This window comes from Anomaloglossus baeobatrachus, chromosome 1, assembly GCF_048569485.1.
Source record: "Anomaloglossus baeobatrachus isolate aAnoBae1 chromosome 1, aAnoBae1.hap1, whole genome shotgun sequence".
Lineage (NCBI taxonomy): Eukaryota > Metazoa > Chordata > Amphibia > Anura > Aromobatidae > Anomaloglossus > Anomaloglossus baeobatrachus.
In genome coordinates, this window is record NC_134353.1 from 967,605,911 (window position 1) to 967,677,999 (window position 72,089).

General features: G+C 49.8%; 1 pseudogene; it reads left to right on the forward strand.

Moving 5' to 3' along the window:
- Window positions 1-1,997: 1,997 nt before the first annotated feature.
- Window positions 1,998-44,635, forward strand: LOC142258009 (uncharacterized; annotated as a pseudogene).
- The last annotated feature ends 27,454 nt before the right edge of the window (window positions 44,636-72,089 follow it).

Here is a 72,089-nt window from a genome sequence, read left to right on the forward strand (position 1 = left end):
CGGAGGCTCCTGTGGCTGCGGGCCGGGCCGTTCCCCCGCGGAGGCTCCTGTGGCTGCGGGCCGAGGCATTCCCCCCCCGCGCGGAGGCTCCTGTGGCTGCGGGCCAAGGCATTCCCCCCCCGCGCGGAGGCTCCTGTGGCTGCGGGCCGAGGCATTCCCCCCCGCGCGGAGGCTCCTGTGGCTGCGGGCCGAGGCATTCCCCCCCGCGCGGAGGCTCCTGTGGCTGCGGGCCGAGGCATTCCCCCCCCGCGCGGAGGCTCCTGTGGCTGCGGGCCGAGGCATTCCCCCCCCGCGCGGAGGCTCCTGTGGCTGCGGGCCAAGGCATTCCCCCCTGCGCGGAGGCTCCTGTGGCTGCGGGCCGAGGCATTCCCCCCCGCGCGGAGGCTCCTGTGGCTGCGGGCCGGGCCGTTCCCCCCGCGCGGAGGCTCCTGTGGCTGCGGGCCGAGGCATTCCCCCCCGCGCGGAGGCTCCTGTGGCTGCGGGCCGAGGCATTCCCCCCCGCGCGGAGGCTCCTGTGGCTGCGGGCCAAGGCATTCCCCCCCGCGCGGAGGCTCCTGTGGCTGCGGGCCGAGGCATTCCCCCCCCGCGCGGAGGCTCCTGTGGCTGCGGGCCGAGGCATTCCCCCCCGCGCGGAGGCTCCTGTGGCTGCGGGCCGGGCCGTTCCCCCCGCGCGGAGGCTCCTGTGGCTGCGGGCCGGGCCGTTCCCCCGCGCGGAGGCTCCTGTGGCTGCGGGCCGGGCCGTTCCCCCCGCGCGGAGGCTCCTGTGGCCGCGGGCCGGGCCGTACCCCCCCCCTCCTGTGGCTGCGGGCCGGGCCGTACCCCCCCCCTCCTGTGGCTGCGGGCCGGGCCGTACCCCCCCCCCCCCCCCCCGCGCGGAGGCTCCTGTGGCTGCGGGCCGGGCCGTACCCCCCCCCCGCGCGGAGGCTCCTGTGGCTGCGGGCCGGGCCGTACCCCCCCCCGCGCGGAGGCTCCTGTGGCTGCGGGCCGGGCCGTACCCCCCCCCCGCGCGGAGGCTCCTGTGGCTGCGGGCCGGGCCGTTTCCCCCGCGCGAAAGCTCCTGTGGCTGCGGGCCGGGCCGTTTCCCCCGCGCGGAGGCTCCTGTGGCTGCGGGCCGGGCCGTTTCCCCCGCGCGGAGGCTCCTGTGGCTGCGGGCCGGGCCGTTTCCCCCGCGCGGAGGCTCCTGTGGCTGCGGGCCGAGGCATTCCCTCCGCGCGGAGGCTCCTGTGGCTGCGGGCCGGGCCGTTCCCCCCCCCCCCCCCCCCCCACCCCCGCGCGTAGGCTCCTGTGGCTGCGGGCCGAGGCATTCCCCCCGCGCGGAGGCTCCTGTGGCTGCAGGCCGAGGCATTCCCCCCCGCGCGGAGGCTCCTGTGGCTGCGGGCCGAGGCATTCCCCCCGCGCGTAGGCTCCTGTGGCTGCGGGCCGAGGCATTCCCCCCCGCGCGTAGGCTCCTGTGGCTGCGGGCCGAGGCATTCCCCCCGCGCGTAGGCTCCTGTGGCTGCGGGCCGAGGCATTCCCCCCGCGCGTAGGCTCCTGTGGCTGCGGGCCGAGGCATTCCCCCCCGCGCGTAGGCTCCTGTGGCTGCGGGCCGAGGCATTCCCCCCGCGCGTAGGCGCCTGTGGCTGCGGGCCGAGGCATTCCCCCCGCGCGTAGGCTCCTGTGGCTGCGGGCCGAGGCATTCCCCCCGCGCGTAGGCTCCTGTGGCTGCGGGCCGAGGCATTCCCCCCCGCGCGTAGGCTCCTGTGGCTGCGGGCCGAGGCATTCCCCCCGCGCGTAGGCTCCTGTGGCTGCGGGCCGAGGCATTCCCCCCCGCGCGTAGGCTCCTGTGGCTGCGGGCCTCACACTTATATTCTATGCGGGCTCCTGCAATGTTTTGGGCACTATTTAGCAATTCTCTTCTTTCTTGTCCCCTGTGCTTTCCATCTTCTCTTTTATCACAGACCCCGGCAGCACGAGATCCCTGCAGCGGATCCAGTTTCCTCCTTCTCCTGAATGATCCCCGAGGATGGATGAGAATGAGATCAGCAGAAGATTATTAACCCTCTCCCTGGAGGTCATCTCCCTGCTGAGCGGAGAGGTAACTCCTCCACATTCCTGTCATTGTGTTATGTGACATCGGGAAGAAGAAATCCAGAATAGGAAGGAAAGGATTCTCTACTGTAAGAGCAGTGACACTGGAGCCCTCTGCCAGGAGGAGTTGTCATACTGCCCTCCATATAAGCATTGTAGAGGGACCTGAATGTCTGTCCTCAGTGTAATTATATTCCAGATTACTGGAGACGGTTATTGATCCCGAGATTTATACTGATTGTCAGATCTGGAGTGGAGAAGGAAATCCCCTTCCTCAGTGTCTCTCTCCATCCACAGGATTACACCATAGTGAGGAAGACACCGGGGGACTGTGTGACTCCCATCATCCATCTCCAGGAGTCAGGAGGGCGGAGCCAGAGCCCCATCACAGCCCCTCCCCCGATACATGAGAGGAGCAAGAAGAAGATCCTAGAGCTCAGCAACAAGATGATTGAGCTGCTGACCGGAGAGGTGACTGCTGGGACATTATACAGGAAGCACTGGAGGATTCTGGGTGATGAGCGGAGAGGTGACTGCTGGGACATTATACAGGAAGCACTGGAGGATTCTGGGTGATGAGGGGAGAGGTGACTGCTGGGACATTATACAGGAAGCACTGGAGGATTCTGGGTGATGAGGGGAGAGGTGACTGCTGGGACATTATACAGGAGGCACTGGAGGATTCTGGGTGATGAGGGGAGAGGTGACTGCTGGGACATTATACAGGAGGCACTGGAGGATTCTGGGAGATGAGGGGAGAGGTGACTGCGGGGACATTATACAGGAGGCACTGGAGGATTCTGGGTGATGAGGGGAGAGGTGACTGCTGGGACATTATACAGGAAGCACTGGAGGATTCTGGGTGATGAGGGGAGAGGTGACTGCTGGGACATTATACAGGAAGCACTGGAGGATTCTGGGTGATGAGGGGAGAGGTGACTGCTGGGACATTATACAGGAGGCACTGGAGGATTCTGGGTGATGAGGGGAGAGGTGACTGCTGGGACATTATACAGGAAGCACTGGAGGATTCTGGGTGATGAGGGGAGAGGTGACTGCTGGGACATTATACAGGAAGCACTGGAGGATTCTGGGTGATGAGGGGAGAGGTGACTGCTGGGACATTATACAGGAAGCACTGGAGGATTCTGGGTGATGAGGGGAGAGGTGACTGCTGGGACATTATACAGGAAGCACTGGAGGATTCTGGGTGATGAGGGGAGAGGTGACTGCTGGGACATTATACAGGAGGCACTGGAGGATTCTGGGAGATGAGGGGAGAGGTGACTGCGGGGACATTATACAGGAGGCACTGGAGGATTCTGGGTGATGAGGGGAGAGGTGACTGCTGGGACATTATACAGGAGGCACTGGAGGATTCTGGGTGATGAGGGGAGAGGTGACTGCTGGGACATTATACAGGAAGCACTGGAGGATTCTGGGTGATGAGGGGAGAGGTGACTGCTGGGACATTATACAGGAAGCACTGGAGGATTCTGGGTGATGAGGGGAGAGGTGACTGCTGGGACATTATACAGGAAGCACTGGAGGATTCTGGGTGATGAGGGGAGAGGTGACTGCTGGGACATTATACAGGAGGCACTGGAGGATTCTGGGAGATGAGGGGAGAGGTGACTGCGGGGACATTATACAGGAGGCACTGGAGGATTCTGGGAGATGAGGGGAGAGGTGACTGCGGGGACATTATACAGGAGGCACTGGAGGATTCTGGGTGATGAGGGGAGAGGTGACTGCTGGGACATTATACAGGAGGCACTGGAGGATTCTGGGTGATGAGAGGAGAGGTGACTGCTGGGACATTATACAGGAGGCACTGGAGGATTATGGGTGATGAGGGGAGAGGTGACTGCTGGGATATTATACAGGAAGCACTGGAGGATTCTGGGTGATGAGGGGAGAGGTGACTGCTGGGACATTATACAGGAGGCACTGGAGGATTCTGGGTGATGAGGGGAGAGGTGACTGCTGGGACATTATACAGGAAGCACTGGAGGATTCTGGGTGATGAGAGGAGAGGTGACTGCTGGGACATTATACAGGAAGAACTGGAGGATTCTGGGTGATGAGGGGAGAGGTGACTGCTGGGACATTATACAGGAGGCACTGGAGGATTCTGGGTGATGAGGGGAGAGGTGACTGCTGGGACATTATACAGGAGGCACTGGAGGATTCTGGGTGATGAGGGGAGAGGTGACTGCTGGGACATTATACAGGAAGCACTGGAGGATTCTGGGTGATGAGGGGAGAGGTGACTGCTGGGACATTATACAGGAAGCACTGGAGGATTCTGGGTGATGAGGGGAGAGGAGACTGCTGGGATATTATACAGGAAGCACTGGAGGATTCTGGGTGATGAGGGGAGAGGTGACTGCTGGACATTATATAGGAAGCACTGGAGGATTCTGGGTGATGAGGGGAGAGGTGACTGCTGGACATTATATAGGAAGCACTGGAGGATTCTGGGGGATGAGGGGAGAGGTGACTGCTGGGACATTATACAGGAGGCACTGGAGGATTCTGGGGGATGACCGGAGAGGTGACTGCTGGGACATTATACAGGAAGCACTGGAGGATTCTGGGTGATGAGGGGAGGGGTGACTGCTGGGACATTATACAGGAAGCACTGGAGGATTCTGGGTGATGAGGGGAGAGGTGACTGCTGGGACATTATACAGGAGGCACTGGAGGATTCTGGGTGATGACCGGAGAGGAGACTGCTGGGACATTATACAGGAGGCACTGGAGGATTCTGGGTGATGAGGGGAGAGGTGACTGCTGGGACATTATACAGCAAGCACTGGAGGATTCTGGGTGATGAGGGGAGAGGTGACTGCTGGGACATTATACAGGAAGCACTGGAGGATTCTGGGTGATGAGGGGAGAGGTGACTGCTGGGACATTATACAGGAGACACTGGAGGATTCTGGGTGATGAGGGGAGAGGTGACTGCTGGGATATTATACAGGAGGCACTGGAGGATTCTGGGTGATGAGGGGAGAGGTGACTGCTGGGACATTATACAGGAGGCACTGGAGGATTCTGGGTGATGAGGGGAGAGGTGACTGCTGGGACATTATACAGGAAGAACTGGAGGATTCTGGGTGATGAGGGGAGAGGTGACTGCTGGGACATTATACAGGAGGCACTGGAGGATTCTGGGTGATGAGGGGAGAGGTGACTGCTGGGACATTATACAGGAGACACTGGAGGATTCTGGGTGATGAGGGGTGAGGTGACTGCTGGGACATTATACAGGAAGCACTGGAGGATTCTGGGTGATGAGGGGAGAGGTGACTGCTGGGACATTATACAGGAGACACTGGAGGATTCTGGGTGATGAGGGGTGAGGTGACTGCTGGGACATTATACAGGAGGCACTGGAGGATTCTGGGTGATGAGGGGTGAGGTGACTGCTGGGACATTATACAGGAAGCACTGGAGGATTCTGGGTGATGTTGGTGTCGTTGTTGTCAGGTTCCTATAAGGTGTCAGGACGTCGCTGTCTTTCTCTCCATGGAGGAGTGGGAGTATCTGGAAGGACACAAGGAGCGGTACGAGGAGGTGGTGATGGAGGAGCAGCGGTCGGTGACATCAGGTGAGGGGCGCGGCTTCTTGTTGGCTCCGGTTGATGTGATGACGTCTCTGACGCGTCGTTCTATTATACGATCATTTGATAGAAGATCTTTGTGTAGAATTTCTTTTCTTCAGTTCTCAGTACAGATAATTACATATTCTCTCCTCCTTCGCGGTTTTCTCTGCGCTTTCTCCGTTATTTTCCCTCTTTAGGTTATGTTCGCGCACAGACGTTTTTGTTTCTCCAGCATAAAACGCACCTCTTGCCGGAAAATGCATGAAAAATACGCATGTGTTTTTGCCACATTTTCGGTGCATTTTTGCCTGCGTTTGTTTTTCTTGCATTTTTTTTAACATTGTCAATGGCAAAATGCAGAAAAGAAGTGACGCTGCTTCTGTTCACTGCAACCAAAACTGCCAGGAAAAAAGAAGCAACGTGCGCAGTGTTCCTGAAATCTCAGACTTTGCTGCTGCATGCAGTTTAGGAACACAAACTGCACCCACAAACTCGGCAGAAACGCAGCGTGTGCGCAGGACATGTTTCTCCTCTGATCTGCAGTCTCGCTTTCTCCGCTGTCGTCTTCTTCAGTCTTGACTCTTCCTCCTCGTTTTGCTTCTTTCTGAATCTTTCTCCTTCCTTAAATCTTCGGTCACATTTTCTGTGCAGATTTTCCATCGCTTCTGTCCGTTCTCTTCCGTGAGTTCTTTTAGTACCTGCAGTGGATTGCGATAGTATTCACCCCTTTGGCTTGTTACCTATATTGTTATAACACAGCCGGGGTGTGAATATTTCTGTAATCTGACCTGTGTGTGATGCGTCAGCACTTAGTATTGTCTGAGTTTGTTAATTGAGTAGAATATAGCATGAGCCGCTGTCCTGACATAGAGGTGGAGCAGATCGCCATCGCAGTGTGACCTGGAGACTTTCCAACGGTTCTCCCCGATCTGTTCATCACTCGCTCTGCGGGCGGAGAAGCAGAGAACGTTCTGTATTGGAGGAGATGGGTGGGTCAACGCGCCTCCTCTCTATAGGGGATGATTGGGTCGGGTCACCGCGCCTCCTCTCTATAGGGGATGATTGGGTCGGGTCACCGCTCCTCCTCTCTATAGGGTATGATGTGGTCGGGGTCACCGCTACTCCTCTCTATAGGGGATGATGTGGTCGGGGTCACCGCTCCTCCTCTCTATAGGGGATGATGTGGTCAGGGTCACCGTGCCGTACAGAACTTGTACTATCACTGAAGTTTATGATTGAAATGCTGGGGGCCCCTCAGAGTGTGGGGACACTGGATGAGCTGCCTAGTCTGCCCACCAATAAACGCCGGCCCTGAAAAACAGGCAGCCCCGCGGCCCTGTACAGCCGCTCCGCACTATATAAGGCACGAGGGCCCACTGAGGGTCCAGGGCCTACCGGGGGATTCTCCGCTACCCCGGTGGGCCAGACCGACCCTGTCAGGGCGGATGATTTCCGCAGTACACACAACATTGTCAGATATAGATGATTTAGTGATGAAATGTATAATTGGTGGAGGAAGGGCTCCACACTTATTTTTCGTGTTTTGTTTCTCGGCATTTATTTGGCGACAACAATGACCGCACTGTGGGATTATCCAGGTCAGCACAATTATGATGAAAACAAACTTGTGGATATTTCTGTATATATTTGTTAAATTCGTACCTTACAGGTTTAAAAATTCATATTTCTAATTCTATTTTTGTGTGGCCGGGGGGGGCTGTGTGTGGCCCCAGGGGGGTGGGGGGGTAGCTGTGTGTGACTTGGGGGGGGGGGGGGATAGCTGTCTGTGGCGGGGTTGGGGGTGGATAGCTGTGTGTGGCTGGGTGGGGGTGGATAGCTGTGTGTGGCTGGGTGGGGGTGGATAGCTGTGTGTGGCTGGGTGGGGGTGGATAGCTGTGTGTGGCTGGGTGGGGGTGGATAGCTGTGTGTGGCTGAGTGGGGGGGGGATAACTGTGTGTGGGTGGGGGGGTTAGCTGTGTGTGGCTGGGGAGGGCTGGGGGGGACTGTGTGTGGCTGGGGGGGAGGACTGTGTGTGGCTGGGGGGGAGGACTGTGTGTGGCTGGGGGGGAGGACTGTGTGTGGCTGGGGGGGAGGACTGTGTGTGGCTGGGGGGGAGGACTGTGTGTGGCTGGGGGGGAGGGCTGTGTGTGGCTGGGGGGGAGGGCTGTGTGTGGCCGGGGGGATGGCTGTGTGTGGCCGGGGGGAATGGCTGTGTGTGGCCGGGGGGGATGGCTGTGTGTGGCCGGGGGGGATGGCTGTGTGTGGCCGGGGGGGGGGGGGCTGTGTGTGGCCGGGGGGGGGGGATAGCTGTGTGTGGCCAGGGGGGGGGATAGCTGTGTATGGCCGGGGGGGTAGCTGTGTGTGGCCGGGGGGGGGTAGCTGTGTGTGGCCGGGGGGGGGGTAGCTGTGTGTGGCCGGGGGGGGGGTAGCTGTGTGTGGCCGGGGGAGGATAGCTGTGTGTGGCCGGGGGAGGATAGCTGTGTGTGGCCGGGGGAGGATAGCTGTGTGTGGCCGGGGGGGGGATAGCTGTGTGTGGCCGGGGGGGGATAGCTGTGTGTGGCCGGGGGGGGATAGCTGTGTGTGGCCGGGGGGGGGGATAGCTGTGTGTGGCCGGGGGGGGGATAGCTGTGTGTGGCCGGGGGGGGGATAGCTGTGTGTGGCCGGGGGGGGGATAGCTGTGTGTGGCCGGGGGGGGGAATAGCTGTGTGTGGCCGGGGGGGGGAATAGCTGTGTGTGCCTGGGGGGGATAGCTGTGTGTGGCCGGGGGGGGGGATAGCTGTGTGTGGCCGGGGGGGGATAGCTGTGTGTGGCCGGGGGGGGGATAGCTGTGTGTGGCCGGGGGGGGGGGATAGCTGTGTGTGGCCGGGGGGGGGATAGCTGTGTGTGGCCGGGGGGGGGATAGCTGTGTGTGGCCGGGGGGGGGATAGCTGTTTGTGGCCGGGGGGGGATAGCTGTGTGTGGCTGGGGGGCTGTGTGTGTTGCCGAGGGAGGGGGGGCTGGGTGTTTGGCCAGGGGAGCTGTATGGGGTCGGGAGGGGGCTGTGTTTGGCCGGGGCTGCGTGTGGGCTTCTCTGCTTGAATGGCGCACTGACCTTATTATTGCTACCATTTTGGGGAACCTGTGACTTTGTTTTTATTGCATTTTTGGGGAGGTGTTTTTGAAAGGTTTTTTTTTAATGGCGATTACCATGTGGATAAATCCTGGCCAGAGATGAGCGAACCTGAAGAGTAAAGTTTGGAGTTCATGTTGAACACAGACTTCACAAAAAAAAATCAGTGTTTGAGTTCGGAGATCGGGTTCTTTACATTTGGTTTGGGTACGCTCGGTCCTCGGGGACGCTCGGTTTTCAGCCCAGTGCAACTAGTGTTTGAAAGGGTCTCACTGGGGTAATAACAGTGTGATCAGATGTAGTGTGCCCCAAACAAAAACCATGCCTGAGGAAGAGACCTGAGATGTCTCGAAAGCTTGCTTTATAACATCATATGTTATCTTTATCTTAATTAGCCATTAAAAGGTATCAGAACTACAAAAATTTCATTTTTGTTTCTCTCACTGAGAGCAATCAACCAAATAAAAAATAATGCAAAGCCCGGCCCACCCTCTCTTCCTTGGAAGTGATCTGTTTGTCTGTTTGGATGTGGGTGTAGACCCAAACTGCCCAATCAGTGACTTCCATTGTGGGTTCAGGTTAAGTTTGGGTCCCGAACCTCAATGGGTCCGCTCACCTCTAATCCTGACGTGTCAAAGCCAAAAATGTTTTAGTTTTTATTAATTTCTATTCTGTTCCCATATTGGGAGAAAAAGCAAATTACAATGGGGAGTTGACCCTACGATCCTATGAATTTTGGGCTTCATAGTAAGTCCTTGGTGGCAGACACCGGGGTCTTCTCTCTCCCTCTCCCCAGGGTCCTCATCCCCCGATAACAGGGCAGAGAACATTAGGCTTTAGTTGGCTGATTATCACTTCATACTTGAGGGCCATAATGTGCTGGGACCTTGGTGCTGGTGGTGAGGACCACAATGTACAGGAACCTCGGTGCTGGTGGTGAGAACCACAATGTGCTGGAACCGCGGTGCTGGTGGTGAGGACCACAATGTGCTGGAACCTCGGTGCTGGTGGTGAGGGCCATAATGTGCTGGGACCTCGGTGCTGGTGGTGAGGACCACAATGTACGGGAACCTCGGTGCTGGTGGTGAGGACCACAATGTGCTGGAACTGCGGTGCTGGTGGTGAGGACCACAATGTGCTGGAACCTCGGTGCTGGTGGTGAGGACCACAATGTGCTGGAACCTCGGTGCTGGTGGTGAGAACCACAATGTGCTGGGACCTCGGGGCTGGTGGTGAGGACCACAATGTGCTGGAACCTCAGGGCTGGTGGTGAGTCACAACAATGGACTTTAGTCCTTGATACATAAACATAAAATTTCTGGTTTTCAGAGAAGCGTCTCCTATATAAACAGATACATGGCCGGTCATGTATTCAGTCTTTGTATATCTCCACAGATGGATCCAGGTGGAGAAATCCCCTAGAGAGATGTCCCCGTCCTCTGTGTCCCCAGGACTGTCCAGAGGAGAAGCACAATGTCCCGGAGACTCATCAGGTAGATGGCGCTGACGTCTCCACAACATCTGACCATAAAGTAATTGGACCGGAGCTCGATTTCTATTTTCTCATCTTTTCAGGGTGAAGATCTGATTGATATTAAGGTTGAGGTTATAGATGGAGCACAAGATATGCTTGCTATATGGACCGATCCACAGGGTGAGGAGGGGGAGACAGTCCTGTCTGTTCTGTGGTCGCCTACTACTACTCTCATCATCTCATCATCACATGACACAATCTATTCTGTGACTTTGTGTTTCCTACAGATGGATCCAGGAGGAGAAATCCCCCAGAGAGATGTCCCCGTCCTCTGTGTCCCCAGCACTGTCCAGAGGAGAAGCACAATGTCCCGGAGACTCCTCAGGTAGATGGCGCTGAGCCCTGGCCCGGATCTGTATATGGGGGACATTTCTGCTCCTGCGGTCGTAGGTGTCATAGATATTGGGGGTCTCTTGTATTGTGCTGATTGTTACATCTGATATATCAGGGGGAAGATCCCACTAATATTAAACTGGAGGAAGAAGAAGTGATGACGAGGGGGGATCAGCCGAGTGTGAGTGACGGGAAGGAGGAGAATCCAGGAGAGGTTTCCACATGTGAGTAATGATGACGAGGGGGGATCAGCCGAGTGTGAGTGACTGGAAGGAGCAGAATCCAGGAGATGTCTCCACAGGTGAGCAATGATGACGAGGGGGGATCAGCCGAGTGTGAGTGACGGGAAGGAGGAGAATCCAGGAGAGGTTTCCACATGTGAGTAATGATGATGAGGGGGGATCAGCCGAGTGTGAGTGACGGGAAGGAGGAGAGTCCAGGAGTGGTTTCCACAGGTGAGTAATGATGACGAGGGAGGATCAGCCGAGTGTGAGTGACGGGAAGGAGGAGAATCCAGGAGTGGTTTCCACAGGTGAGTAATGATGACGAGGGGGGGATCAGCCGAGTGTGAGTGACGGGAAGGAGGAGAGTGCAGGAGAGGTTTCCACAGGTGAGTAATGATGACGAGGGGGGATCAGCCGAGTGTGAGTGACGGGAAGGAGGAGAATCCAGGAGTGGTTTCCACAGGTGAGTAATGATGGCGAGGGGGGGATCAGCCGAGTGTGAGTGACGGGAAGGAGGAGAGTCCAGGAGAGGTTTCCACAGGTGAGTAATGATGACGAGGGGGGATCAGCCGAGTGTGAGTGACGGGAAGGAGGAGAATCCAGGAGAGGTTTCCACATGTGAGTAATGATGACGAGGGGGGATCAGCCGAGTGTGAGTGACGGGAAGGAGGAGAATCCAGGAGAGGTTTCCACAGGTGAGTAATGATGAGGGGGGATCAGCCGAGTGTGAGTGACGGGAAGGAGGAGAATCCAGGAGAGGTTTCCACAGGTGAGTGATGATGACGAGGGGGGATCAGCCGAGTGTGAGTGACGGGAAGGAGGAGAATCCAGGAGTGGTTTCCACAGGTGAGTAATGATGACGAGGGGGGATCAGCCGAGTGTGAGTGACGGGAAGGAGGAGAGTCCAGGAGAGGTTTCCACAGGTGAGTAATGATGACGAGGGGGGATCAGCCGAGTGTGAGTGACGGGAAGGAGGAGAGTCCAGGAGAGGTTTCCACAGGTGAGTAATGATGACGAGGGGGGATCAGCCGAGTGTGAGTGACGGGAAGGAGGAGAATCCAGGAGAGGTTTCCACAGGTGAGTAATGATGACGAGCGGGGGGATCAGCCGAGTGTGAGTGACGGGAAGGAGGGAGAGTCCAGGAGAGGTTTCCACAGGTGAGTAATGATGACGAGGGGGGATCAGCCGAGTGTGAGTGACGGGAAGGAGGAGAATCCAGGAGAGGTTTCCACATGTGAGTAATGATGACGAGGGGGGATCAGCCGAGTGTGAGTGACGGGAAGGAGGAGAGTCCAGGAGAGGTTTCCACAGGTGAGTAATGATGACGAGGGGGGATCAGCCGAGTGTGAGTGACGGGAAGGAGGAGAGTCCAGGAGAGGTTTCCACAGGTGAGTAATGATGACGAGGGGGGATCAGCCGAGTGTGAGTGACGGGAAGGAGGAGAATCCAGGAGAGGTTTCCACATGTGATTAATGATGACGAGGGGGGATCAGCCGAGTGTGAGTGACGGGAAGGAGGAGAATCCAGGAGAGGTTTCCACATGTGAGTAATGATGACGAGGGGGGATCAGCCGAGTGTGAGTGACGGGAAGGAGGAGAGTCCAGGAGAGGTCTCCACAGGTGAGTAATGATGACGAGGGGGGATCAGCCGAGTGTGAGTGACGGGAAGGAGGAGAGTCCAGGAGAGGTCTCCACAGGTGAGTAATGATGACGAGGGGGGATCAGCCGAGTGTGAGTGACGGGAAGGAGGAGAATCCAGGAGAGGTTTCCACATGTGAGTAATGATGACGAGGGGGGGATCAGCCGAGTGTGAGTGACGGGAAGGAGGAGAATCCAGGAGAGGTTTCCACAGGTGAGTAATGATGACGAGGGGGGATCAGCCGAGTGTGAGTGACGGGAAGGAGGAGAATCCAGGAGAGGTTTCCACAGGTGAGTAATGATGACGAGGGGGATCAGCCGAGTGTGAGTGACGGGAAGGAGGAGAGTCCAGGAGAGGTTTCCACAGGTGAGTAATGATGACGAGGGGGGATCAGCCGAGTGTGAGTGACGGGAAGGAAGAGAGTCCAGGAGAGGTTTCCACAGGTGAGTAATGATGGCGAGGGGGGATCAGCCGAGTGTGAGTGACTGGAAGGAGGAGAATCCAGGAGAGGTTTCCACAGGTGAGTAATGATGACGAGGGGGATCAGCCGAGTGTGAGTGACGGGAAGGAGGAGAGTCCAGGAGAGGTTTCCACAGGTGAGTAACGATGACGAGGGGGGATCAGCCGAGTGTGAGTGACGGGAAGGAAGAGAGTCCAGGAGAGGTTTCCACAGGTGAGTAATGATGACGAGGGGGGATCAGCCGAGTGTGAGTGACGGGAAGGAAGAGAGTCCAGGAGAGGTTTCCACAGGTAAGTAATGATGACGAGGGGGGATCAGCCGAGTGTGAGTGACGGGAAGGAAGAGAATCCAGGAGAGGTTTCCACAGGTGAGTAATGATGACGAGGGGGGATCAGCCGAGTGTGAGTGACTGGAAGGAGGAGAGTCCAGGAGAGGTTTCCACAGGTGAGTAATGATGACGAGGGGGGATCAGCCGAGTGTGAGTGACGGGAAGGAAGAGATTCCAGGAGAGGTTTCCACAGGTGAGTAATGATGGCGAGGGGGGATCAGCCGAGTGTGAGTGACTGGAAGGAGGAGAATCCAGGAGAGGTTTCCACAGGTGAGTAATGATGACGAGGGGGATCAGCCGAGTGTGAGTGACGGGAAGGAGGAGAGTCCAGGAGAGGTTTCCACAGGTGAGTAACGATGACGAGGGGGGATCAGCCGAGTGTGAGTGACGGGAAGGAAGAGAGTCCAGGAGAGGTTTCCACAGGTGAGTAATGATGACGAGGGGGGATCAGCCGAGTGTGAGTGACGGGAAGGAAGAGAGTCCAGGAGAGGTTTCCACAGGTGAGTAATGATGACGAGGGGGGATCAGCCGAGTGTGAGTGACTGGAAGGAGGAGAGTCCAGGAGAGGTTTCCACAGGTGAGTAATGATGACGAGGGGGGATCAGCCGAGTGTGAGTGACTGGAAGGAGGAGAGTCCAGGAGAGGTTTCCACAGGTGAGTAACGATGACGAGGGGGGATCAGCCGAGTGTGAGTGACGGGAAGGAAGAGAGTCCAGGAGAGGTTTCCACAGGTGAGTAACGATGACGAGGGGGGATCAGCCGAGTGTGAGTGACGGGAAGGAAGAGAGTCCAGGAGAGGTTTCCACAGGTGAGTAACGATGATGAGGGGGGATCAGCCGAGTGTGAGTGACGGGAAGGAGGAGAATCTAGGAGAGGTTTCCACAGGTGAGTAACGATGACGAGGGGGGATCAGCCGAGTGTGAGTGACGGGAAGGAAGAGAGTCCAGGAGAGGTTTCCACAGGTGAGTAATGATGACGAGGGGGGATCAGCCGAGTGTGAGTGACGGGAAGGAAGAGAGTCCAGGAGAGGTTTCCACAGGTGAGTAATGATGACGAGGGGGGATCAGCCGAGTGTGAGTGACGGGAAGGAGGAGAATCCAGGAGAGGTTTCCACAGGTGAGTGATGATGACGAGGGGGGATCAGCCGAGTGTGAGTGACTGGAAGGAGGAGAATCCAGGAGAGGTTTCCACAGGCGAGTAATGATGACGGGCTGGGATGATGGTGGGAATATAATGTCCAGTGTGTAACAATCACTGTAGAGATAAAAATATAGCGCATATGAGAAGCACCCGTGGAGTGATTTCTGTATATTTATATTATAGAATTGCTCACCTGGTTAGGTTGTGCGCCCTCGCATAACCCCGGTGTTAGATGTATAATTCCTCTGGGAGATGAGGGACTGTCTCAGCTGGCGTTATCCGTTTTTTTTGCTGGGTGGATCCAGGTTTGTTGCCGCTGCTGGCTTCAGATTGACTGACTTCTTGAATCCTGAAGCTCTGTGCGGACCTGTGTCCTCCCGCTGTTAGTTCAAATGATCTGATGGATTCTATTAATCACAGCAGCTCTACCCGGATTCCCTTATGGGAGTAGGCATATAGGAAAAAGGATTCCGGTCTTTGTGAGCGCTAGTAATAGATCTTTGGTCTTTGATCTTTTAAGAAATTTGGCTTTATTATTAATAACATAAAGCTCTTGTATTAACACCATGGTGGCAACAAACCTGGATCCACCCAGCAGAACAACGGGTAAAAATATTATCAAAAGAGCAGACAAAGGGGGAGGGATAGTAATAATGAATAGGGCATGGTATATTAATGAAGGCAACAAGATCTTAAATGACAATGATTACTATGAACCCCTGGAAAAGGATCCCTCACCCCAAATTTGACATGATTATAACACGATCATAACGGAAGCCTCTCAGATGGGAATATTAAATAAAAAAGAGAAAAAATTCCTTGATATTACAAACTATTCAGTGCCATATTTTTACTACCTACCAAAAATACATAAAGACCCGAAAAATCCACCTGGACGCCCAATTATTTCAGGGGTCAACTCTATAACCAGCAATCTTTCCCATTTTGTGGACCTATTCTTACAAGGGTATGTAGTAAACCAAGAATCCTATTTGAAAGACTCAACACAATTGATAAGGGAATTATTAATCCTACCCCCATTGGATAATAGCTCACTCCTCACATTGGATGTCTGTTCATTATACAATAATATAACACATACTAGGGGCCTATTAGCCGTAGAAGAAATACTAGCAAAGGATTCAGAAATTTCAGCGCCACAAAGGAATTTTTTATTAACGGCAATAAAATTCATATTAGAGAACAATGTGTTCACATTTGAGGGCTCATACTTCAAACAAACCAAGGGATGTGCGATGGGGACGCGATTCGCACCAAGTTACGCTAATATCTTTATGGGTGCGTTCGAGTCCGTCTCCATCGCACAATCCAAATATAAGGAACACATAGTTCTCTACCGTCGGTTCATTGATGACCTCTTCCTGATATGGAGAGGCCCCTTGGGGATAGCACAAGAATTCATAGAGGATCTCAATAAGAATGAATGGGGTATATCCTTTACGGCCACTCATTCAAATAAAACCATTCAATATTTACACCTGCAAATTAATTTGAATGAAACAGGGAGGATTACAACATCCACACACTTCAAACCCGTGGATGTAAATAGTTATTTAAAATATACAAGTGGACATCTACCAAGATGGATCCGGAACATTCCATATGGACAGTACAGAAGGATAAGAAAAAACTGTACAGTGGATACGGACTATGCGAAAGAATCCAAAATTCTAAGGCTATGTGCGCACTTACCGGATTTTGCCGCGGATTTTCCGCGGATTTGCTGCTTGTTTCGCTGCAGAAAATGTTCATAACATCTCTGCAGTGAATCACCAGCAAATCCTATGGAGAAAAAAAATCCTGTGCGCACTAGGCAGAATTTGATAGCTGCATGTTTTGCTGCGGAAATCCCGCAGCAAAAACAAGTGCATGTCACTTCTTTTCCGCAGGTAGCTGCGGGTTTTCCCTAATCTAATGTAAAAATCACGCAGGGAACAGCTTGCGGAAAAACCGCACCAAATCCGCACCAAATCCGCAACAAAACGCGACAATCCGCATGCGGATTTTGGTGCGGAATTTGGTGCGGATTTTTTCCGCAGGTGATAACATCTTTGAGAGCCTGCGGAATTTACGCAAGGAAATTTCATTTCCAAGTGCGCACATAGCCTTAAACACAGATTCCTGGAGAAGGGATACCCCAAAAAACTGTTACAAGATGCCTACAATAAAACAAATCCCCTCACCCAGGAACATGTATACAACCAAAAAAAGCGAATATTCTAAACAATGAAGGAAAAATCAAATTATCCAAATGGAGTCTTGTCACTACTTACTGTCAACCTAGAACCCATATTGAAAAACTACTCAATAAATATTGGTTTATATTAAAAGGTGATCCTATACTATCAGACCACATACCTCATAGACCCATCATTATTTATAAGAAAAATAGGAATCTAGGTAATATGGTCGCACCCAGTAACACCTCTTTAAAACCATCAATAGTCAAGGTTAACAACCCAAATCAATGGGGATGTTACCCATGTCAAACACCAAAATGTCTATGCTGTCAGGTGATAACTAAAGGAGCAAAAACCTTTACGTCCAAGACCACAAGAGAAACCTATATAATAAAAGATAAATTTGATTGTCATTCCACATATGTAGTCTATCTACTGGAATGCCCTTGTGGTGTCCAATATGTAGGTAGAACAATACAAGAAATGCATGCACGATTGAATAAACACCGACACAACATAAAAAGTGGCTATCCACTACATAGTGTATCAAGACATTACAATCGTGCACAATAGGGACCCAAAAATGACACTTACCATTATAGACACTATAGATAGTAAAGATCCACAATCATTAAATAAACTCATCAAAAAAGAAAGCTATTGGATCTTCAAATTGGGTACACTAGCCCCAGAAGGACATAATGTAATGCTAGATAATGTCGCCAAACATTAATATGACAAGGTTTACCTGACAGAGCCATATTCGATTGTACGTATGTGAGCGTATATGTATATTTATGCATATATATATGCTGTAGTGTTAAGTGCCCCTATGTATGTGCATTTTAATATTGATGTGTGTGCATCGGATAAATTGGGTTCAGAAAAGGAAAAAAAAAAAAAAAATGTACTAAAGAAATAATCCTAAAAAGGTTTCCTAACTAAAAGATTTTAGTATCACTGTGACATTCATTAAGCCAAATGGGGACAAAAAATCTTGATAATACATTTTTTCACTAAAAGTAATCCTCATAGAAAATTATAAATGGTAAATTCTATTTTAATGAATTTAATCCCAACTATTTATTTATGACATGGTTGTATAGATATCGATTTTTAGATGATAATGTCCCATGTGGTTTTTTTATATGTTTTTTTATAAGTTTTTATCCGACTTTTAATCCATTATAAAGGTTTTAGCATTTAAAGGGTTAAATAACCTGATTGTATGACACACCCATGAGTCTCACTTGTGGGGTTGTTTTATTTTATCTATAAATTTAATGTGTGTGAAGTGCTCTTGTTACACCTGAGGATGGCAAGTGTATCTTGCTGAAACGCGTTGTGTTAATTCAAGAGCTTTGTGTTATTAATAATAAAGCCAAATTTCTTAAAAGACCAAAGATCTATTACTAGCGCTCACAAAGACCGCAATCTTTTTTCCCAGTGTGTAACAATGACGGGCGGTTGATATCGTGTGTGAGTCTCCAGTGCTCACAGTAAAGCTTTATCCGCCGTCCACATCACAGCAGAAGCGTCCGGTGATGGCGCAGCTGCTCCTGTACAGAGTCCGGCTGAGCACCTGTAAGTCGTGCACAGGGCGGGCTCCCCAGATTACAGCAACACCTCGCACCAGGAAAGCGACTCCAGGCAGTTGGATTGATAAATTATTGCTTAATTTTACAAAAATAGAACGGCATCCATAAAACAAAACAATATAAGTACAAGGCTGAAGGCCTACACCCCTGTGCTGCGCCACCCAAAACGGCGAATATGTCGCCTTCTCACCAACCTTTTCTAACCAAGGGACTGTCTGAACAGTCGCCTAATACCTAGTTATCCCTCTGGAAAGTAGGAATAATTGTGTGTGTGTGTGTACGCCCTACCAGTGGTGCAGCACAAGAGCTTATTACAACTTATCCAGCTGAACATAAACAAATCCCATAAATCCCCTTAACCTCATAACGACGGCCGTACGACTTAAAGCGGCGGCAAAACAGGGTACTTATTCTGTTCCGCCGCTTTAAAGCGGCGGCCCGAAAAAACCCTGTAGCGCCCCCCAGCGACCGAAAATCTCGGGGGTTTCAGCTACCGGGGGTAGCTGAGACCCCCCAGATTATGAATCGGGGTGTTTTTTTTGGACCCCGATCATGTGATCGGCGGTATACACTGTATACCGACGAACACATGAAAAAAAAAGAAATGGCCGGTAAAACTGATTTCTTTTTCATCTGACATGATCAAACATGTCAGATGAGAAAGAAATCTAACCCCCTAGTGCCCCCAAAGCCCCCGGTACCGGAGAGTCCCCCCACCCCCACCCCTACCCCCACCGGACATCCAAAATGGCGCCGAAGCGCACAGAAAACTCCCGCCGGCGCCGGCTCTGCAGTCATTTCCCTCCGATCTGAAATGATCAAACATTTCAGATCGGAGGGAAATGTCCTCCCCCTGACCCCTCCTCCGGTCCACCGGAGCCCTCTGGTCACCGGAGCCCCCTCCGGTTCTCCAGAGCCACCACCCCCCTCCCCCCTCCGGAAGATGGCGGCGCACAGCGCGCGGCCGCATTCATTCTGCTCTTTCTGCCGCATGTGACACGTCACATGCGACAGAAAGGTGTCCCCAGGTCCCGCTAGGTCACCCCCCGTCACCTCCCCCCCCCAAGCCCCCGGTTATACGTTACCTGTCTGCCGCTCCGTCCCGCGATCACGCCGCCTCCTTCTTCTTCTTCTTCAATGCTGGCGGCGCATGCGCAGACAGCGGCTGTCAGCTGGATCCCTGCAAGCAGGGATCCTGCTGACGTCGCAACTGCACAGGCTACTCCACTGTGGACCGGGGGAGGGTGAGTGCGGTAATCTGCAGTCACACTCCTCACATGGAGAGACTGCTGTTCCAGAAAATGGGGGGTACGTTCTGTGAGCGTGCCCCTCATATTCTGGAATGAGGTTACTGCAGGTCACTCTGCCCTAGGTTGGACCGGGGCAGTGTGAGTGCAGTATTCTCAGATTACTGCACCCACACTGCTCATGGAGAGCTTGCTCTTCCAGAAAATGGGGGATACGTTCCCTGAACGTGCCCCCCATATTCTAGAAGATCCAGAGTCGGCGTGGGACCTCCTCCAAAATGGATTACAGCGACCGGAATTTCTTTATTTTCAATAAATTGGTAAAAGAGGAATGTTTCGGGGAGTGTTTTTTCAAATAAATTTTTTTTTTGTCTTTTTTTTTTTCTATTACTGACTGGGTTAGTGATGTCGGGTATCTGTTCAGATGCCGTGACATCACTAACCCCAGGGCTTGATGCCAGGTGACATTACAGCTGGTATCAACCCCATATATTACCCCGTCTGCCACCGCACCAGGGCGCGGGATGAGCTGGGGCGAAGCGCCAGGATTGGCGCATCTAATGGATGCGCCACTTCTGGGGCGGCTGCGGCCTGCTATTTTTAGGCTGGGAAGAGTCCAATAACCATGGCTCTTCCCACCCTGAGAATACCAGACCCCAGCTGTCCGCTTCACCTTGGCTGGTGATCTAATTTGGGGGGACCCCACGTTTTTTTTTTTTTTAAAAAAACGCCTGGGGAGCCCTCCAAATTGATCACCAGACAAGGTGAAGCTGTCAGCTGTGGTTTGCAGGCTACAGCTGTCTGCTTTACCCTAGCTGGCTATCAAAAATAGGGGGGACCCCACGTCGTTTATTTTAATTATTAATTTTTTGGGGGGCTAAATACAAGGCTAGGCACCCTTTAGTGCCACATGAAAGGCACTAAAGGGCGCCAGCTTAGAATATGCAGGGGGTGGGACGTTATATATGTTTGACATCTATCCATTCATCCATTGTAGCATTTTACGCTGTGTGCCCACAATCAGGGTTTGCAGCGTTTTGGGCGCAGAGTGTTTTCCCTGTGTCCATGACGCTGCGTTGTGCTGTAGAAGCACAGTGGAAGGATTTTTAGAAATCTCATGCCCACTGTGCTTCTTTTCTCCGCAGCATAAACCGACCTGTGGCGCAGCTTCCCGAGCCTCAGCATGTCAATTTATGCTGCGGAGACAAGAGTGTTCTCTGCAGGTAGCATAGAGCTCCACAGCGGCCTGAACCCAAATCGTGGGCATGGGCAGCTGCGTTCTCCCATGGACAACACTCACATCTCTGCAGGAGGCTGACACTGTGTACTAGACGCCGTGTCGCTGGATCATGGCCACATAGCCTAAAAGTGAGACATTTGTTGCTACAGCAACATTTTTGTGAAGTACCTGTGGATTCAAAATGCTTACTATACTCCTGAATAAAATCCAGTTTCCAACATGGGGTCACTTGTGGGGGTTTTCTGCTGTATAGGTACCCAAGGGGCCCTGCTAATGTGACATGGTGCGCGCAATTTATTTCAACTTTTCCAGAATTCAAATGGTACTCCTTCCATTCCAAGCCCTCCCATTTATCCAAACAGAGGTTTTTGGCCACATGTGGGGTATCCCTGTGCTCATAAGACATTGGATAACAACCTGTGGGGTCCACGGTTTGTTGTTGTCTCTTGAAAAAGTGAGAAATTTGATGCTAAAGCAACAGTTTTGTGAAAAAAATGAAAATTTTCAATATGGCAACCTAAGCTTATCAAATTCTGTGAAGTACTCGTGGATTCAAACTGCTCACTATACACCTAGATAAAAGCCTTGAGGTGTCTTGTTTCCAGAATGAAGTCACTTGTGGGGGACCGCCACTGTTTAGGCACCTCAGGGGCTCTCCAATTGCAACCTGGCGTCCGCTATTGATTCCAGCCAATTTTGCAGTCAAATGGCACTCCTTCCCTTCCGAGCCCTGCCATGCGCCCAAACAGTTGATTTCCACCACATATAAGGTATCGCCAAACTCAGGAGAAATTGCACAATAAATGTTATGCTGAATTTTTTCCTTTTACTCTTGTAAAAAAAAAAGCTACCTGGTTGAAATAACAATTTTGTGGTAAAATTTTATTTTTTTTTTTTCATGGCTCAACGTTATAAAATTCTGTGAAGCACCTGAGGGTTCAGGGTACTCACCAAACATCTAGATAAATTCCTTGAGGGGCCTAGTTTCCAAAATGGGGTCACTTGTGCGGGGTTTCTGCTGTTTAGGTACCTTAGGGGACCTCCAAATGCGACATGGTGCCCGCAATCTTTTTCAGGCAAATTTCCTTTCTAAAATTCAAATATTGCTCCTTTCGTTCCAAGCCCTCCCATTTGTCCAAACAAAGGTTTCAGACCACATGTGAGGTACCACCGCGCTCATAAAAAAGTGGTTAACAAACCTTGAGGTCAAATTTTTGGAATTACCTCTTGAAAAAGTGAGAAAATTGATGCTAAAGCAACATTTTTGAGAAAATTATTAAAATTTTCAATATGACAACGTAACGTTAACAAAATCTGTGAAGTACCTGTGGATCTAAAATGCTCCCTATACCCCTAGATAGAAGCCTTGAGGGGTCTAGTTTCCAAAATGGTGTCACTTGTGAGGGATTTCTTCTGTTTAGGTACCTTAGCGGACCTGTAAATGCAACATGGTGCCCGCAATCTGTTTCAGCCAAATTTGCTTTCCAAAATTCAAATATTGCTCCTTCTGTTCTGAGCCCTCCCATTTGTCCAAACAGAGGTTTCTGACCACATGTGGGGTATCGGCGCGCTCATAAGAAAGTGGGGAACAAGTTTTGGGGTCCATTTTGTTGTGTTATTTCTTCTAAAAGTGAATAAATTTGGGTTAGAGCAACATTTTTAGGTAAAATTTAATTTTTGCTTTTTTTCATTCCACATTGCTTTTGTTCATGTGAAGCACCTGAAGGGTTAATAAACTTCTTGAATGTGGTTTTGAGTACTTTGGGGGGTGCAGTTTTTAGAATGGGGTCACTTTTGGGTATTTTCTGTCATCTAGGCCTATTGAAGTCACTTCAAATGTGATGTGGTCCCTAAAAAACTGGTTTTGTAAATTTTGATGTAAAAATGAGAAATCGCTGATAAACTTTGAACCCCTCTAACTTCCTAACAAAAAAAAATTTTGTTTCCAAAATTGTGCTGATGTAAAGTAGACAAGTGGGAAATGTTATTTATTAACTATTTTGTGTCACAGAAATCTCTGGTTTAACGGTATAAAAATTCAAAAGTTGAAAATTGCTAAATTTTCAAAATTTTTGCCAATATTCAATTTTTTTCATAAATAAACACAAAAAATATTGTCCTAAATTTGGTACTAACATGAAGTCCAATATGTGACGAAAAAACAATCTCAGAATCACCGGGATCCGTTGAAGCGTTCTAGAGTTATAACCTCATGAAGTGACACTGGTCAGAATTGCAAAATTTGGTCTGGTCATTAAGGTGAAAATTAGCTCCGTCACTAAAGGGTTAATTGCTGAAGCCTCACAGAGAAAACAGATGATAACAGTGGGAAGGCAAACCAGACAGCTCAGTCCTGGAAATCTTCTAGAGCAACAGTCAATGCAAACGTGTGGCGCTGTCCCTTTAAGGTTTTAAATGTAACTGTAAACTGACACAGCAGAGCCGGCAAGTCTTACTGTGTGTGTATAGTCGGCCTAACCAGAACAGATGGGAGTTTTAGTACCAAAACACCTAAGTGTAGTGTGCACGCGGTCCTCGACCCAGCCTATCGTACCCGAGTACTATGGTGTACAGCTGTCGTAATCAGAGCCTTAGAGATCCTCTCACGGTGACCGAGTACAGGATGCTGATTACAGGCGTCGCGGTCCTCCTCGCTGAACTCTAACACGAATCCTCTCCCAATTCACTTGTGTTTCTGCGACGGCTCCTTTCTGTTACGCACACCTCTCGCTTTCCCTGCAGCTCACACACACCGCCTCCCCAGCCCCTGAAGTCCATTGAGATATTACTACAGTAACCAAACAGTCGAGTGCAGATGCAAAACAGCGGCCTCTTGTGGCTGGTCAGTAACAATGCATACAATGGATAAAGGTCACTAATCTACTCTCACCCTCTCACACACCGAGGAATAACACCGCCGCCTCCACAACTCTTCTTAAAGCGTCATTTATTTTATAAATCAATAGTACATGTGAAAATATAATAAGCAACTGTGTAATAATCTTATCAGAAAAAAAAGTGCCTCTTTCTTTCCCAGAATTGATCAGTCATTATCACAATTCTGAGGTGAAATCTGTATTCAGGGAAGACTTTCCCATTACGGAGAGAGGAGATGGCGGTTGGTGCTGATGAGATTCTATGATGATGGGAGGGGAGGAGCTAGAGACCGAGGGAGGAGCTACAGACAGAGCTCCACCCCACTCCATCTACATAGAATTTCATAAGTATCAACTGCCATCTCCTTTCTTGGTAAGGCCTCCTTTACACGTCCGTATCTCTGGTACGTGTGCCACATGTATTGTAGACAACAGATACACGTAGACCCATTAAATTCAATGAGCTTGCGCACACATCCGTGTTTTGAGCTGGATCATGTGTCCGTGTAGAGCATATGTGGCGCCCCTGACCCGGTCAGGCACCACTGAGTACTGCACCCATGCTGGGACAGTACTTCCAGGTAATCCTAAGGGCCAGAACGAGGTGTGTACGCACAGACACATAGCAACCAGCTCTCCCACACCATTAGATGGGACCCTTGGGCAGTCCCTAGAGGGGTCTGGCTTTCAATTCTTGTCAAATGGAGGGGCTGGGAGCTAAAGTGCAGAGGTTGAAAGGAGTGGAGCGAGCCAGTCTGGTAGTGGTGAGCGTGGCAGTTGCTAAGGAATACGCGCGCGGCCACTAGCCAGACCCTGCGCGGGGAAGTGACAGTTGGCGGGGGAGAACGGTTACCTGTTCAGTCAGAGAGGAGTGTCCGGGGTGACTAGGCACGTATGGGGAACAGGTCCCTAGAGCAGACCCCGTTTTAACGATCTGCTAAACCTGCCGGTGAGGGGAACTACAAGTGCCTCACCAACCACACAGAGTCCGAGCCTCAGCAGCAACGCAGGGTCCCATAAGGAGACAGAGCCAGAAGCCATCTCACCTGGTCCACGCTGCTGGCAAACGGTCCAAAAAGGGAGAAAAGGCAGTAGTGACTTCCCTGGATAGACCCCCATGGTACTTCAGGTCAGGGGGTTATCCGAACAAAGAGTGCTAGGAAGGCGAGCTAACCTGTTACCCTCAGACTGGCCTGAAGGAGCCCCTGGTCCTACCTGGTTTATCGCAGCATCACCCGGCTCAGCTCACAGAAACCTCTATGTGAGTAAAAAAAATAGTTAAATGACTTTTGGACAGAGCCTGAGTTTTTCTGGGACCCGTTATTCTACACACCTGAGCCCCTGGGGCCTGCCTCACTCACGGGAGGCCACACCATCTGACTGCAGACCCCATCAGCCCCAGACGCTCATAAAATCTGCAGTGGCGGTCACCCATATCTCTGACCGCAGACCGTGAGTGGCGTCACGACACATAAATAAAAACTAACAGTACCTGTTGCCAGATTGAAGAAACCCTGTGGCGTCCCTAAAGCTGGAGCACCATCCCTGGGGTGGCCTACATACTTGTGTCCGTGTGTTCCATACGGTGACATGTCCATTTTCTGCCGGCAGCACGGGTGTCACACGGACCGCGCACTGATGTGATCTGTGTGATACGTACCGGAGAATACACAGGTCACGTAAGTATAATATTTTATACTTGCTGTCTCCTTTAAATGAACTTTTTCTCGAATGTGAAAAAAGAATCCCCTTCACAATAAATTCACAAAACAAGCCGTCTCGTCCGTGTCCAGAGAATTTGTTAAATATATTTAGCAATAAAATGGAATAAATCTATTTTTCCACAAGAAATATGTGGCTAAGGAACGAATGTGGGTCACAGACGCACGATTGTTCCCGATACATTAATAAATAAAATAACTAGGCTTTACCATTCTCCATGCCCAGGACGAGTCCCCACACTATCTGACACTCTCCGCACTGATTGGACAATGTAGGGAAACGCCCCTTTGCCAAATGGAATGTTAACACACAGTTGTCAAACATTTCTTACATTTATAGGTTAAGTAACAGGACAACTGCACAGATTACTGAGAAATAACATTAGCTTCTGAAATGTGAGCAAGAAAAAACAAAAAACAAAAATCAATGAAAAATAAATGTGATCTATAAGGCCTGAATTCCACTGGTTCTTATGAGATTCATGTCATAATTTGTAAAGGGATAAATGTTGGAGAAGTGATAGTGTGAGCAGCCTCTTCTTACCTCAGCACCTCTGATATCTCCAGTGTCAGATCAGATGGACAGGAAGGACAGCAGTGCGAGCAGCCTCTTCTTACTCCAGCACCCCTTGAATCCTCTGTTTATGATCAGCTACACAAGGTGGACAATAGTTTGAGCAGCCCTTTCTTACCTCTACACCTCTGGTATCCCCAGTATAAGATCAGATGGACTAAGGACAGCAGTGTAAGCAGCCTCTTCTTACCTCAGCACCTCTGGTATCCCCAGTATAAGATCAGATGGACTAAGGACAGCAGTGTGAGCAGCCTCTTCTTACCTCAGCACCTCTGGTATCTCCAATGTCAGATCAGATGGACAGGGAGGACAGCAGTGCGAGCAGCCTCTTCTTACTCCAGCACCCCTTGAATCCTCTTTTTATGATCAGCTACACAAGGTGGACAATAGTTTGAGCAGCCCTTTCTTACCTCTGCACCTCTGGTATCCCCAGTACAAGATTAGATACACTGGTTGGAAGCCAGTGTGGGCAGCCTCTTCTTACTTCAGTACCCAAATGCAATAATAATATGAGACAGAATGTTTTAAGGCATTTTATTAATTTCTGTAAAGGCAAAAGTTTTCCTCCGTGTCATTAGTATTTGGTGGCATTGCCCTTACACTGTGTGACTTGGGTGAACCATTTTTGGATGCTTCCAGAAGCTTCTCACAATAGTTGGTGGAATTTGGGCCTATTGCTCCTGACAGAACTGGTGTAAGTGAACCGTGTTTGGAGGTCGCCGCTCGCACCGGCATTTTCAGCTTTGCCCATTTCAATAGGATTGAGATCAGGGTTTTGTGATGGCCAATCCAAAACATTGACTGTATTCTCCTTAAGCCACTTTGTAACCAGTTTGGTAGTAGCTTCAGGTCATTGTCCATTTGGAAGCCCCATTTCCACCCAAGCGTTAAGTTCCTGGCTGATGTCTTGAGATGTTCTTCAGTATTGTCACATAATCTTCTTTCCCCATGACGCCATCTTTTTTGTGAAGTGCATCAGTCCCTCCTGCAGCAAAACAAACCCCCAACATGATGCTGCCGCCCCCATGTGTCACAGTTGGGATGTTGTTCTTAGGCTTCAAAGCTTCTCCCTTTTTCCTCCAAACGTAACGATGGTCATTATGGCCAAATGGTTCCATTTTAGTTTCATCACACCACAGGACATGTCTCCACAGGTCTTTGTTCCTGTAAACGTTAATCTGGCTTTTTTATGTTTCTTTTTGAGTAATGGCTTCTTCCTGGCAGAGCGACCTTTCAGCCCACGTTGATACAGAACTCGTGTCACTGTGGATAATGATACAATCTACCAGCTTCCGCCAGCATCTTCACAAGGTCTTTTGCTTTTGTTCTTGGGTTGATCTGCACATGTCTGACCAAAGCACGTTCATCTCTGATACACAGAACCCATCTCCTTCCTGAGCGGTATGATGGCTGAACATTCTCATCTTGTTTGTACTTGTGTATAATTGTTTGTACAGATGAACGAGGCACCTTCAGGAATCTGGAAATTGCACCCAAGGATGAACCAGACTTGTGCAAGTCCACAATTCTCTTCCTCAGATCTTGGCTGATTTCTTTTGACTTTCCCATGATGCTACACAAAGAAGCCGTGTGTTTCAGGTGTACATTGCAATACATCCACAGGTGTGCTAGAGACTCAGATGTTGCCAATAAACCTATCAGAGGCTTCCAAAAACATGACATCATCATATGGGCGGTCCCATATCACAGGTCTACAAAAAATATTTTTTGTACTCATCGCAGGAGACTTTGTACTTTTCTGAATCGTCTTTTTGTCCTGATTTCTATATAGTTTTTCTGTAGCACGTATAGTGTCCATGGAGCAGCATAATTATTATAATGTATAGGAAGACATTAAGAAACCAGTAATCTACAGATCAGAAAAAAATGCTTCACCTACAAAACAGTTTTTATTGAACCAAAATAATTTCACGTGCAAGATAGAAACCAAAATATGAGCAGAAATTGACTGTGGGTGATGGGATTCTTCAGGGTTGTCTCTATATAACATCCAGCAGTATCTGCCATCATTGAGTCACTTATAACCCACAATGTTGTGTGTAGTTAGGAATCCTCCGCCCTGATATAAAGCTGTTATAGTATCAGCCATTACTTTCTCTTGTGGTCGGCATTCCACAGTCTGACTGCTCTAACTGTAAAGAACCCTTTCCTATTGAGCTGTCGGAATCTCTTCTCTTCCCCCGCAGTGAGTGCCCCCTGGTCCTTAGTATTGTCTTTGGAAGGAATAAGTCCTGCGCCGTCCTTTATATTGACCACACATGTATTTATACATATAAATGAGATCTCCTCTGAGACATCTTTTTTCTAAGCTAAACATATCTAACTTTTTCAACCTCTCCTCATACGGGCGGCCTCCATTACTCATCATACGGGCGGCCTCCATTACTCATCATACGGGCGGCCTCCATTACTCATCATACGGGCGGCCTCCATTACTCATCATACGGGCGGCCTCCATTACTCATCATATGGGCGGCCTCCATTCCTTGTAATAGTCTAGTTGCCGCCTTTGAACTGACTCAAACTTCTGAATGTCCTTTTTAAAATGTGGAGCAGAAAACTGGATCCCATATTCCAGATGTGGCCTTACAAGTGATTTATAGAGGGGTAACAATACGTTGGGATCACGGGATCTAATCTCTGTTTATTCACCCTAAAATCTTGTTTGCTGTAGCAGCTGCTGCCTGACATTGAGTGCTGCTGCTCAGCTTATTTGTAATGAGAATACCCAAGTCCTTCTCCTGTTCCGTAGTCCCGAGTTTACTTCCATTTAATGTATATGTATCTGTGGCTCCCCTGACATGGTCAGGCACCACTGAGTACTGCACCCATGTTGGGTGAGTACAAACAGGTAATCCCAAAGGCTGAGTAGGGTGTGTACACACAGACACATAGTAACCAGATCACACACACATCTTAGAGGGGACCCCTGAGCAGACGAAGGAGGGGGCATGGCCTCCACATCTCAGCTAGTGGTGCGTTAGTGGGGCTGGAAGCTAGAGTGTGCAGTGGCAGTCAAAGGAGTAGGAGTGGAGCAGCCGTGTCTGAAGTGCAGACACCGAAGAGGGGAACACTAGTCAGACCCTACACGTGTAGTGGCTGCTGGTGGGGGGAGTACATTACCACACAGTCAGTCTGAAAGACACCTGAAGAGAGAGAGCAGTAAGGAGTCGAGTACGAGGACTCCTGGTAATGATGCACGCATGGGAAACAGGTCCCTAGAGCCAGACATCCATTTAGTGGTCTGCTAAATCCTGCAGGTGGTAGGACTAGAGGTTCCACACCAACCATCACAGAGCCCGAGCATCAGCAGCAACGAGGGGGCCCATAAGGAGGATCGAGCCTGGAGCTATCTTTTCCTTGGTCCACGCTGCCAGCAAACGGGTCAGAAAGGGGAGAAAAGACAGCTGCGACTTCCCTGGATGAATCCCATGGTACTTTAAGTCAGGGGTTGTCCGAAACAAGAAGTGCTAGGAAGGTGAGTCAGCAGTCACCCCTATAGCAGCCTGAAGGATACCTGGTTCCACCTGGTTCATCGCAGTATCGCCCGGGTTGCCTCACTTTACCACCAGAAAGTGAGTAAACAGTTTAAAGACATTTCTAGATTGCGTTCTTCTGCGACCTGTTATTCCACACACATACACCCGAGCCCCTGAGGCCAGCCTCACTCTCGGGAACCCATCCCATCTAGCTGCAGATACCATCAGCCCCAAACGATTGTTAAACTGCAGTGGCGGACACCCATTACCCTGACCGCAAAACCGAGAGTGGCGTCATGACACAAAAGTAAGCAACCTGACCTACCTTTTGCCAGAGGGGTCCCTAAAGAGAAGTCCCCGCAGTGTCCCGGAGGCGACCGCTGCAGCACTGTGGTGGGCGACTCATAGCTATAGGTCTACTCCGTCCTAGGTGCATTACTTTACATTTATCAACATTAAATCTCATTTGCCAAGTATCTGCCCATTCTGACATCTTATCCAGATCTTTTTGTAATATTGTACTATCAAGGTCAGTTTTTAATATCCTACATAGTTTGGTATCATCAGCAAAGACTGACACTTTACTATCAATCCCATCCACAAGGTCATTAATAAAGAGATAAAAAAGAATCAGTCTTAGGACAGATCCCTGCGATCCCCACTCCTCCCAGTACAGATCCCTGTGGTCCCCACTGCTCCCAGTACAGATCCCTGTGGTCCCCACTGCTCCCAGTACAGATCCCTGTGGCCCCCACTGCTCCCAGTACAGATCCCTGCGGCCCCCACTGCTGACTATAGCCCATTTAGAGAATGTACCATTTATGACTACTCTTTGTTTTCTATCTTTTAACCAATTCCTTACCCAGTTGCATATAGTTCCCCTAGTCCTTGCTTCTGGAGCTTAAGTATAAAGCTATTATGTGGTACAGTATCAAATGCCCTTGCAAAGTCCAAATAAATCACATCAGCTGCATTACCAATATCCAGGTTTGCACTTACCCCCTCATAGAACCCCAACAGGTTGGTTAGACATGACTTATCTTTCATGAATCCATGCTGTCTGTCAGTTATATTATTATCTGCAATATATTTTTGCATGTCATCCCTTAAAATGCCCTCAAAAACTTTGCATACTACTGATGTCAGGCTTACTGGACGGTAGTTGCCTGGATCTTCCCGCTTACCTTTCTTAAATATCGGTACCACATCAGCTATTCTCCAATTCTGAGGTACCAACCTTGTTACAAGTGAGTCTAAGAAGATGAGATACAGCGGTCTGTCGATTTACGGAGCTCAATTTCCTCAATATTCGTGGATGAATGCCATCTGGCCCAGGGAATTTGTCAATGTTTAATTTACTCAGACGCAGGCGTACTTCTTCTTGTGTTAAATTAATTATATCAGGTGGTGAACTTTGATTTTTCACTTGTTGAATGATTCCTGGAACAGTCAGTTCCTTGGTAAACACAGATGAGAAGTGCCTGTTTAATATCTCAGTCTTTTGTTTCTCCTCTATAACTAACTTGTTGTTATATGTTAAGGAGCCAATACTTTCCTTTGTTTTCCTTTTGGCATTAATGTATTTATAAAAGATTTTGGGATTTATTTTAATGTCCCTGGCAATTTTTGTTTCAGTAGCTAATATTGCTTGCTTGATTTCTTTTTTACATTTCCTATTGATATCGTTATACTCCTGGAATGCTATTTCTGAATTCTCAGCTTTCAAGATGTTAATTTGTACAGTCTTATTTATCCATAGTGGTTTCTGTTTATTCCTGGACATTTTATTACCAGAGGATATAAGTTTTCATGATGTCCCTCTGGACAGCAGAACTGGAGTTAAGGGGGCTTTACACGCTACGATATCGTTAGTTTTATAGTCGGGGTCACGCCGTTAGTGACGCACATCCGGCGTTATTAACGATATCGCAGCGTGTGACACTTTTGTGCGACCTAAAACGATCGCAAAAGCGGCCAAAATCGTTTGCCGCGGAGAGGTCGTCCTAAAATCGTTCAACGCTCATTAGTGATGTTGTTCCTGCGACAGCACACATTGCTGTGTGTGACACCGCAGGAGCAAGGAACATCTCCTTACCTGCCTCCACCGCCAATGCGGAAGGAAGGAGGTGGGCGGGATGTTAAGTCCCGCTTATCTCCGCCCCTCCGCTTCTATTAGATGCCTGCTGTGTGATGTCGAGGTGACGCCACACGACCCGCCCCCTTAGAAAGGAGGCGGATCGCCGGCCAGAGCAACGTCGCAGGGCAGGTAAGTAGTTTGACGGGGGAGTGCGATTTTGTGCGCGACGGGCAGCGATATGCCCGTGTCGCGCTAACGATGGGGGCGGGTACACACGCTAGCGATATCGGCAATGATATCGTAGCGTGTAAAGCCCCCTTTAATCCTCTTGACCTATACAGGGACAGGATCACAGGTTAAAAAGTCCCTCCCCACCTCCACCCACCAGTGTTTTTCCTGTCCCTACAGGAGACAGTCGCATGAGAGTTGCTCCTGAATTGGAGATATTTTATCCTTTAGAATTTCATCATACGGATTTAGTGTGTATAGGATCAGGTGGATCGGGGGGTCTCGGCGTTCCCTTCTACCTGTGAAGTGGCCCATAGCTGAAACCTCTCGAAAGAATGTCCCTCAGCCACCACTCGCTGTGTCAGAACAGGCTCAGGGGGATCGGGGGGTCTCTGCCTTTCCTTCTCACTGTGAAGCGGCTCGGTGCTGAAACCTCAAAGGATCCTGTCCACGTATAGGTCAAGGAGATTAACTCCTGTGGTGCTGTCCGGAGGGACTACTGTAAACTGAATTACCGATAACCGCTAGGTGCAATTCGTATTTTTTTTTTTTTTACAGGACTTTAATAGTATATCCTTAAACGTACCCCATTTATGTTCGGCATCCTCAGTTACCATTACATTGTCCCAATCTACACAATTAGGTTTTTCTCTTGAAATCAGCTTTCCTAAAATTTCAGGCTTTAGCATTTCCTCTTTCAATGTTCTTTTGAATATTTGAAGCTTACCATATTATGATCGCTGGTGCCCAAGTGCTCCCAGACCTGTAGATCTGAAATTGTATCTGGTGTATTTGACAGGACCAGATCTAGCAAATTATCTCCCCTAGTCGGTTCATCTACCATCTGAGAGAGATAATTGTCTAGAATAGTATTTTTATTAATATTTTTATTTATTATTATAGCGCCATTTATTCCATGGCGCTTTACAAGTGAAAGAGGGTATGTGTACAACAATCATTAACAATACAAAACAGACTGGTATAGGAGGAGAGAGGACCCTGACCTTGAGGGCTCGCAGCCTACAGGGAATGGGTGATGGTACAATAGGTGAGGACAGAGCTGGTTGCGCAGTGGTGTACTGGACTGAGGGCTATTGTAGGTTTGTTGGAAGAGGTGGGTCTTCAGGTTCCTCTTGAAGCTTTCCACGGTAGGGGAGAGTCTGATATGCTAAGGTAGAGAGTTCCAGGAGTATAGGGGAGGCACGGGAGAAATCTTGTACGCGATTGTGGGAAGAGGAGATAAGAGAGGAGTAGAGAAGGAGATCTTGTGAAGATCTGAGGTTGCTTGCAGGTAGGCGCACCAGGAGACTAGGTCACAGATGTAAGGAGGAGACAGGTTGTGGATGGCTTTGTATGTCATGGTTAATGTTTTGAACTAGAGTCGGGCGACGGGAAGCCAGTGAAGGGATTGGTAGAGTGGCGAGGCTGGGGAATAGCAAGGGGAGAGGTGGATTAAGCGGGCCACAGAGTTTAGGATAGATTGGAGGGGTGCAAGAATGTTGGAAGGGAGGCCAGAGAGCAGGAGGTTGCAGTAATCGAGGCGGGAGATGATGAGGGCATGCACTAATGTTTTTTCTGATTCTTGGTTAAGGAAAGCACAGATCTGGGAGATATTTTTGAGTTGTAGTTTGCATGAGGTGAAGAGGGCTTGGATGTGTGGCTTGAAGGATAGAGCAGAGTCGAGGGTTATTCCAAGGCAACGAGCTTGTGAGACTGGGGAGAGTGAGCAACCATCAAGTTTGATGGAAAGGCTTATTGGAGGAGATGAGTGAGGAGGAGGAGGAAAGGCAATGAACTCTGTTTTGTCCATGTTAAGCTTTAGGAATCGCGCAAAGAAGGAGGAAATAGCAGACAGACATTGTGGGATTTTGGTTAGTAGAGAGGTAATGTCAGGTCCAGAGAGGTAGATCTGTGTGTCATCGGCATAGAGATGATACTGAAAGCCGTGTGACTCTATGAGCTGTCCCAGGCCGAAGGTGTAGATGGAGAACAGCAGGGGTCCAAGAACTGAGCCTTGGGGGACACCAACAGATAGGGGAGAGATGACGAAGTGGTGTGAGAATGGGAGACGCTGAAAGTTCGGTCGGTTAAGCTGGTGTCACACTAAGCGACAGCGACAACGACGTCGCTGTTACGTCACCATTTTCGGTGCCGTAACAGCGACCTTGTAAGTCGCTGTTATGATCGCTGCTTAGCTGTCAAACACAGCAGAAGCAGCGATCATAACGTCGCTGTGCTACATGTGCAGAGAGCAGGGAGCCGCGCTTAGCGCTGGCTCCTTGCTCTCCTAGGTACAGTACACAACGGGTTAATTAACCCGATGTGTGCTGCAGCTACATGTCACAGTGCAGAGAGCAGGGAGCCGCGCGCACTGCTTAGCGCTGGCTCCTTGCTCTCCTTGCTACAGTATACATCGGGTTAATTACCCGATGCATACTGCAGCCACATGTCACAGTGCAGGAGCCGGCACTGGCAGCAAGAGCGGAGGCTGGTAACCAGCGTAAACATCGGGTAACCAGGGAAAGGTCTTCCCTTGGTTACCCGATGTTTACGCTGGTTACAGCTTACCGCAGCTGCCAGTGCCGGCTCCTGATCGCTTCATTTCGTCGCTCTCTCGCTGTCACACACAGCGATGTGTGTGTCACAGCGGGAGAGTGACGACCAAAAAATGAAGCTGGACATTCAGCAACGACCGGCGACCTCACAGCAGGGGCCAGGTCGTTGCTGGATGTCACACACAGCGACAGCGACGGGACGTCGCTGCAACGTCACAGAAAATGGTGACGTAGCAGCGACGTCGTTGTCGTCGTCGTTATGTGTGACACCAGCTTTAGATATGAGGAGATCCAAGATAGGGCCAAGTCTGAGATGCCCAGAGATGAGAGAATCTGTAGTTGGAGGGAGTGGTCTACTGTGTCGAATGCAGAGGACAGGTCCAGGAGGAGCAGGACAGAGTAGTGTCGCTTGGTTTTGGCGATTAGGTCATTGGTGACTTTGGTTAGAGCAGTTTCAGTAAAGTGATGCGGTCGGAAGCCAGATTGTAGCTGGTCAAAGAGGGGAGGTATTAGGACAATTCAAGATGGACATGCTGTTCCAGTAGTTTTGAGGCATAGGGGAGAAGGGATATGGGGTGATAGTTTGACACAGAGAATGGGTCAAAGGAGGGCTTTTTGAGGATGAGTCTGATGGAGGTATGTTTAAAGCATGAAGGGAATACACCACTTGTTAGTGATAGGTTGAAGAGAGGGGTTAGCGCTGGGATGAGGACTTCGGTGATGATGGGGATGAGGTGCGATGGGAGCGGGTCAAGTGCACAGGTGGTAAGATGTGATCTTGAGAGTAGAGTGAAAAGATTGTCTTCTGTCATGGTGGAGAAGCTGGATTTGGAGGAAGAGGGCTGAGTAGCTATGATGAGGGGCTGTGGTGATTGTGGGCCAAAGCTTGCTCTGATGTTGTCAATGTTCTCCTTGAAGAAAGAGGCAAAGTCTTCAGCTGAGAGGAGAGGAGAGGGTGGTGGTGCCGGGGGACGGAGGAGAGAATTGAGAGTGTTGAATAGCTGTTTAGGGTTGTGAGAGAGAGAGGATATGAGGGATAAAAAGTAGATTTGTTTTACAGCAGTGAGTGTGAACTTGAAGGTGGTGAGGGACTTTTTTTATATGCAATGAAGTGCTCAGTGGAATGAGACCTCTTCCATCTGTGCTCAGCAATTCTGGAAGCCCGTCTCAGTTCTTTAGTCTGCCTCGTGTGCCAGGGTTGCCTGTTGATTGTGCGGGTTTTGGTGTGTGTGAGGGGGGCAGCTGATTGGAGAGCTGCAGAGATTGTAGTGTTGTATAAAGTTGCAGCAGCATCTGCATGGTGTAAAAAAGCAATTTCTGTGAGAGGGACAAGGGACTGAGAAAGTGCGTGTAAATCAAGGTGTTTGATATTTCTGCGAGGGTGTGAAAGTTTGTGGAGGGGGGGTTGCGTATTTGGGGAAGAGAGGGAAGAGAATGTGAGTAGGTTGTGATCAGACAGGGGGAGAGGCGAGTTAGAGAGGTTAGATAGGGAACAGACGAGTGAAGATGAGGTCCAGCGTGTGGCCATCTTTGTGAGTAGCTGCAGAAGACAATTGTGGGAGGCTGAAGGAGGAAGTGAGTGTTAGAGGTTTGGAGAGAGATGAGTGGGAAGTGTCAATGGGGATGTTGAAATCGCCCATGATGATGGTGGGGACGTCGGTGGAAAGGAAGTGTAGTAGCCAGGTGGTGAAATGATCAAAAAAGGCAGTGGCTGGCCCTGGTGGACGATAAATGACGGCCAGCTGTAGGTTGGAGGGGGGAGTAGATGCGTACGGAGTGCACCTCAAAAGAGGGAAGTGTAACAGAGGGTGGTAGTGGAATTGGTGTAAAGGAGCATTGGTCAGACAGGAGCAAACCAACTCCTCCACCATGCTTGTTACTGGGGCGTGAGAGAGTTGGAGACCGCCATAAGAACGTGCAGCAGAAGAGGCAGTGTCAGAGGGGGTGAGCCAGGAGAGGCAGTGTCAGAGGGGGTGAGCCAGGTTTCTGTGATGGCGAGGAAGGAAAGTTTATTAGTGATGAAAAGATCATGAATGTAGGAAAGTTAGTTGCAGGCAGAGCGAGCGTTCCATAGAGCTCCTGTTGGTGGGACTGGGGGAGCGGGGGCCGGGTGGATGGGTATGAGGTTAGGGAGGTTGCGAAAATTTGTGATAGGTTGTGGATGAGGGTTTGAAGTGACAATAGGGATGTGGTGAGGAGGACCAGGATTTGGAGCAATATCCCCAGCAGTGGGTAGAAGCAGTGAGAGTTTTAGTAGATGTCAGCAGGAGAGGCCATGAGATGGACGTGTGTGTCTGGAGACACTGGGTGAAATGTGGAGGGAAAATATCTGAGGGGAAGGTGAGATGGGTGGGGAGGATGGAGGGTGAGATGGGTGGGGAGGATGGAGGGTGAGATGGGTGGGGAGGATGGAGGGACAGATGAAAAGTTCTTTATTGGGTTTAGGGCTCAGAGGGGCAGTAAAAAGTGAAGTATTATAGGGGTGAAAGTGAAGAAAAACACAAACATTGTTTACAGAGTCTATGTATCCTGTTACTTTCTGGTCACTTCCAGCCCAATTCTGGCCTAATTCAATGCATCATACTTATATGGTGCAGACTTATCTTGGTGCAGATGAAAAGTAGATAAGAACTTACATCTTTTAGCACAACCAGAAGATTCTCTGTCCCACTGAATGTCTGGATAGTTGAAATCCCCCATAATAAAAACCCGATGATGATGATTATTATTCTTATTATTATTATTATTATTAATAATTATAATCGCTGCCTTTTCCATTTGTTGCAGCATTTCACCCTCTACCTGTTCAGGTATGTTAGGAGGCTTATAGCAAACTCCAGTTAGAATTTTTTTTTATTATTGCCCTCCCCGTGTACATTTACCCATACTGACTCTACATTGTTGCAGTTCCCTCCAATTTCATCATTGAGCACAGGTCTTAAGTTAGATTTGATAAATATGCACACCCCACCATCTTTTTTGTCTTTCCTGTCCTTCCTGAATGTAGTATAACCCTCTGTTTGTCACCCAGTCATGGCTCTCATCCAGCCAGGTTTCTGTAATGCCTGCCACATCATAATCCATAGTTGACATAAGAGTCTCCAATTCATTCATTTTGTTTGCAAGACCTCTTGCATTTGCCAGTAGACATTTAATACTAGTAACACATTTATTACTCTTAGCCTCCCTACGTTCCTTGCATATCCCACCCCCCTCTAATCCTTCATTGACCCCTACCATCTCACTGTCTCTATCTGCTCTATCCCCTTATTTGCTCCACTACCCTCCCACCCCACAGATCCCAGTATAAAAGCTCCTCCATCCGTCTGACCATTTTCTCCCCCAGCACAGCTGCCCTCTCCTCATTGAGGTGCAGTCCGTCCCTATCGTAGAGCCTGTAGCCGACTGAGAAGTCGTTCCAGTTCTCCATGAACCCAAACCCTATCAATTTCTAAGCCACGTATTTATCTCCCTAAGCTCCCACTGTCTTTCTAGAGGCGCTCGTGGCACCGGTAGTATTTCTGAAAACACCACCTTTGAGGTCCTAGACTTCAGCTTCTCTCCTAGTTCCCTGTAATCATTTTTAAGGACCTTCCACCTGCCTCTAACTTTGTCATTAGTACCAATGTGCACCATGACCACTGGGTTTTCCCCAGCCTCACCCGGCAACCTGTCTATCCGATCCGCAATATGCCGAACCCGAGCACCCGGCAAACAACATTCTGTTCGGCATTCACGGTCTCGGCGACAGATGACCCTGTCTGTCCGCCTAATTATAGAGTTCCCTACCACCAACATCTGTCTGGCCTTTGCTGCACTCCTATTTCCCTCCTTCCTACAGCAGTTGCTTTACTGGTTGCTAGGAGCAACGTCCTGCTGTAGTGACCCTAGTCCTGGACCTGCATTCCTCGTATCAACCAAACAGGGATATTTACTAGGTTGAGCCAGAACAGGACTAGGCTCCCTGACACTTTTTCTCCATACCTCTTCTAACGGTAACCCAGCTACCTACCTCTGGGTCCTGATCTTCCCCACCTCCACCCTCCTCCATAGCACTGGCCCCAGCCAGAGAAAACTCAGCGAGCTCTAAACTCCTCTCCAGGTTTGCAATACTCCCGAGTGTTGCAAGCTGCATATTTAGATCAGTTACCTTGGCTTCCAAATATGCAACACGCTTGCATCGAGTGCAGACATATTCACCCTCGAACGGCTGCTCAAGCTAGCAGCATTGTCCATGGAGCACATATTAAATGGGGATAAACAGTACAGATAAAACTAGAAAAACAAATGAAGAACAATGGTAAACTTATAAGGATAACTTCAAACTATGCTCTTGTGTCAAACTATGATATTGTGCTTAACCCCTTCATGACTGGCCGATTTTTCACTTTCTGGTTGTTTTTTTTCGCCATTCTTCTTCTGAGAGACTTAACTTTTTTTTTATATTTAAGTCAATATAGTCATGTGAGGGCTCATTTTTTGCGGAACGAGCTGTACTTTTAAATGAAACTATAAGTTTTACCATATAGTGTACTGGAAAACAGCAAAAAAATTCCAAATGCAGAAAAATTGCAAAAAAGTGCGATAGCACTATTGTTTTTGAGATATTTTATTCACTATGTGGTAAAACTGATGTGTGGCTGTGATGCCTCAGGTCAGTGCTAGTTCGTAGACACCAAACATGTATAGGTTTATTTTTATATAAGGGGTTAAAAAAAATCGTAAGTTTGTCCGAAAAAAGTGGCGCACGTTTTACGCCATATTCCGTGACCCGTACCATTCTCATTTTTGGGGATCTATGGCTCAGTGATGGCTTATTTTTTGCTTCTCGAGCTGACGTTTTTAAAGGTACCATTATTTTGCAGATGCTACGTTTTGATTGCCTGTCGTATTTTGCGCGCAATTTGTGGTGACCAAAAAACGTAATTTTGGCGTTTGGAATTTTTTTGCCGCTACGCCGTTTACTGATCAGATTAATTGATTTTATATTTTGATAGATCGGGCGCTTCTGAACGCGGTGATACCAAATGTGTGAATATTTTTTATTTTTTTAACCCTTTACTCTTCAATGAGGCGAAAGGGGAAACTTTTTTAATTTTAGGTTTGGGTTTTTTTCTTACTAGTTTCCCCCCCCCCCCCCTCCTATATGGATCAAGAATCCGATCGCTCTGCCATATCTACTGATCACATCTATACAGCTGTAAACAGCAGATATGCTCATTTTCTGCTTCACTCTGCTCCTGGCCGAGTGAAACCGAAAATAATTCATGTGAGCTACAGGAGTCATCACATGACCCTGTGCTACCATGACAACCACCGGAAGTCACGTGGTCATGTCACGTGACTTCCGTTATCGGCCGTTAAGTAAATGTTTACCGCCGATGCCGTTATAATGGCGCTGTCACATATTAACAGCGCCATTTAAGGGGTTAAACGGCATGAGCAGATAACGATTCTGAGAAATGATAACGCTGAGATGTGCGCCGATTGCGGCATGCTGCCGGCGGCAGATCGCAGTCAGTAACACTATGACCGCTAGGACGTAATATTACTGCCCGTGGTCATTAAGGGGTTTAAGCTATGCACTTACCTGCAACCCTCCACTTCACTGGACCACTGCAAGCTCAGTGACCCTCGCTTGCTTCATTGTGCGTTACATAAAATATATTTAAAAAACCCTTTTGTGTTGTAGAGAAAAAAATCACATCCAATCTATCTTTCATTCTTATAGGAAATCCTCATGAGGATAACGGCTTGTTGCTTAATTGTAAAAAAGAAGATATCGGGAAGCCCTCTAATGGAGAAAACCTCATTACCCATCATTTACATCCTGGACTTCACTGTACTTTACCATCATATAATCCTCCTAAGCATGAGGAACCCTCTCCTGAGCAATCTCAGATTGGTACCACAATTCCAGCTGACAAAGTGGAGACAAGATTTCAGTGTGACAAGCGAATAACTAGAAGCTCAAATTTTATAACACAAAGAAAGCTCAAAGGCAAAAAGATATACTCCTGTTCAGAAGGTGGGAAATGTTTTACAAATAAATCACTATTTGTTAGACATCAGAGAAGTCACTCAGGAGAGAAGTCTTATTCATGTTTAGAATGTGGGAAATGTTTTAGAAAAAAATTACATCTTGGTAAACATCAAAGAAGTCACACAGGGGAGAAACTGTTTTCATGTCTGCAGTGTGGAAGCTGCTTTACAGATAAGTTGAATCTTCTTGAACATCAGGGCTCTCACAGAGGAGAAAAGCCATATTCATGTTCAAGCTGTAAGAAATGTTTTACAAATAAATCAAATCTTGTGAAACACCAGAAACGTCACACAGGAGAGAAGCCATATGCATGTTCAGAATGTGGGAAATCTTTTTTATTTAAATCAAGTCTTGCGTTACATGAGAGAATTCACACTGGAGAGAAGCCGTATTCATGTTCACTGTGTGGGAAACGTTTTACACAAAAATCAAATTTAGTTTTACATGAAAGAATTCACACGGGAGAAAAGGAATTTTCATGTTCACTATGTGGGAAGTCCTTCACAAAAAAAGGGAATCTTATTAGACATGAGAGAATTCACACAGGAGAGAAGCCATATTCATGTTCAGAATGCGGGAAATGCTTTATACAGAAAACATGTCTTGATATGCATCAGAGAATTCACACTGGAGAGAAGCCGTATTCATGTTCTGAATGTGATAAATGTTTTGTATATAAAACAGATCTTGTTAAACATCAAATAATTCACACTGGAGTTAAACCTGTGTCATGTTTACAATGTGGAAAATGCTTTACAGAAGAATCACAACTTCTTAAACATCAGAGAATTCACACAGAAGAAAACCCATTTTCATGCTCAGAATGTGGAAAATCCTTCACAAGAAAATGTAGCCTTATTAAACATCAGAGAATTCATACAGGAGAGAAGCCATTTTTATGTTCAGAATGTGGGAAATGTTTTATAACTAAATCAACTCTTCTTAAACATCAAAGAAGTCACATGGGGGCGAAACCATTTTCATGTTTACAATGTGGTAAATGCTTTGCAGATAAATCACATCTTGCTGTACATGAAAGAATTCACACAGGAGAGAAGCCATATTCATGTTCAGAATGTGGAGAGTCTTTTAAACATAAAATAAGTCTTGCTACACATGAAAGAATTCACACTGGAGAGAAACCGTATTCATGTTCAGAATGTGGGAAATCTTTTATATATAAATCAAATCTTATTAGACATGAAAAAAATCATACAGGAAAGAAACTGTAATTATATTCACTGTTTTATCAATTAAATTTTATTAAAGAGCGCTCAGCATAAATGAGTACACCCCTTTGATAAGTAAGATTTTAATATCTCACTGAACACAAGAACGATTTCCAAAATTTTACCAACAATGCCTTTCATAGAACATTTTTTTAACCAGTAACATGACAGTAAGGTTAATAATTCAATTTTCTTTACAAAATCTTTAATTTTACTCAAATTAGTTGATGCAAAAATTAGTACTCCCCACATCAAAAACTACTTCAACTAGTAATTTATATGGCTGTTATGATTTTTAAGGACTATACTATGTCTTCTAGGACTGGAATGAACAAGTTGGTGACGTTACAACATCTATCTTTTTTCCCTTCTTCAAGAACAAGCTCTTTTAGAGCCTGTTGTGTTCAGCAGGTCTAGCTTATCTGCTCCATTTTGGTGATTCTTTGTACCCACACTATATTTCACTGTGCATCAGGGTTCACTTTTGCAGGTAACCTCACAGGAATGTACCTTGTATATTTCCTGATACACTGTGTACAATCCGGGTACTCCTTCCCCTCTTTTATTTAGTACAGTCAGGGTACTCCTCCCCATCTTTATTTTCTCCATCCTCATCTGAGCTCATATTTTCAGCTGCACTGTTCACCTCTGTTTGTCTATTAGGCATATCCTTATCATGGGATCTATCCTCATTCTGTATCTATATTTCTACTGGTATGTCACATTGCTACAACAACTGCCTTTTCTTTGAATTGGATATTTTTTGTAACTCTTTGAACCTAGTTTACACCTGTCTATATCTCCTCCATCTTAAGTGTATAGCCATCTTGCTGTGAAGTAGTCCAAATGCTTCTCTTAGTTTCTTTCTGTTTACCCCTGGTGTGATTCTGTGCTCTGTCTTAGTACGACCCCTCCCTTCTGCTCACACCAGAGTCTTTCCCTAGTCCTTTAGAGACGTATAAATTTGATGGTGCAGGTCTGATCTGACCATGGTCTGGTGTGATTTCATAAGTGGGATTTTTGAAGTCGGGCGTCAGAAATATACCAGAAATGTTCCAGAATTGACCAGAAGGTAAAAATTAACTCTACCTGTGTTTGTCACTATCACAATTTGTTTGTTTTTCCCATATTTAACACCTTACTCCCACCATGTTCACCTATGCCCTCACAGTCCTTGCCCCTCTCCTTCTTACTCTCCTTCGCTATCCCCAAACCCCAGCACTCTCCAAACAAATATTCATCTCTCCTTCCCTCCTGCCTTCTCATCTGTCCTCAGCTTTTGACCTGCTCCTAAACCTCAGATGTGTCCGAATATCATGCAGAACATGCCGTCCACTCTCCTTTTCCCACCTGCTCTCCCTTTCTCTACTTCTTCTCACTGCTGGTGACATATCCCCCAATCCAGGACCCCACAGATAGTACACCCCTCTTTATCACCCATTTACCACTCCCCACATACTAGTAACTACCGCAATCTCTTCAATATAAAATCCATTCCCCTCTCACCTACTCCGCCATCCCCTCTCTCTGGAGCACTCTGGAATGCCCGTTCTGTCTGTAATAAACTGCATGTCGTTCACGATCTCTTTACCTCTAGCAATCTATCCTTTCTGGGCCTCACCGAAACATGGCTGACACCCTCCAACACTGCCTCCCCTGCTGAACTATGCTACGGTGGCCTTCATTTCACCCACACTCCTCGCCCCGGAAATAGACAGGGTGGAGGAGTGGGTCTCCTTTCTAACAACTGCAGCTTTAACCCAATCCCACCTCTACCCTCCCTTGTCCTGCTTTCCTTTGAAGTGCACTCTGTCCGAATCTATTCCCCTCTAACCTCCAAGTGGCCGTCATATACAGACCCCCGGGCACTACCACTGCCTTCCTCGACCAGCTCTCTGCCTGGCTTCTACACTTTCTCTCTGCTGACATTCCCACTATCATCATGGGTGACTTCAACATCCCACTGACAACCGCCAGTCGGTATCGGCAGCCACAAAACTCCTGTCACTTGCTTCGTCTTTTGGTCTAACTCAGTGGTCCACCTCTGCCACCCATAAAGATGGACACATACTAGACCTTATCTTCACCCGTCTCTGTTCTCTTTCTGACCTCACAACTTCTCCCCTCCCCCTATCTGACCACCATCTACTGACCTTTTCAGCCCTGTCCTCCTCACCTGCCCCCCCCTGTCCAGCGCCTAGCACCCCCCCCGCAGAAACTTTGTACACCTCAACATGCACACCCTCTCTGACTGTATCCTACCGCTGTCCTCCATATCGTCACTCCACGACACAAACAGTGCCACCACTTTCTACAACACCACTCTCACATCAGCTATTGATTCAGTTGCTCCTCTTGTGCACGGCAGAGTGAGACGGATCAATAGACAGCCTTGGCACAACAACCTCACTAAAAAACTTCATTAAGTGTCTAGGGCTGCAGAGCGGCATTGGAAGAAAACGCACTCCCAGGAAGACTTCACCACATTCAAAAATACAATCCACACATTTCGCTTGGCCCTCACCTCCGCTAAACAGGAATACTTCAGAAACCTCATATTTTCTTTAACACACAACCCCAAACAGCTATTTAATACTTTTACCTCCCTCCTTCGCCCACCACTGCCCCCTCCAACTTCCCTAATTTCTGCAGAAGACTTTGCCACTTATTTCAAAGAAAAAATCGACCAAATAAAGCAAGTCTTCCTGCTCATCCACCACAACCCCTTCGTATAACTGACCACTGCCCCTCCCCCATAAACTTCCTCTCCACCATCACCGAAGGAGAGCCTGCATGTCTTCTCTCAAAAGCACACCTAACTACCTGCGCACTTGACCTGATCCCATCCCACCTCCTCCCCAACCTCACCACTATCCTTATTCCAGCCTTAACCCATCTTTTCAACCTATCTTTAACAACTGGTACCTTCCCCTCTGCCTTTAAACATGCAACAGTCACACCCATCCTAAAGAAACCTTCCCTCGACCAAACCTCTACTACCAGATACCGCCCCGTATCACTACTCCCGTTCACCTAAAAACTCCTGGAGCAACATGTCAATGCTGAACTTTCCTCCCACCTCTCATCTAACTCTCTCTTTGACAAGGAGTAAAGACAAAATCCCTTTCGGCGCTTCCGGAGGATAAATGGATTATCAGTGCAAGTTTGCAACAACTTCAAGAACAAGGGTTTATTAAGGGTTCAATAAAAAGCGGACAATTACGGACAACGCGTTTCAGCTAACAAAAGCCTTCATCAGGTGTAGTTTACATTGCTGGTATTAAGAAAATCTAATTTATAGACTGATCTGTCTATGTGTATGATGTAGGCGGGTATGAGGAACATGGGTGTGTACTTCCAATTAGATTAGCACTCAACCTCGAAGAGGTAAATGGTGGTTCTTGTGCTGAAATCCTTATATGGATCATGTGTAGGGGCAAGCAAATATTGCTGCTATGCATGAATGATACAATTTCTGAATGAAAAAGAATAAAAATTCTAATTGTTAATAAGGAAAATTTTGGTGTTTAAAATATGCGGTGATATAAAACACATAATAAATTATTCAGATTAAAAACACAATTTTTTTTTCTTTTTTTTTTTTCTTTTTCTTTTCTTTCCTTTCCCTTCTCTTTCCTCTCTCTCCCTTTCCCCTTTTGCTCTCTCCCTTTCCTTCCTTTTTCCTTTAGAGAATAGTTTAAAATTCATGCACTTATATAAAAATCACTTCCAGATATATTGCATTTATAAATAAGAGTCTCTTATTTATAAATGCAATATATCTGGAAGTGATTTTTATATAAGTGCATGAATTTTAAACTATTCTCTAAAGGAAAAAGGGGGGAAAGGGAGAGAGAGGAAAGAGAAGGGAAAGGAAAGAAAAGAAAAAGAAAAAAAAAAAAAGAAAAAAAAATTGTGTTTTTAATCTGAATAATTTATTATGTGTTTTATATCACCGCATATTTTAAACACCAAAATTTTCCTTATTAACAATTAGAATTTTTATTCTTTTTCATTCAGAAATTGTATCATTCATGCATAGCAGCAATATTTGCTTGCCCCTACACATGATCCATATAAGGATTTCAGCACAAGAACCACCATTTACCTCTTCGAGGTTGAGTGCTAATCTAATTGGAAGTACACACCCATGTTCCTCATACCCGCCTACATCATACACATAGACAGATCAGTCTATAAATTAGATTTTCTTAATACCAGCAATGTAAACTACACCTGATGAAGGCTTTTGTTAGCTGAAACGCGTTGTCCGTAATTGTCCGCTTTTTATTGAACCCTTAATAAACCCTTGTTCTTGAAGTTGTTGCAAACTTGCACTGATAATCCATTTATCCTCCGGAAGCGCCGAAAGGGATTTTGTCTTTACTCCATTACCCACGTGGGAGCACCTGTTCAGGACTCTCATTGTTTTTCCCGAGGATTCGTGCTGCATACTGGAGGATTAATAAGAGAGTTGATCCACTACACGGATCATACTAGCGAAAACAGAAGAAATCTGCACGGTGAGTGTAAAATTCGTATGATCATACAATCTGTGTTTACATACATCTACACTTAGATTTGGCGCCCCGTTGTTCTCTTCTTTTTTTCTTTCCTTTATTCTCTCTTTGACAACCTACAGTCCGGCTTCCGTCTACATCATTCTACCGAAACTGCCCTGACTAAAATCACAAATTACTTACTGCCAAAGCCAACAAGCACTTTTCCATACTCCTACTTCTAGACCTGTTCTCAGTCTTTGACACTGTTGACCACTCCCTCCTATTACAGATCCTCTCTTCCCTTAGTGTCAGAGATCTTGCCTTCCCTTGGATGTCTTCATACCTTTCCAACCGCACTTTGAGTGTCTCACATTCCCACACAACCTCTTCATCCCCGCCTCTCTCTGATGGCGTCCCTCAAGGCTCTGTCCTGGGACCCTTACTTACTTTTTTTTGGGCCTGGGACAACTCAAAGTCCCATGGCTTCCAGTACCACCTATATGCCGATGACACTCAGATCTACCTCTCTGGCCCAGATGTTATATCTCTGCTGTCCAGAATCCCGGAGTGTCTATCTGCTATATCCTCCTTTTTCTCCTCTCGCTTCCTTAAGCTCAATGTGGCCAAAACTGAACTAATCATCTTTCCTCCATCTCGCCTACACTCTCCACCTGATCTATCTATTACAATAAATAACACTATGCTCTCTCCAGTACCCAGTACCTCGGAGTGACCTTTGACTCTGCCTTGTCCTTCATACCACACATCCAATCCCTCACCACCTCCTGCCGTCTTCAACTTAAAAATATTTCCAGAATCCGTCCCTTCCTCAATTCGCAATCTACAAAAATGCTAGTGCATGCCCTCATAATCTCCCGCCTCGATTACTGTAACATGCTCCTCTGCGGCCTCCCTGCTTACGCGCTCGCCCCTCTCCAGTCCATCCTTAATTCTGCTGCCCGACTGATCTACCTCTCGCCTCAATACCACCCCGCTTCTCCTCTTTGCAAGTCCCTCCACTGGCTCCCAATCTTCCACTGTATCCAATTCAAACTACTGACATTGACCTACAAAGTTGTCCATAATCTGTCTCCTCCGTATATATCTGAACTAATCTCCCACTACACTCTAACATGCCACCTCTGGTCCTCCCAAGATCTCCTTCTCTCCTCCTCCTCTCTTATTCGCTCTTCATGCAACCGACTCCAAGACTTCTCCTGAGCATTCCCAGTCTTCTGGAACTCGCTGCCTCAACACGTTAGACTATCTGCTACCCTCGCAAGCTTCAAACGGAACCTGAAAACCCATCTGTTCAGAAATGCCTATAATCTACAATGACCTCACTGCTTCACTACCATGCGGAGCTGCCGCCCGACCACCGTGCGGAGCTGCCACCCCATCTACACCCCACCTACTGTCTCCTCTCCAAAATCCTATAGAATGTAAGCCCGCAAGGGCAGGGCCCTCTTCCCTCTGTACTAGTCTGTCTACTGTAACTTGTATATGTATTCTGTATGTAACCCCTTCTCATGTACAGCACCATGGCATTAATGGTGCTCTATAAATAAATAATAATAATTCAGACAGTATCGTGGGGTTATGTATTGATATAATATTTGCAATGTATGTGCTATTTTGTTACCTGGCCATTTCTTGTTGAGTTCATTTGTCTGACATCCTTTTTTGGCTGTTTTTACTTTGCATGTATTTCTACAAATAAAGATTTGTTATTTCTATTTTGGCTGCTATACTCCTATTATATGTAGGTTTTCTATATTTTTGTTCTTGATAACACCCTTTTTCCCATAAAATAGCCTAAATTTATAGTGGAAATAATTTCAACCTAGTATTGACAGACGTGGCTGTGATGTCATATTTTTGTTTTTCATGGTTTATGTAGTAAACCTGATGACTTTGTTATTGTTCCATTGTAAAGTGATAGAGAATGCTTCATAAGGTTGGAATCCTTTTCTGGATATCACATATGGCAGATTCACTGCGGCAGAGGAACACTCGGTCCACATATCTCTTAAGTTTGTTTTTATTTTTGGATACATATGTCTTGGGCACATTTACATGCACTGTAGATTTTTTAACCACATCTGCTAAATTTTCCAAGTAGCCACAATTCTGAGTTAGAGGTTGTCTACTATGTTAACTTTGATGACATATCCTTATTTTAGACTCCTCGCTGTCATCGGCGGCCCCTTAACGCGATCACAGGTCACCGATGTGCAGCCATGGTAGTGCGGGGTTAGCTGGTGACTCCTGACGCTACCTTAAAGGGAAGGTGTCGCGGTATTTTATTTTTCTATTAAAAATAGTGATTATGAAATCAAGTATTTCTAATACAAAATGAAAATCACTGCTTTATTAGTTTTTTATGTAATTCTTATTTTACTGGAGGCACTGGGGGCTGCCATGCTGGATTTGCTGTGTGTGTAACGACAGTAACTCACTCCTTTATGGCAGCCCCTGTGCATAGAGAACAGTAGTCTGGATCCGACCCAATCAGTAACGTTACAGTGGGCGTCTGCTGTGACCTGGACGCGCCCCCTGGGCTGTCCAGATCACAGCAGAGGGAGGAGATCAGCACCATTATTGTGGAGCTCACAGCGTATGCTGTTTGCTCCACTATACCCCTGTCAATTGCCGGGATGTGTGAGTACGGGCCGCCTCCCCTCTCCTCCCCCCCCGTTACCGTCTCTGATGACACCCCATCCCTCCATTCTCCCCAGCCCCTGCTCTGCCCCCGCTACTGCCGCCGCCCCTCCCCCCGCCGTTACCGTCTCCAATGATACCCCCCTCCCTCCGTTCTCCCAAGTCCCCGCTCTGCCCGCCGCAGCTCCCCCCGCTCTGCCCGCCGCTGCTGTGTGTGTGTGTGTGTGTGTGTGTGCGCGCCACTGCATGTGAGTACCTGTGTATGTACCGGTGATACTGTCTGCAGGGTTGTGTATCTAACCTATGTGATACTGCCTGCTGCGCTGTGTATCTAATCCTGTCGTGTGATACTGTCTGCACGGCTGTGTATCTAATCCTATGTTGTGTGATACTGTTTGCTGAGCAGTGTATCTAATCCTATCCTGTGTGATACTGTCTGCACGGCTGTGTATCTAATCCTCTCCTGTGTGATACTGTCTGCACGGCTGTGTATCTAATCCTCTCCTGTGTGATACTGTTTGCACGGCTGTGTATCTAATCCTATGTTGTGTGATACTGTCTGCTGAGCTGTGTATCTAATCCTATCCTGTGTGATACTGTCTGCTGAGCTGTGTATCTAATCTCCTGTGTGATACTGTCTGCATGGCTGTGTTTCTAATGCCATCGTGTGATACTGTCTGCACGGCTGTGTATCTAATCCTCTCCTGTGTGATACTGTCTGCTGAGCTGTGTATCTAATCCTATCCTGTGATACTGTCTGCAGGGCTGTGTATCTAATCCTATCCTGTGTGATACTGTCTGCTGAGCTGTGTATCTAATCCTCTCCTGTGTGATACTGTCTGCACGGTTGTGTATCTAATCCGATGTGTGATACTGTCTGCAGAGCTGTGTATCTAATCCTATCCTGTGTGATATTCCTGCTGTCCTTGGTGACATTTTAGACATTTGTGGTCACCAGTATAATGACTCTGCACTGTGTCCCTACATGTCATTTTCTGTTCTGTTGTAAACACTCAGATTGGGAGGGGGAGGTGACATCACACACAGGAGAGCAGACTCCGCCCACTTTACTGCAGCTGTAATGTGAGCTTTTTATACAGTGGGATTTCTGTAGGATTTCAGCACCTGCTCCCCCTAATGTTTAACAGTGGAAAATATCAAACGTTTTAATTTTTTTTTTTTATATTTTGCTCAATTAAAACAAATAATATTTAAACAAAACATTAAAACATTATTACTTTACATTTTTTCAGTTATTGAATTTTATTTTTTTTTGACGATACCTTCCCTTTAACTCACTTCCTTCGAGAGCAGACCGAACCCTTGTTCTCACAAGAACCCTGCATTTCTCCTCAGAGCAATACTGAAGCTGATGATGATGATGATGATGATGATGATGATGATGATGATGATGATGATGATGATGATGATGATGGTGGTGAAGCGTCGTTCTGATCAGGAGAAGTGATCTGGTGTGCAGACTCTTAGGGATACTAGTAAAATCAGTATAAAATAAAAATACAAGTGTTTTAATAAAATCTTAAAGAAAAAAAAACAAAAAGTTTAAATCACCCTCTTTTTCCCCATTGAGAATAAAACAATTTAAAAACCCCCACATATTTGGTAATGCCAGTGTGGCGCCCCTGAGGCTTCAGTTGCCACAGGCTACTGCGCCTCACTTAAGGTGCAGTATTCATCCCAGGTAAAGAGGAGGTTATTCGCTGGTGTTCATCACATTTCACACAACACGCAGCTTAGTAGCCAGCCCCTGGGACTGGACTAGGGTAGATGCTGGGGGTGGCTGTCAAGGGCACGGGACTTTCCACTCATTATTCAGCACCTAGGGGTGGAGCTACACTGGGAGGAAGGAGCAACATTGACACATAAGTCAGTCAAGTCGGGACCTCGGTCCAGGCAACACAACACCACAGGAAGGTAAGCACAGCATGGGACCCGCGGCTTGGTTCTGGAATCTCAGCCCGGGTTCTTAAGGAGAAGGGGGAACCCAGGGTCAGCGGTGGTTACAGCCCGCAGCCGTGACCCGTTCCACGGCCCAGGACTGGGGTGGAGGGACTTCGATGAGAAAGGACACACCGAAGGAACACCGATGGTGATCTCCGAACTATCCGGGATCGACTGGGGCCCATCACGGTGGAAATCGGCACTCCAAGGGTGACGACATTACAGTGAGTAAAAAACTTTGACCACAGCCTCTGTGTCATCACTATCACTGCCGTTGCCCCGCGTTCCGGCGCCATCGGCTACTACCACCACCATCGTCCTCCCTGGGGCCAAGCTCTACCTGTGGAGAGCTGCAACACCCGAGCTGCATTACCATTCACCCCAGAAGAGAGAGACCTTCCGCAGCGGCGGCTCCCCTAATGGCTGCATACCACAGGTGGCGTCACGAGACAATTACTCCCAATGTGACGCCCTGGGCAAGCCAGGGGTCACAGGTAATGACACCACCACACCCTACACCCCGGATGGGTACACCTAAGCTAGACCAGAAATCCTTGTTGCCTTCCTCCAGGGGCTGATGTCCACACCAGGGGGTGGGCCAGGCGGTTGGCTCCGCCCACCGAGGAGTTCACAGTCCTGGAGGCGGGAAAACCAGGCTGATTAGTTTGAGAGTTGAAGGAAGTGAGAGGGAAGTGGTAGAGGAGCAAGTGAGAGGAGTTGAAGGGAAGCAGAAAGTGACAGTTTGGAAAGCCTGAAGTTGGTCCGGGTGTGTGCCCCGGACTGAGACAGCAAGGTTAGACGACGGTGGTGACCGTCTGCAGGAGAGGCTGATCGGAGGTTGCCGAAAGGACCGTGGACGGGTGGTGGCCCGGCGGTACTGGACCGGTATACAAGGAGAAGCCAGCACCATTGGCAGGGGCCTTTCGGATCCCGGCAAGGCTAGGAGTCGCCGTGAATTTGCCAAATCCGTCAGTGAAGGGGACCTCCGGGTCTCCCCAACAACAAAGTCCCGATTGAAGGCAACAGTCCAACCGTAGGAGAGAGACACCGCCACCGCCAAGGCACCAGTTTCTCAGGGCCAGCGCCTGCGGGCACAGAGGGGCTCCTCCGGCCCATATCCAAGTCGGGGAGCGGGTAACCGGTGGGAACCCATCGCTACCAATATTACACTAGGTGCAGGGACAGAGACCGTCACCGCCAACTACTGGGGAGAAGCAACAGCAGCCGTCCGTGGGAACCGTCTTTCCAGCCGTGTGTTTTACCGAGAACTGTGTCAATGTCTCAGGCTGAGTGAGCAGCTCTGCTGCTCCCTGTCACCGCTCCCGGGATCCCCATACAGAGCAGCGGTGGTGTCCACACAATCACCACAACCGTGGGTGGCGTCACAGACAATAAATCCCCAAAACCAAACCCCTTTTCACTCACGGGCGAGGAGCTCGAGTCCCCGGGATCCGACCCATCGCTCGAGCCACCGAGCAGCAGCGGCCGCAGCAGCAGCGGCAGCCGGACCCGAGCAGTGGGAGAGCGGGGCGTCCCCTCCTCCGCCCGCGACACCAACATCTCCAACCAACACTTTCATCTTTTATTAACACCGACGGGGTCACGGAACCGGGCCAGGCCACCGGGCATCCCAAACTGACACCACCGGCCTGGTGGTGAATAAAACCCCTGGCCCTGTGGGCGCCTCACCAGGTTCAGAAATGTTCGATCTATCAAAATATAAAATCCGTTAATATGACTAGATTTTTTTCTTGCTACGTCTTTTACCAAACGCCAAAATTACGTGTTGTTGGTCGCTGCAACATTGAGTTAAAATGTAATAGCAGGAGATCAAAAATTTGCATCTATAAATCGAGAAATTGAAGGAACTGTAAAGTTCAGTGGAATCCTGATGATATGGTGGTGATTGGGTGCTTGAAAAGGATCGATGGTGGTCTCAATGCTGAGGTATATGCGAGTGTCCTACAAGAAGAGTTACTTCATATATTCCAGTACTATGTGTATGAAAAGGACGACTGTGTTCCAGCAGGACAACGACCTGAAGCATATGATGAGACTGGAGAACAAATGGGTCAATGACAATGAAGTAGAGGAGCTGGATTGTCCCCACAGTCTCCAGACCTCAACCTAATCCAACACTTGTGGGTAGAGGTGAAGAAAAAGCTGTATATATCTCCAAGAGAGCCAACCAACACTGGGAACATGGAGAAGAGACCTAGGATCAGATTTTGCGCAAGACATGCTTGAATCTGAAGAGAGCCCAGAAGGATTCAGGCAGTGATGAAAGGCAACAAGTGGATTTACAAAATATCAACAAATAATAAAAATTAAAATTTAGATTTTTAGGAGCATAACAGTAACAATGCAGTGAGATGACAAGAATATGCATAACTAATCATATGCTGAAAAGCAGCAAGTCACATTTCTGAATGAGAAGAATTCACACATTTTCGCTAGGAATGCTGCTGCTCCCCGTAATAAAGGAAGGGATGCAATAATGGACTGTCTAGAGGATCAATCTTTTAGCTGCTCCTGCAGCTGATCTATCCAGACTGTCAGAGATCGGGCCCTGCAGGTAGCTGCAATAGCAGGTCTGAGTGCTGCTGCCGATGATTCCCAAGTACTCCGAAGGAACTGATCTGCTTTCCTATCTAAGGGATCGCTTAAGGACCCCATATCCTCAAATGGCAAAGAAAATGTCTTTGAACCCTTGGTAATGGCAACATCCAGTTTTGGGGCTTTGTCCCAGAAGGATCAGGCCTCCTCCTCAAAGGGATATTTCCTCTTGAAGGTTCTTGGAAGGGAACTTCTCTTGTCTGGCTTCTTCCATTCCCTGGAAATGAGAGACTGAATCTTATCCACCACTGGGAACTTACGGTGCTTTTTCCAATCTAGCCCACTAAACATGTGGTCATGCATTGTCTTATCAACTATGGGTATCCAGGAAGAGAAAGTTGAGAACACTGATTTGACCACTGGCAGACATATCAAAAGTGCAGCCTGTTCAGTCGCACAGAGGCCCAATGGTTCAGGGGGCCCTTACTGGCCGGTTACTAATGAGGGCAATCCAACCTGCTGTCCGGAGCTCCAGGCTCCGGGAGGCCCCTGGTCAGATCGCCCTCATCAAAAGCAGCGTGCAGGGCAGGGAGCGATCCCGCAGCTCCGCACAGTCAGTGCAGGCAGCGGAACGCAGGAATCTGTCCTTTGTTCCCTGCCGGCACTATCTCTGTGACACACGCGCTCCCTGATGTCGTTAGTACTGCGCGTGTGTGTCATTTAAAAGTTCCTGGCAGAAGAAGCAGTGCAGCTGGAACCCATACAAGAAGCAGCAGCGTTGGGGGCCCCTACAAGAATAGCAGCAGCAGGGACCCTACAAGAACGGCAGCGGGGTCCCGAACAGGAGAAGTAGCGGTGGGGGCCTCTACAAGAGCAGTGTCGGGGGCCCCTACAAGAACAGCAGTGGTGGCGGGGTCCCAAACAGGTGAAGTAGCGTCGGGGCCCCTAGAAAAACAGCAGTTCTTCAGCACTTTTGCACTTGGTGGCGGTATTAGGAGCTATGGTATAGTAGTGGGGGCTTATTTAGGGCTAGCCGCCGCGGAACACGGGCACCCAAAACAGTAAGGTGAACTAAACCTCCATTGACAGGCAGGGGCAACTCTAGGGAATTCCAGGTCCTGTCCCCTGAACATCTAGATATTGGTGTAGCTTTACTGTCTTGTGAGTAGCAACGACACCATTGCACATACTCAATCTTGCTCACTGGCCAACCCAGGATCTCACCGTGTGTTTCTATGCACTTTATGACATTAGTCTGTGACCTTAATTGGTATGGCCCCTTTGTGTCTTAAGTAACTGATGATACTATTTTAATTAAATTTAAATAAATTTAATGTTTTAGAGGTTTTTTCTTTTGGTTTTGATCACTATGGATGAGACCTGGATTTATTTGTATGACCCCCCTGAAAACAAGGAGCAGTCAAAAGAGTGGAGGCGCAGTGGTTCTCCTCATCCAAATAAGTTCAGGGGGCAAAAATCAGCCACTAAGGTGATGGCGTCTGTGTTCTGGGATAAGGAGGGCGTGCTGCTAGTGGACTACCTTCAAACGGGTTCCACCATCAATGCAAAGTATTACATTGAACTTTTGGACCAATTGAAGGCACCTCTGAAGGCAAAAAGGCGCAGCAAGCTGTCCAAAGGAATCTTGTACCTGCAAAACAAAACCTCTGCTCCCACTGCACAAGCGACCACGGCAAAACTGGCAGAGCCGGGCTTCTAGCTGGTGACCACCCACCTTATTCACCAGATCTAGTTCCCTCCAACTATCATCTGTTTGCAAACCTGATGAAACACCACAAGGGTACCAAATTTCACCCCATTTCTGATGCCTGTTTTGAGGCACAACCGAAATCCTTCTTTTTGCTAGGCTTAAAGCTGCTTTACACGCAGCGATATTGCTATTGATATCGCTAGTGTGCGTACCCGCCCCCGTCGGTTGTGCGTCACGGGCAAATCGCTGCCTGTGGCGCACAACTTCACTAACACCCGTCACACTATCTGCCTAGCAACATCGCTGTTGCAGGCGAACCGCCTCCTTTCTAAGGGGGCGGTTAGTTCGGCGCCACAGTGACGTCACTAAGCGGCCGCCCATTAGAAATGGAGGGGCGGAGATGAGCGGGACATTACATCCCGCCCACCTCCTTCCTTCCTCATTGCGGGCGGCCGCAGGTACGAGCTTGTTCCTCGTTCCTGCTGTGTCACACATAGCGATGTGTGCTGCCGCAGGAATGAGGACAACCTGCGTCCAGCTACAGCAACGATATTTGGGAAATGGACAGCGTATCAACGATCAACGATAAGGTAAGTAAAATTGCTCGGTAACGGTCGTTCGTGCATTTCACACGCAACGTTGTCGCTAATGAGGCCAGATGTGCGTCACGAATTCCATGACCCCAACAACATTGCGTGTAAACCGGCCTTTACAGAACTTGGAATACCGATGTAAGAAGTGTGTTGTCATCAGTGGAGAGTGTGTGGAATAAATGTAAAGTTTCAACATCCTATCCCGTTTCTTTCTGGGTAAAGCCAAAGACTTATCAGCAGCCCCTTGTACTAATATTAACGAGACTAATAAAAAATGTTAAACTTTTTCAAGATTTTATTCTAGAAAACAAGCAAAACAGCATTTTAGCATCATCATTCCAGTGGACCATGACATGCAGTACATGTGCCTTTCATTCTGTGGAGAGAAAAAATAAAAAATATTGCCCAGAGCAGAATACTATAAAGGTGTCTTTACACAACCCAGTAACGGAAGCTCCAGAGGCCACAATTCACACTTGTTAATCATCACTGTGTAATTACAGCCACAATTCGCCACCATCTGCATGGGGGAATTTGTCGAGGGGCGACAGCGACAGATGAGCCATGGAACATTATTCCTCCTGTAGCTCTGTACTTACTGTCCAATCATTTTGTCCTGAGTCTCCGGGACGTCCCTATTTTTTTTTTAAAACTTGATAGTTTGTGCGGCCTCTTATCTACAGAAAGAAATGTGTGACTGAAGCCTGCTTTACACCGGACGACCGATCGTGCGATTTCACGATCGATCGTACCCGCCCCCGTCGTTTGTGTGTCACAGGCAATTAGTTGCCCGTGGCGCACAAAGTCGTTAACCCTCGTCACGCGCACTTACCTGCTGTGCGACGTCGCTGAGGGCGGCGAACGTCCACTTCCTGAAGTGGGAGGGACGTTCGGCGTCACAGCGACGTCACACAGCGGCCAGCCAATAGAAGCGGAGGAGCGGAGATGAGCGGGATGTAAACATCCCGCCCACCTCCTTCCTTCCGCATAGCCGGCGGGTGCCGCGGGGCGGAGGTAAGCTGCTGTTCATCATTCCCGGGGTGTCACACGGAGCGACGTGTGCTACCCCGGGAACGATGAGAAACCGGCGCCATTTTAATTAAACGAGATTATGAAACCGAGCGACGAGTGCACGACTCACGATTTGTGAGTGATACTGCGTCGCTCGGAGGTGTCACACAGGCCGACGTCGCAAGCGATGCCGGATGTGCGTCACAAAAACCGTGACCCCCGATGATATATCACACGATAGATCGTCTCGTGTAAAGCACCCTTAAGTGTATGGAGGAGAATTAGAAATTTGTGAACAGATGTAAGAGGAGGACATTACCTGTAATATGAATCTGTCCTTCTTTGGAGGGGTCTCTGCGGCACCACCGGCAGCAGCTGAAACCCAGAAATAAAAAAAGGTTGCTGAATATTTGAGGTTACATCACAACCTCAGGTTCTTTATGACGCCTTCCTATTTTCTGGCTGATTGGCAGAGTCAGCTCAGGGGGGTGGGGATGATGGAGCAGAGTCATCTCAGGAGGGGGGATGATGGAACAGAGTCATCTCAGGAGGGGGGGTGATGGAGCAGAGTCATCTCAGGAGGGGGGGGATGATGGAGCAGAGTCATCTCAGGAGGGGGGGATGATGGAACAGAGTCATCTCAGGAGGGGGGGATGATGCAGCAGAGTCATCTCAGGAGGGGGGATGATGGAACAGAGTCATCTCAGGAGGGGGGATGATGGAGCAGAGTCATCTCAGGAGGGGGGGATGATGGAGCAGAGTCATCTCAGGAGGGGGGGATGATGGAGCAGAGTCATCTCAGGAGGGGGGGTGATGGAACAGAGTCATCTCAGGAGGGGGGGATGATGGAACAGAGTCATCTCAGGAGGGGGGGATGATGGAGCAGAGTCATCTCAGGAGGGGGGGGGATGATGGAACAGTCATCTCAGGAGGGGGGGGTGATGGAGCAGAGTCATCTCAGGAGGGGGGGTGATGGAGCACAGTCATCTCAGGAGGGGGGTGATGGAGCAGAGTCATCTCAGGAGGGGGGGATGATGGAGCAGAGTCATCTCAGGAGGGGGGATGATGGAGCAGAGTCATCTCAGGAGGGGGGGATGATGGAGCAGAGTCATCTCAGGAGGGGGATGATGGAACAGAGTCATCTCAGGAGGGGGGATGATGGAGCAGAGTCATCTCAGGAGGGGGGGATGATGGAACAGAGTCATCTCAGGAGGGGGGGATGATGGAACAGAGTCATCTCAGGAGGGGGGATGATGGAGCAGAGTCATCTCAGGAGGGGGGCGATGATGGAGCAGAGTCATCTCAGGAGGGGGGATGATGGAACAGAGTCATCTCAGGAGGGGGGGTGATGGAGCAGAGTCATCTCAGGAGGGGGGGATGATGAAGCAGAGTCATCTCAGGAGGGGGGGATGATGGAGCAGAGTCATCTCAGGAGGGGGGGATGATGGAACAGAGTCATCTCAAGAGGGGGGGATGATGGAGCAGAGTCATCTCAGGAGGGGGGGATGATGGAGCAGAGTCATCTCAGGAGGGGGGATGATGGAGCAGAGTCATCTCAGGAGGGGGGATGATGGAGCAGAGTCATCTCAGGAGGGGGGGATGATGGAGCAGAGTCATCTCAGGAGGGGGGGATGATGGAGCAGAGTAATCTCAGGAGGGGGGATGATGGAGCAGAGTCATCTCAGGAGGGGGGGATGATGGAACAGAGTCATCTCAGGAGGGGGGGATGATGGAGCAGAGTCATCTCAGGAGGGGGGGATGATGGAACAGAGTCATCTCAGGAGGGGGGGGATGATGGAACAGAGTCATCTCAGGAGGGGGGGATGATGGAGCAGAGTTATCTCAGGAGGGTGGGGATGATGGAACAGAGTCATCTCAGGAGGGGGGGATGATGGAGCAGAGTCATCTCAGGAGGGGGGGATGATGGAACAGAGTCATCTCAGGAGGGGGGATGATGGAGCAGAGTCATCTCAGGAGGGGGGATGATGGAGCAGAGTCATCTCAGGAGGGGGGGATGATGGAGCAGAGTCATCTCAGGAGGGGGGATGATGGAACAGAGTCATCTCAGGAGGGGGGGATGATGGAGCAGAGTCATCTCAGGAGGGGGGATGATGGAGCAGAGTCATCTCAGGAGGGGGGGATGATGGAACAGAGTCATCTCAGGAGGGGGGGGATGATGGAACAGAGTCATCTCAGGAGGGGGGATGATGGAGCAGAGTCATCTCAGGAGGGGGGATGATGGAGCAGAGTCATCTCAGGAGGGGGGGATGATGGAACAGAGTCATCTCAGGAGGGGGGGATGATGGAACAGAGTCATCTCAGGAGGGGGGGATGATGGAGCAAAGTCATCTCAGGAGGGGGGGATGATGGAGCAGAGTCATCTCAGGAGGGGGGGGGGGTGATGGAACAGAGTCATCCAAGGAGGCGGGGATGATGGAACAGAGTCATCTCAGGAGGGGGGGGATGATGGAACAGAGTCATCTCAGGAGGGGGGGATGATGGAACAGAGTCATCTCAGGAGGGGGGGGATGATGGAGCAGAGTTATCTCAGGAGGGGGGGATGATGGAACAGAGTCATCTCAGGAGGGGGGGGGATGATGGAGCAGAGTCATCTCAGGAGGGGGGGATGATGGAACAGAGTCATCTCAGGAGGGGGGATGATGGAGCAGAGTCATCTCAGGAGGGGGGATGATGGAGCAGAGTCATCTCAGGAGGGGGGATGATGGACCACAGTCATCTCAGGAGGGGGGATGATGGAGCACAGTCATCTCAGGAGGGGGGGATGATGGAACAGAGTCATCTCAGGAGGGGGGATGATGGAGCAGAGTGATCTCAGGAGGGGGGATGATGGAGCATAGTCATCTCAGGAGGGGGGCGATGATGGAGCAGAGTCATCTCAGGAGGGGGGATGATGGAACAGAGTCATCTCAGGAGGGGGGGTGATGGAGCAGAGTCATCTCAGGAGGGGGGGATGATGAAGCAGAGTCATCTCAGGAGGGGGGATGATGGAGCAGAGTCATCTCAGGAGGGGGGGATGATGGAACAGAGTCATCTCAGGAGGGGGGGATGATGGAGCAGAGTCATCTCAGGAGGGGGGGGATGATGGAGCAGAGTCATCTCAAGAGGGGGGGATGATGGAGCAGAGTCATCTCAGGAGGGGGGGATGATGGAGCAGAGTCATCTCAGGAGGGGGGGATGATGGAACAGAGTCATCTCAGGAGGGGGGGATGATGGAACAGAGTCATCTCAGGAGGGGGGGATGATGGAACAGAGTCATCTCAGGAGGGGGGGATGATGGAGCAGAGTCATCTCAGGAGGGGGGGATGATGGAACAGAGTCATCTCAGGAGGGGGGGGATGATGGAGCAGAGTCATCTCAGGAGGGGGGGGATGATGGAACAGAGTCATCTCAGGAGGGGGGGGATGATGGAACAGAGTCATCTCAGGAGGGGGGGATGATGGAGCAGAGTCATCTCAGGAGGGGGGGATGATGGAGCAGAGTTATCTCAGGAGGGGGGGGATGATGGAACAGAGTCATCTCAAGAGGGGGGGGGATGATGGAGCAGAGTCATCTCAGGAGGGGGGGATGATGGAACAGAGTCATCTCAGGAGGGGGGATGATGGAGCAGAGTTATCTCAGGAGGGGGGGATGATGGAGAAGAGTCATCTCAGGAGGGGGGATGATGGAGCAGAGTCATCTCAGGAGGGGGGATGATGGAACAGAGTCATCTCAGGAGGGGGATGATGGAGCAGAGTCATCTCAGGAGGGGGGGATGATGGAGCAGAGTCATCTCAGGAGGGGGGGGGATGATGGAACAGAGTCATCTCAGGAGGGGGGGGGATGATGGAACAGAGTCATCTCAGGAGGGGGGATGATGGAGCAGAGTCATCTCAGGAGGGGGGGGATGATGGAGCAGAGTCATCTCAGGAGGGGGGGATGATGGAGCAGAGTCATCTCAGGAGGGGGGGATGATGGAACAGAGTCATCTCAGGAGGGGGGATGATGGAGCAGAGTCATCTCAGGAGGGGGGCGATGATGGAGCAGAGTCATCTCAGGAGGGGGGATGATGGAACAGAGTCATCTCAGGAGGGGGGGGTGATGGAGCAGAGTCATCTCAGGAGGGGGGGATGATGAAGCAGAGTCATCTCAGGAGGGGGGGATGATGGAGCAGAGTCATCTCAGGAGGGGGGGATGATGGAACAGAGTCATCTCAAGAGGGGGGGATGATGGAGCAGAGTCATCTCAGGAGGGGGGGATGATGGAGCAGAGTCATCTCAGGAGGGGGGATGATGGAGCAGAGTCATCTCAGGAGGGGGGATGATGGAGCAGAGTCATCTCAGGAGGGGGGATGATGGAGCAGAGTCATCTCAGGAGGGGGGGATGATGGAGCAGAGTCATCTCAGGAGGGGGGATGATGGAACAGAGTCATCTCAGGAGGGGGGGATGATGGAGCAGAGTCATCTCAGGAGGGGGGATGATGGAGCAGAGTCATCTCAGGAGGGGGGGATGATGGAACAGAGTCATCTCAGGAGGGGGGGGGATGATGGAACAGAGTCATCTCAGGAGGGGGGATGATGGAGCAGAGTCATCTCAGGAGGGGGGATGATGGAGCAGAGTCATCTCAGGAGGGGGGGATGATGGAACAGAGTCATCTCAGGAGGGGGGGATGATGGAACAGAGTCATCTCAGGAGGGGGGGATGATGGAGCAGAGTCATCTCAGGAGGGGGGATGATGGAGCAGAGTCATCTCAGGAGGGGGGGGGGTGATGGAACAGAGTCATCCAAGGAGGCGGGGATGATGGAACAGAGTCATCTCAGGAGGGGGGGGATGATGGAACAGAGTCATCTCAGGAGGGGGGGGATGATGGAACAGAGTCATCTCAGGAGGGGGGGATGATGGAGCAGAGTTATCTCAGGAGGGGGGGATGATGGAACAGAGTCATCTCAGGAGGGGGGGGGATGATGGAGCAGAGTCATCTCAGGAGGGGGGGATGATGGAACAGAGTCATCTCAGGAGGGGGGATGATGGAGCAGAGTCATCTCAGGAGGGGGGATGATGGAGCAGAGTCATCTCAGGAGGGGGGATGATGGACCACAGTCATCTCAGGAGGGGGGATGATGGAGCACAGTCATCTCAGGAGGGGGGGATGATGGAACAGAGTCATCTCAGGAGGGGGGATGATGGAGCAGAGTGATCTCAGGAGGGGGGATGATGGAGCATAGTCATCTCAGGAGGGGGGCGATGATGGAGCAGAGTCATCTCAGGAGGGGGGATGATGGAACAGAGTCATCTCAGGAGGGGGGGGTGATGGAGCAGAGTCATCTCAGGAGGGGGGGATGATGAAGCAGAGTCATCTCAGGAGGGGGGATGATGGAGCAGAGTCATCTCAGGAGGGGGGGATGATGGAACAGAGTCATCTCAGGAGGGGGGGATGATGGAGCAGAGTCATCTCAGGAGGGGGGGGATGATGGAGCAGAGTCATCTCAAGAGGGGGGGATGATGGAGCAGAGTCATCTCAGGAGGGGGGGATGATGGAGCAGAGTCATCTCAGGAGGGGGGGATGATGGAACAGAGTCATCTCAGGAGGGGGGGATGATGGAACAGAGTCATCTCAGGAGGGGGGGATGATGGAACAGAGTCATCTCAGGAGGGGGGGATGATGGAGCAGAGTCATCTCAGGAGGGGGGGATGATGGAACAGAGTCATCTCAGGAGGGGGGGGATGATGGAGCAGAGTCATCTCAGGAGGGGGGGGATGATGGAACAGAGTCATCTCAGGAGGGGGGGGATGATGGAACAGAGTCATCTCAGGAGGGGGGGATGATGGAGCAGAGTCATCTCAGGAGGGGGGATGATGGAGCAGAGTTATCTCAGGAGGGGGGGGATGATGGAACAGAGTCATCTCAAGAGGGGGGGGGATGATGGAGCAGAGTCATCTCAGGAGGGGGGGATGATGGAACAGAGTCATCTCAGGAGGGGGGATGATGGAGCAGAGTTATCTCAGGAGGGGGGGATGATGGAGAAGAGTCATCTCAGGAGGGGGGATGATGGAGCAGAGTCATCTCAGGAGGGGGGATGATGGAACAGAGTCATCTCAGGAGGGGGATGATGGAGCAGAGTCATCTCAGGAGGGGGGGATGATGGAGCAGAGTCATCTCAGGAGGGGGGGGGATGATGGAACAGAGTCATCTCAGGAGGGGGGGGGATGATGGAACAGAGTCATCTCAGGAGGGGGGATGATGGAGCAGAGTCATCTCAGGAGGGGGGGATGATGGAGCAGAGTCATCTCAGGAGGGGGGGATGATGGAGCAGAGTCATCTCAGGAGGGGGGGATGATGGAACAGAGTCATCTCAGGAGGGGGGGATGATGGAGCAGAGTCATCTCAGGAGGGGGGGTGATGGAACAGAGTCATCCAAGGAGGGGGGGATGATGGAACAGAGTCATCTCAGGAGGGGGGGGATGATGGAACAGAGTCATCTCAGGAGGGGGGGATGATGGAGCAGAGTTATCTCAGGAGGGGGGGATGATGGAACAGAGTCATCTCAGGAGGGGGGGGATGATGGAGCAGAGTCATCTCAGGAGGGGGGGGGGATGATGGAACAGAGTCATCTCAGGAGGGGGGATGATGGAGCAGAGTCATCTCAGGAGGGGGGATGATGGAACAGAGTCATCTCAGGAGGGGGGGATGATGGAGCAGAGTCATCTCAGGAGGGGGGGGTGATGGAGCAGAGTCATCTCAGGAGGGGGGGATGATGGAGCAGAGTCATCTCAGGAGGGGGGGATGATGGAGCAGAGTCATCCCAGGAGGGGGGATGATGGAGCAGAGTCATCTCAGGAGGGGGGGGATGATGGAGCAGAGTCATCTCAGGAGGGGGGATGATGGAGCAGAGTCATCTCAGGAGGGGGGGGATGATGGAGCAGAGTAATCTCAGGAGGTGGGGGGATGATGGAACATAGTCATCTCAGGAGGGGGGATGATGGAACAGAGTCATCTCAGGAGGGGGGATGATGGAACAGAGTCATCTCAGGAGGGGGGGATGATGGAGCAGAGTCATCTCAGGAGGGGGATGATGGAGCAGAGTTATCTCAGGAGGGGGGGATGATGGAACAGAGTCATCTCAGGAGGGGAGGGATGATGGAGCAGAGTCATCTCAGGAGGGGGGATGATGGAACAGAGTCATCTCAGGAGGGGGGATGGAGCAGAGTCATCTCAGGAGGGGGGATGATGGAGCAGAGTCATCTCAGGAGGGGGGGGATGATGGAGCAGAGTCATCTCAGGAGGGGGATGATGGAGCAGAGTCATCTCAGGAGGGGGGGATGATGGAGCAGAGTCATCTCAGGAGGGGGGATGATGGAACAGAGTCATCTCAGGAGGGGGGATGATGGAGCAGAGTGATCTCAGGAGGGGGGGATGATGGAACAGAGTCATCTCAGGAGGGGGGATGATGGAACAGAGTCATCTCAGGAGGGGGGATGATGGAGCAGAGTCATCTCAGGAGGGGGGGATGATGGAACAGAGTCATCTCAGGAGGGGGGGATGATGGAACAGAGTCATCTCAGGAGGGGGGATGATGGAACAGAGTCATCTCAGGAGGGGGGGGGATGATGGAGCAGAGTCATCTCAGGAGGGGGGGGATGATGGAGCAGAGTCATCTCAGGAGGGGGATGATGGAGCAGAGTCATCTCAGGAGGGGGGGATGATGGAGCAGAGTCATCTCAGGAGGGGGGGATGATGGAACAGAGTCATCTCAGGAGGGGGGATGATGGAGCAGAGTGATCTCAGGAGGGGGGATGATGGAGCAGAGTCATCTCAGGAGGGGGGGGATGATGGAGCAGAGTCATCTCAGGAGGGGGGGATGATGGAACAGAGTCATCTCAGGAGGGGGGATGATGGAACAGAGTCATCTCAGGAGGGGGGGATGATGGAGCAGAGTCATCTCAGGAGGGGGGGATGATGGAACAGAGTCATCTCAGGAGGGGGGATGATGGAACAGAGTCATCTCAGGAGGGGGGGATGATGGAACAGAGTCATCTCAGGAGGGGGGATGATGGAGCAGAGTCATATCAGGAGGGGGGGATGATGGAACAGAGTCATCTCAGGAGGGAGGGGGGATGATGGAGCAGAGTCATCTCAGGAGGGGGGGTGATGGAGCAGAGTCATCTCAGGAGGGGGGGGGATGATGGAACAGAGTCATCTCAGGAGGGGGGATGATGGAGCAGAGTCATCTCAGGAGGGGGGGATGATGGAACAGAGTCATCTCAGGAGGGGGGGATGATGGAACAGAGTCATCTCAGGAGGGGGGGATGATGGGGCAGAGTCATCTCAGGAGGGGGGATGATGGAGCAGAGTCATCTCAGGAGGGGGGATGATGGAGCAGAGTCATCTCAGGAGGGGGGATGATGGAGCAGAGTCATCTCAGGAGGGGGGGGATGATGGAGCAGAGTCATCTCAGGAGGGGGGGATGATGGAGCAGAGTCATCTCAGGAAGGAGGGATGATGGAGCAGAATCCTAGAGAAAAAAATAAAGAGACAATTAAATAACGATGGCAGATTCACTGCGCACATCACTGGATGCCGGTATGCAAGGAATATCGTTATCCGTTCCACACTACTTGTTATTTATACAGTAGGTGTCATTTTGCAGACCCTCAGACAATGCTATTGTAGGAAGTATGCTATATTAACCCTTTCACGACCGGCCGATTTTTCGCTTTCCGTTTTTTTTTTTCGCCATTCTTTTTCTGAGAGACGTAACTTTTTTATTTTTCAGTCAATATGGTCATGTGAGGGCTCATTTTTTGCGGAACGAGCTGTACTTTTAAATGAAACCATCAGTTTTACCATATTGTGTACTAGAAAATGGCAAAAAAATTCCAAATGCTGAAAAATTGCAAAAAAAGTGCGATAGCACTATGGTTTTTGAGATATTTTATTCACTGTGTTCACTATATGGTAAAACTGATGTGTGGGTGTGATGCCTCAGGTCAGTGCGAGTTCGTAGACACCAAACATGTATAGGTTTACTTTTATATAAGGGGTTAAAAAAAAATCGGAAGTTTGTCCGAAAAAAGTGGCGCACGTTTTACGCCATATTCCGTGACCCGTAGCGTTCTCATTTTTCGGGATCTTAGGCTCAATGACGGCTTATTTTTTGCGTCTCGAGCTGACGTTTTTAACGGTACCATTTTTGCGCAGATGCTACGTTTTGATCGCCTCTTATTGCATTTTGCGCAAAAGTTGTGGCGACAAAAAAACGTCGTTTTGGCGTTTGGAATTTTTTTGCCGCTACGCCGTTTACTGATCAGATTAATTGATTTTATATTTTGATAGATCGGGCGTTTCTGAACGCGGCGATACCAAATGTGTGTATATTTTTTATTTTTTTAACCCTTTAATTTTTAATGGGGCGAATGGGGGGTGATTTGAACTTTTAGGTTTTTTTGTTTTTTTTTAATTTTTTAAAACTTATTTTTTTACTTTTTTTTTTTATTTTACTAGTCCCCCTAGGGGGCTATTGCGATCAGCATTCCGATCGCTCTGCAGTATCTGCTGATCACAGCTGGAAGGCTGTAAACAGCAGATACGCTGTCTTTCTCTTTTGCTGTGCCCCGGGCACAGCGAAAGTGAAACCAATTCATGTGTAGTACAGGAGTCATCACATGACCCTGTACTACCATGACAACTATCGGGAGTCACGTGATCGCGTCACGTGACTTCCGGTTTCGGCGGTAAGTAAAACTTTACCGCGATTGCGCTTATAATGGCGCTGTCATGTATTGACAGCGCCATTATAAGGGGTTAATCGGCACGAGCAGATAACGATTCTGCTCGTGCCTAGCAGGCACACATCTCAGCTGTGAAAATCAGCTGAGATGTGTGCCGATCGCGGCATGCTGCCGCCGGAGGACCGCGGGCAGTAAGATTATGTCCTTTAGGACGTAATTTTACGGCCCGCGGTCGTTAAGGGGTTAATATACGTGCTATTTGCCGGTCCCTTTCTCCTCTTATACAGTTATGGGATAAATTTATAATGCTAGTGTGATGCCCTGACAAAATCAGGTTGTCACAGAAAACTGCACCCATCTTCCAGATGCAGGATTCCCTCCTCCTTGGCCTCCAACACATCCCACACAGGTTCAAACACCAGCCACAAAAGCCTAGTCACCCCCCCAGGACAATAGGGACACGCTAGTGGGCGGGGCCAGGCAGATGGTGACGCCCACCGAGGGGTTCTGAGGTGTGAGGGGAGGGAACAAGTCAGTTATAGGCTGCTTTCACACTTCAGTTTTTTTGCATCAGGCACAATCGGACTCAAAAACCTATGCAACGGATGCGGCGAAAAAAACTGATCCGTTGCATAAGTTTTTCCATGCGGCCCGTCCATTATTTGACGGATCCGGTTTGATACTGAGCATGCACAGTTCAAAAAACCGCATCCGGCCGCCGGATGCGTTTTTTGCCGCAGGACGCCGCATCCGGCGTCCATAGGCTTGCATTGTAAATCGCAGCGCAATGCGGTTTTTCGCCGCAGACAAAAAACGCTGCAAGCAACAATCCATCCAGGCGCCGCATTGGCTAAATATGCCGCATCCGGCAAAAAATGGACGCAACACAAGGCCATGCGGCACAATACGGCGCTAATGCAAGTCTATGAGGGAAAAAACGCATTCGGCAACAAAAAAAAACGGATGCGTATTTTCTGCAAAGCGCCAGATTGTGCCTGATTGCAAAAAACTGATGTCTGAAAGCAGCCTTAGTGCTGAAAGAGGAAGTGAAAGGAGTGAAGAGGTGGTCGGGGGTTGTAGCTCCCGGACTACTGGACTACGTAAGCTGACTAGGTTACAAAAAAAGACAGTTTGCGCTCTGATAATGCTTAAGTTACTTTAGCATTATCAGAGCGCAAACTGTCTTTTTTTGTATTTTATGTCATGTTCAGTTATGTGCCTGTTCACACGTCAGGTCGATGAGGCTGAGTGCAGGCAGTCTTTTTTGTCTAAGCTGACTAGGTGGCAGACGGCAGAGCAGGGCCACAGGCTACGGAGATCCGGTCGCGGGAGACCTTAAGTGGACCGGGGCAGGATTGTAGCCTGCCGGTGCTGACAGTGGGAATCCGGTCCGGAGGCCGTGCACAGTCGGGGTACCTGGACCGCAGGGCGAGGACAGCTTCAAGCACCTTTCCAATTAACCAGCAGGGGACACGATCCACGTCTTGTACGTTGGTCAGACCACGCAGGAATTACGACACCGTATTCAGAAACACTTTTCGGATATAGCTCTGGCGTCAAAACATCTTAAACAGGGAAAAACCATCTCCACGGTTGCAAACCATTTCCTAAATTATCATAATAGTAAACTTGGGGGTACGTCTATAGTAGGTCTCGATAGGGGCCTCAGTAGTATCAGGGGAGGTACTCCCATCCCAGCATTACTGAGGTCTGAATCCTGGTGGATTTTTCAGTTGGATTCTGTTATGCCCAATGGGATTAATGAGAATTTACCCTTCACGGGTCATTATAAAGTGTGAATTGGAGTACACTATAAGGCTACATGCGCACGCTGCTTCTTTTTCGTGTTCACAAACTGCAGCCAAAACTGCAGCCAAAACTGCAGCTTGTCAGAGAGAGCCTGGAAATGTTACAAAAAATGTAGGTGCTTTTTTGGTGCGCTTTTGCTGCTTTTTTGGTGCAATTTTGGCTGCAGTTTTGTCAACAATTGTTTCATGTATTTTTCAGTTCAAACAAGCCCATAAAGCTTGTTGAATTGAAAAAAAAAATAAATTAGAAATAAATAAATAATTAAAAAAAACTGGCGTGCGGTCCCCCCCCCCCCCCCCCCCAATTTTAATGCCAGCCAGATAAAGCCATACGGCTGAAGGCTGGTATTCTCAGGATGGAGAGCTCCACGTTATGGGGAGCCCCCCAGCCTAACAATATCAGTCAGCAGCCGCCCAGAATGGCCGCATCTGTGACGCCCTGGGCAAGCCAGGGGTCACAGGTCACAACACCACCACACCCCACACTCCAGGTAGGCACATCACAGCTAAACTACAAATCCTTGTTGCCTTCCTCCAGAGGCTGATGATTCACACCAGGGGGTGGGCCAGGCGGTTGGCTCCGCCCACCAAGGAGATCACAGTTCTGGAGGCGGGAAAAACCAGGAGAAAGCTCAGGGAGGAGCAGGAGAGAGGAGTAGCCCAGGCAGGGCTAAAGTAAACAGCAAGTGGAAAGTGGAGGAAAGAAGAGTAGTAAAGGAGGAAAGCAAGAAGTGGTGACAGAGCAGAGAGTGTGCAAAACCTGAGAGCCCAGCTTTGTGTAGGGCCAGAACAGCAAGGTCAGCGACGGCGGTGACTGTCCGGAGGGGGACCGTTTGGAAGTTCCTGGAAGGACCCCGTTGGCTGTGTGCCCGGTGGTCTGGAGCAGTGTTCCGAAGGACAGTCAGCACCAGGGCAGGGGCCTCTCGGACCCCGGCAAGGCTAGGAGTCGCCAAATTTGCCGAATCCGTCAGTGAAGGGGACGTAGATTCCCCCAATAACCAAGTCCCGATTGAAGGCAACAGCCCAACCCGTACAACAGAGGCACCGCCACCTCCAGGGCACCAGTCTCTGAGGGCCAGCGCCTGCGGGCAAAGTGTAGTGCTCCTCCGGCCCAGCTTGAAGCTGGGGAGCGGGTTACCGGTGGGGACCCATCGCAACCAACCGTACATACAGGTGCAAGGAAGAGGGACATCACCGTCACCTACCGGGAAAGCAAAGCAGCCGTCTGTGGGACCGTCCTACCAGCCGTTTGGTTTACCGTACAAACTGTGTCCACGTCTCAGGCTGAGTGAGTACCACAGTGCCGCAAGGCACAGCGCTGTCCCCGCGTCCCTGCGCCCACCAAGCCCTGCACCTCCCAAGCCATCACCGGGCCCCGGGATCACCAACCCCTACCCACGGAGGGGCAACACAACACCTGGCTGCTCCCCATCACCATCCCCGGCATCCCCGCATTAAGCAGCGGTGGTGCTACACATCACCACAACCGTGGGTGGCGTCACGGACATTATCCCAACATCCCAAACCCCCTTTCACTCACGGGCGAGGAGTGCCGCTCCAGAAAAACCCCCGGGATCCGGCCTACGGCTCGAGCCACCACTGAGCAGCCGGACCCGAGCAGAAGGGGTGAGCGCGGTGTGCTGACACCCTCCTCCCCGCCCGCGACAACTTGGCGTCACAAACAGGATCTTACCGCTCTGCCGTCTGGTAGAGGTGCGCCTTGTTACCGCCGGAGGTATCCGGCAGAAAAATTGCAGAAGCCGCCATCTTTGGCGCGAAAAGTTCCCGCTCGAGCGTCTTCTCGAGCAGTAGAGGCGCGAAGGCCAGAACCCCGCCCCAAGAGAGGAGGGGCCGGAAAGAGCTAAGGGGGACGGAAACAAGATGTCTGCGCCCGACGGAGCCGCTGGAGGAGCGGTGGTCGCAGCCGCAGCGGCACCCGCGGATGGGAATGGGCCTGCCCAGGTCCCGGCCGTACCGGCGGAAGGTGCCGCGGCCCCCGCGCTCGCTCAGGTCATGCAGTTTTCCTTGCCCTATGCGCCCGGAGCTGCCTGGCTACCGCAGTATGACGGGAAACCGGATGCCCTACAGGCCTTCCGGAAAAAGCTTAACCCGTTGCTAGAGCTGTACCCCCTGACTGATAAGCAACGTGCAGCGATAGTGCTAGGCCAGTTAACCGGTGCGGCGGAGCAGGAAGCGGAGACCTGGGCCGAGGGGGACCGGCTGGGATGCGTGAATCGGTGGAAGCCTGGTGCCGAGAGTGCGGTCCTTGTACGCTGAGGAGAAAGGACGAGACTAGCCAGAGGGCACCGTTACATCCCATAGTCACCCATCAGCCGCTGGAGTTGGTCGCCCTAGACCATGTCAAGCTCACCCCTAGCCGAAGTGGGTACACCTACGCATTGACCATGGTAGACCACTACTCAAGATTTATGGTGGTAGTCCCCGTTAAGGACCTGACTGGTCGAACCGCTGCTCGTGCGTTCCAGGCTTATTTTTGCCGACCCCATGGGTACCCTGAGAAGGTGCTGACTGACCAAGGCCCGGCTTTTGAAGCAGAAGTGTTTCACAAATAAGAAAGCCGCGTCTGTGGATGGATACCATGTTTGGTATAGGTGGTCTCCTTGACTGGAGACTGCCCTTCCCGTGGTTGTTCCTTCCCGGTGAAAGACCTGGCTAGTTTCCTGCCAGCGTTGAGAAACACGTGATGGTGTCTCCGCGGCTTTCTTATTTGCATACTTCCCAGGGGGCAATGCTCTAGAATCACTGCGTTGAGAAACACGTGATGGTGTCTCCGCAGTGGATATGTTGATCTCCCTAAGGTCAACAATGCTTGCTTAAGTAGTCTTTTACTAGGCATTGCCCCCACTAGCCAGATTCCTACTCCACACTGATGAGGGGCAAATACCCCGAAACGGCTGTCTGTGGATGGATACCATGTTTGGTATAGGTGGTCTCCTTGACTGGAGACTGCCCTTCCCGTGGTTGTTCCTTCCCGGTGAAAGACCTGGCTAGTTTCCTGCCAGCGTTGAGAAACACGTGATGGTGTCTCTGCGGCTTTCTTATTTGCATACTTCCCAGGGGGCAATGTTCTAGAATCACTGCGTTGAGAAACACGTGATGGTGTCTCCGCAGTGGATATGTTGATCTCCCTAAGGTCAACAATGCTTGCTTAAGTAGTCTTTTACTAGGCATTGCCCCCACTAGCCAGATTCCTACTCCACACTGATGAGGGGCAAATACCCCGAAACGGCTGTCTGTGGATGGATACCATGTTTGGTATAGGTGGTCTCCTTGACTGGAGACTGCCCTTCCCGTGGTTGTTCCTTCCCGGTGAAAGACCTGGCTAGTTTCCTGCCAGCGTTGAGAAACACGTGATGGTGTCTCCGCGGCTTTCTTATTTGCATACTTCCCAGGGGGCAATGCTCTAGAATCACTGCGTTGAGAAACACGTGATGGTGTCTCCGCAGTGGATATGTTGATCTCCCTAAGGTCAACAATGCTTGCTTTAGTGTTTCACAAATTCTGTCAGTTGTACGGCTGCAAGAAGATCCGGACCACTCCATACCACGCCCAAACCAACGGCATGTGCGAGAAAATGAATCACTTAATCCTGGGGCTCCTCAAGACGCTGCCGCTGGAAGAACGGAACATGTGGCCGGAAAAGTTGCCCGACTTGGTCGACATGTACAATAATATCCCATCCAGCTCGACGAAGTGCACCCCAGCGTATCTGATGAGGGCTCGGCATGGCCGCCTGCCAGTGGATCTGGAGATGGGGTTGGAGGCCCCGGAAGCACTCCCTTTGACGGCAGAGTGGGAAAGTCGGAGGAGGGCACAGTACCGGCAAATCCAGGAGTATGTGGAGAAAAACCTCAGTCGAAGTCGAGAACAGCAAGAGCACCGGTTCAATCAGAAGGCGCCCGCAGGTCCTTTCCAGCCAGGAGATGTGGTGCTGAAACGGAAGAGAAAAGCCCACAAGCTGGATGATCAGTGGGAGCAAGTCCCTTACGTCATACAACCCACAGA